The following is a 72,089-nucleotide window of genomic DNA, read 5'->3' as shown; positions in this document are numbered from 1 at the left end:
AAAACGTATACAAAAACAGAAGTTTCTTGCTACTAATTTTCCATGTACCTTGCTCACAAATTATTTTCAACTAACGAAAATAAATCAAAAATATGCATTGTTTCGGGAACAATTATTATTGAAATTATTTTCAACTAATGAAAATAAAGCAAGTAAATTATTTTTCAATTAATGAAAAATAAAAATATGCCCCGTTTCAGAAGTAATGAAAAATCCGCTTTTAGATTTTTCTAAAATTCTGAAAATACACAAAGTAATACATATTTTTGCAAATACATACACTTAGTATTTTTGTTGAGCAAGACACTTATGATTAAACTAATGATATCAAATTAAATAACATGATTCAAAAAATTAATCATATTTAAAAAATATTAATATCATGTATGTTGTATTTATGTGAAATTAATTAAATCAACCACAAAGGTGATTGTTGCACATAATTAATTTTAGGTCGTAGTCCTTTCCGGCAGAGGCCGTTTAGTCCATGGTCCATTGGATGGTCGGCGTGAGACCAGAAATTGGAACACATTAATCCACAAAGGTAATGGCTCCACAAAATTAATTTTAGGTCATAATCCTTTTAGGGAATGGTTGTTTAGTCCTTGGTTCAAAACTTAACGAAAACGCATAAAAGGCTCTGATGCCAATGATAGTCATATATAACTAATATATATGTAAGTTGAACAAATCAAATGCGGAAGCGGGTTATTAGTTCGTACCTTGTAATAGCTCCAAATGAGGATGACGTCGAACCAACGGATCACTTGTGTTTCACGTTCTTGAACCTCCAAACTCGGCGGTGAGTAGGTGCCACAAAAATGAGCACAAACTATATTTCCACAAACTAAATACCGTATAGAACTTCTACTTCTTCTCCAAATGACACTAATGGATGTTGGTGGTTCTACAACTAATGTTTGAATACTAGAAGACTTTGCTAGCTAACTAGAATGCTCACTTAGAACTCTCTAGCTTATTCTCCATACTTGGTTTATCTCTAGCTAAACTCACTAATATTGAGTTGTAGTATTTTCTACTTCTTATTGTTGTTTCAACAAATGAAACTAGAAGCCTATTTATACTCAAACTTCAAGTATCTTCTTTTGGCAAGTGTCAAGGAAGAACCAAATACTTGGAGCAAGTTCTAACACTTGTTAGCATGGAAATAAACACATGGAGTAAGTGATTAAACACTTGTTATCATCACGCAAACACATAGTGGCAAGAAACAAGTCACATGTTTCACCATGGCTTGATTAGTTGGAGAAGGATTTTTCCTTTTGGCAAAGTCAAGCACATGACTTTCTATAACCACCCAAGGTGGACTTTGGGCATGCACACACATGGGTGCCCGTATTTCCAACAGCTTCCAATTCGCTTATACCTGAAAACTGGATGAAAATTACTGTCTTTGCAGTTAATGTACATCTGCTTGTTCAATGTTGCAAAAGTTGAGAGCCTCTTGGTTTACATTTTTTATACCGTCTATGTTCAGTTGCTTAATCTATTGCATGGACTCTTTTTCATATTCGGCTGGCGAATTCATAGCTTGATTTCCTAATATCTAAATTAGCCATATCTTATAATAATGCCATTCCCTCTATTATCTGGCTTTACCTTTGAGAATTATCCTCTCATTTTAGCAGTAGTTAGAGCATCATTACTTGCATATCACAAGTCTGAAGACTTAACTTTATACTTCGGAATCCAATTGCTCATCAGGAGGAATATGCATATCTTACATTTGTATTGTTCTCATGACCCAGTTAAAATTTTGCACTTCCTACCTTTACTGAAAACCTTGTGGTTGCTTATCAAAATGAAATTTCAATCTTTGTGGTGACTGCGAACTTTGTATATCAATTATCGAAGGAATTGGGTGGCAACAGAAAAATTAGTGGTTGATTTCTCTGTAATAGTCTGTACTTGTTGGTTGAATGGTGGGAGCAACAGATTTTGTTGCTCGTGGCTGCACCTACACTGGGCAGGCATTCAGCAAAATGAAATTTCAATCTTTGTAGTGACTGCGAACTTTATATATCAATTATCAAAGGAATTGGGTGGCAACAGAAAAATTAGTGGTTGATTTCTCTGTAATAGTCTGTACTTGTTGGTTGAATGGTGGGAGCAACAGATTTTGTTGCTCGTGGCTGCACCTACACTAGGCAGGCATTCAGCAAAATGAAATTTCAATCTTTGTAGTGACTGCGAACTTTGTATATCAATTATCGAAGGAATTGGGTGGCAACAGAAAAATTAGTGGTTGATTTCTCTGTAATAGTATGTACTTGTTGGTTGAATGGTGGGAGCAACAGATTTTGTTGCTCGTGGCTGCACCTACACTGGGCAGGCATTCAGCAAAATGTTCATAGTTATGTCCAAGAACAATGAACAAAATGGAATGAGAAGAATCAGTAGTGACATCTTTTCTTGGTTTTTAGTTTTCATACAATTTTAGCTTTATTGATATTTTCGTTCAGCAGGTGTACTACTTTGGCCAAGTTTCTAATGGATGAGGACTACGAAGGTGACCTTAACAAGTCTGTCAAAGAGCTAAAGATATTCGATTCTAAAGCAATTGACGACTGCAAGAGGCTGGCTAGACGATACTCGACACAGTTGTTCAGTATTTATCAAAACGGAAAGGATCCTTTTTTCCTTCCAACTACAACTGCCAGCCATGGAGATGAAATTGCTAAGTGATTAATTGTTGTGTAAGTAGCCTTCACTTTTTGCACTAGGCACTGCAATCTTGCATCTCGTTTTAACTTCCTCAAATAGCACATTGGGTGTGTCACTCTCCAATGTGGTATATGGTATTTTGGTAGTTACGGTTCAGGTTGTTTTGATAGTGGTACATGGATAAAAAAGAAAAAACAACCTTTTTGTTTAGCTCACTGAACTGATAATGAAATGTGTAAAACTGATAATAAAAAAACCACATTTTTGTTTGGTTGTATGTGTTAGAATATCAGCAACTTAAACATGATTACTATAGGTTAAGTATGATTTAAAGTTTACTTAACATGATCAATTACAATCACTTCATGCTGATATTGCTGTATATTAGGATCTTCAATATTATAACTAGACAGTTCACTAAAACAAATAGATGTAGTTAGACATACCTTAGATTAGTATTGATATGAAGTCTGACTGACAGCAATTATACTAATAGTACTAGGATATTTCCAGCTAGATAAACTTCCAGTTCTATCTCCTCTTACTTTCATTGATGGTATAAACTTTAGTTATATAAGAGGATAGAATGGAGTCCACCTCATGCTACATAGGAACAGGTGTCCTTCAACTTGCCATCACAGTTGAAGAACAATCCTACAACAACACATATTATCTTGTATGCCACCTGCAATGGTCAATGAATATCATTTCCTTGACCAAAACAGAAAACTTTCATACATAATCTAAACCTTAAACTTTCAGATTAGGATTGCACTAATCCAACTTAGTTAAAAAAACAAAACTTAATTTGTTGCTAAAGCAAATAAAGTTAACATTCTCCCACTTTGATCAGCAACAAATCTTTTCTGAATTTTGTAAACACCCAAGTGAAGAATTTTGATTAGAAATCAGTAAAAGAAATGTAGGTGGCCACCCTTTTGATTTAGAAAACTGCAATCCCGATCAGAGAGGCAAAGATCATGAAAAACCTTATCCTTAAGTCAAACAGCACGCTAGAAAACGACTATAAAGACTCAAGCACCACTTAAACGATGCATAGGCCATTTCTATAATCAGCAAACCAGACGGTCAGTTGACATTAAGTTAATATTTTTAGCTGGCATAAACTTTTAGTGTTGTTATCTGCAAAAAAGAACCGTATTATGTCTCACTTAAGAAACAAAATAGAAACATATGAAGCATATGTGAAACAGGACATGTTGATGCAAACTGAAGTAGTTGATTATGTACTATATATAACCAGAACATAAATGCTTCAGAAAAACTTAGAAAATATCAACAACACCCATAGCAGTCACATGTTCTTTAAACACTTTAGGACTCAAACCTTTTGTCATTGCATCTGCAATCATACGTTCAGACAAAACATGAGACATAAAAATTCCTCCGTCCTTAATTTTGCGCTTTTCTAGGAAATACTTAACATCAATATGTTTTACTCTTCCTGATCCTTGATTATCTTTCGCAAAACTGATTGCATCTTGATTATCACAGTAAAACTTCATTGGTCTAGATACAGAATCAATAACTAGAAGACCCCTCATAAAATTCTTTATCCAAACAGCTTGAGTAGTCGCCTCATAACAAGCCATATACTTTGCCTCCATTGTAGATTGAGCTTGTACTGGTTGTTTCATACTTTTCCATGAAATATCACCATTAGCAAACATGAAAACATAATCTGAAGTAGATTTCAGACTGTCTGATCCCATAAAATCAGAATCTGAAAAACATTCAACTTCTAACTCTCTCGATCTTCTGTAAACAAGCTGAAAATGCTTTGTTCGCTGTAAGTATAGAAACACTTTCTTCACTTCCTTCCAATGGGATTCACCTGGATTGGGTTGATACCGGACCAACATACCAACCACAAAACTTAAATCCGGACGAGTACATATCGTGGCATACATTAAGCTACCTACTGTTGATGCATACCTTTTCGAGTCAATTCGGCTCCTTTCTAGTTCTGATTTCGGATACTGCAATTTATTAATAGTGTCACCTTTAACGATAGGTGCTTCGCCCGCTGCGCAATTATGCATTTCAAACCTTTTAAGAATCTTCTTGAGATAAACCCAACAAACCCCTGTTTCTATCACGATGAATCTTAATGCCAAGGACATAAGAAGTTTCTCCCATGTATTTCATCTCAAAATTAGTCCAGAGAAAATTCTGAGTTTCATATGACATATGATGATTATTAGTAGCCAACATAATATCATCAACATATAGAATCAGAAAAATGAACTTGCTCCCACTAGATTTCAGATAAATGCACTTGTCAAGCACATTTTCATCAAAATCAAAAGAACTAATCACCCGATCAAACTTCAGATACCATTTTCTAGAGGCCTGTTTCAAACCATACAGAGATTTCTTCAAACAACAGACCTTTCCTTCTTGATTCTTAGATGTTAAGCTTTCCGGTTGAACCATATAGATCTTCTTATCTAGTTCACCATTCAAGAATGTTATTTTTACATCCATTTGAAATAGTTCCAGATCAAAATGAGCTACAAGAGAAATCATAATTCTAAAAGAATCCTTCTTAGAGACTGGGGAAAAGGTTTCCTCGTGGCCGACACCTTCTTCTTGAGTATACGCCTTCGCCACTATTCTGGCCTTGTATCTTTCTATACTCCCATCAGCATTCCTTTTGATTTTAAAGATCCATTTACAAACAACAGTAGTTGCACCTTCAGGTAGATCAACCATATCCCAAACTCTATTTAAATCCATTGATTTCAGCTCTTCATGAATGACAGGAATCCAACAATGAGCATTCTTCTCATTCACCGCCTGTGAATATGTTAATGGTTCATCTTCATCATCAGCTTTACAATCTGAGTTGATCATGAACGTACTAAAACCTGGTTTGAAAACAATCTTTCTTGGTCTAGTTGATCTTCGCAGAACTGATTCACCTTCTTCAGCAGCTTAAGAAGATTCTGGAATATCAACTTTAGATTGTTGTGGAGCTGGATTCTCAGTATGTATTGAAGGAGTATCTTCTTCTTCAAACACAATTGATCTTGGCTCTAAACTCTTACTGGTTTCATCATCTTCTAGAAACTTAGCATTGTTAGTTTCAACAATTTCAAAATGCTTAGATGGACAATAAAACATGTACCCCTTTGATCTATATGGATAACCAACAAAGAAACAACTTGCAGTGCGAGAATCAAGCGCCTTTTCAGACAGATTATAAACTCTTGCTTCAGCTGGACAACCCCATACATGGAAATGATTAAGACTAGGTTTTATACCTGTCCACAATTCAAAAGGTGTCGTGGGTACTGCTTTACTAGGAAAACGATTCACTATATATGTTGTCGTCTTCAAGGCTTCTCCCCAAAAAGACTCAGGAAGGGTAGCATTACATAGCATAGTACGAACCATGTCCTTATAAGTTCTGTTTCGTCTTTCTGCTATTCCATTTTTCTCTGGTGAACCAGGGGTAGAGAATTGAGGTACAATGCCTTGCTCTCGCAGAAAATCTAGCAATTTTCCATGACTGTCCCCAAAAGAGTCTAACTTTCCATAGTATTCACCTCCCCTATCAAATCTCAACACTTTAATTTTCTTGTCAAGTTGGTTTTCCACTTCTTCCTTGTAAGTTTTGAACACCTCAAGAGCATCTGATATTTGATGAATAATATACGCATACCCATAACGCGAGAAGTCATCTATGAAAGTAATGAAGTATCTCTGTCCGCCTCTGGAAGCAATAGTAAAAGGACCACATATATCTGTATGCACGATTTCAAGCAAGTCTTTACTCTGCATGGCTGTCTTTCTCCTTGTCTTAACAAGTTTTCCTTTAATACAAGCAACACAAGTACTGAAATCTGAAAAATTCATTTGCTGCAGAATTCCTTCTCCTATTAGTCTCTCCATACATTCTCTAGATATATGCCCCAAACACTGATGCCATAACATAGAAGAGTTTTCAGAATTTAAACTTCTCTTAGTACCCTTAATAGAAGCATTTACATTCATACACAACGCTGAATTTGTAGCACAAAGATCAACATTCAACTTGTATAGATTATCAACAAGCGGCGCAAAACCAACAAGTTGAGAGTTACGGTACATACTTATGGATCCACCACCAACAGAAAAGCAAAAACCTTCAGTATCAAGCATACCAACTGATATAAAACTCCTTCTTACACTAGGTACATAATATACATCAAAAAGTTCCAAAAGGTATCCAGATTCCAGAAACAGTTGAACGTTTCCAACAGCTTCAACTTTCACTCCTTGAGCATTGGGCATGTATAGACACCGGTCTCCCTTACTTAGATTCCTCTTGCTTTTAGTGCCTGCAAGGAATTAGTGATATGAATTGTTGCAGCGCTGTCTAACCACCAAGTGTTCAAAGGAGTATCCAACAAATTAATATCAAAACATATTGTATGGAATTCTGCACCTTGTTTCTTTTTCTCTTGCTTTTTCAGCCAATTATGATATTTAAGGCAGAACTTCTTAAAGTGTCCAGGCTTCTTACAAAAGAAACACACCCTATTAACTTTCTTAGCCGCTGGATTATTTTCTTTATTAGTTGTTGGACTGTTTCCTTCATAGATAACTTATTGTCTGAAGTTTTTCTTACCTTCCCAGTAGGTTTCTTATTATCATCTGGTTTCTTGGATTTCTTGTTGCTAGGACCAGCCATAGAGAGATGTGCATACTTTGCAGTTTCACGACGTTGTCTTTCTTCTTCTTGCACAGTAAAAGCAATCAACTCATTTACATCCCACTTTTTGTCAGCCATATTGTAAACAATCTTGAAACCTTCAAACTGTTTTGGAAGCGAATTAACTGCATTTTGAACTAGATAATCATCTGTAAGATTCATGTCCAGACCCCTTAACTTATATATCAGATCAGACATCTGAAGAATATGATCTCGGATATTATTTTCCCCATTGTACCGCATAGAAGACAACTGACCCATGTATCTTCCAACCATAGATTTTGCAGAACTGGTGACTGTGACTTTATGACTTCCATAACTTCTTTAGTTGTCTCTGTATCAGGAATACCACCTCGTATAGCATCAGGAATATCACCACGCATGATCAGAAGATTCATCCTGTTTGCCTTTTCCCATTTAAGGTAATCCCGCTTATCACTTTTCTTGGCAGTATCACTTTTCTGGTTTAGGTTCTCTTAAAGCAATATCATAATTTAGATAACCCAAAGCTATTTCAACCTGCGACTTCCACCTTGAGTAATTTGTGTCATTCAATGGCTCAATACTAACTATGAACCCTTGGACTTGAACATGATTCATGTTTGTAACTGTCATACCATTTAAAACTTTATGATATGATTATGCATACAACATTAGCATATGAAAAGGCATACAGGTATAGCAAATCAGAACATACAAGTTCCTTATAATAACTATTCTAAATACATACTAGATATGCCATAGCTTCATCTTTGGGGTGGAAACTACAATATATCTAGTCTATAACCATAAAACAAAGATAATCGACTTATATTTAGCATATAATAATCCCTTTTCACCTTTGGGTCCGAAGAATTTGTAGTTGCAGGAAATCCTACAACACACCCCTTGTATTATCATGACTATGATTTCTAGATCTGAACTTATTTGATATGAAAATAAAGATAAAGATAATGAAAATAGAAAATAAGATACAAGATTTACGTGGTTCGATAAATATGATATACATCCACGGGGTTAGGTTTCACTATGATCATTGAATTACATATGAATTACATTGAGACTCCATTAATGAGTATTTGGAGCTCTCTCTCTGGTTTTGGGGAAGAATAAGAAGATAATAATAATACCAGTTACTTTTCTTTCTCCTACCTTTCTCTTTATATAGATATTAACATAGTGGATGGCAGCTCATATGTGGTGGGATACAGCTAACATATCCCCTAATTTCGGAATTACCGTGCGATGTTCTCGCAGGCTCACGTTGGATCTTAATTTGCACACATGCTACGTTCTCTCGCAAGCTTCCCTATATTCTCGCGAGATCTTATTATTGTGCGATATTTGGATCCTACATCTTGCCTCCTTTTTCTTGAATATTGTTTGAAGACCAATCTTTAAGGAAAAATCCGTCTTGTTGAAGTTGTTGGAGTAGTATTTAATCTTTATTGATGAAGGAACCAGCGAAAGAATACTGGACTTGAAAAGTACCTACTTTCCTCTATTCTTTTGTGAAGTTCTGGAACGTTGCGAAGTAAATAAGAAGTATCATCTCTTGTAGTATGCGAAGTATGAAGTATCCTTGAAGAAGTATAAGAAGAATGAAGTCTCCTCGATGAAGTATAAGAAATATTCAATTCTCAAAATATAAGAAGTATCCGTCCTTGAATGAGAATAATAAGTATTGCCTCTATTCATGCGAAATTATTACTCCATTTTTGGTGATTCTTACCGAGAAGATAAAGAACATAAAATGTTTTCTTGGTAATCCATAGTTGCCTCTGTTCTTTATCTATGAGGGTAGAATCTTTGAGAAAATGTTGAATGTGAGAATTGTTTCCTCATTCTTATCTTGCCTCTGTTTCATGTGTTGTGCTTATAATTGTGTGAAATAATTGAGAGAAATAATCATATCGTTCGGAATAAATACATTCTGCGAAATTCTGACACATTTGACGAAATTTTGAATCATATTACGAAATTCTGAATAATTCTGCGAAATTCTGAACAATTTTGCGAAATTCTGAACAATTCTGCGAAATTCTGAATAACTCTGCGAAATTTTGAACAATTCTGCGAATTTCTGAATAATTCTGCGAAATTCTGAATAATTCTGCGAATCTAATGCTTATGTGATGATTATGTTATCAAATGTGTATGCGATGTTTATTCCATGAAATGCTTGTGCAATGCTTTTATGATGCGAGTATGATGCTTGTATGATGAGAATGCTTATCTATTGCAATGTATAGTTAATGTTTGTGTTACTTAGCTCATTTTGCTGTCTAAAATTGATGTAGCTTTAAATTGATTCCATTCTGCATTTCTCTGGCTTTTTCTTTAGTGTATGCATTCCTCTTCGTGTAGTTATTGTTCCTCACAAGTTCTTACTTGTGTTTCATCTTTCCTTTTTCCTGCACTATTAGTATCTCACAACAGTATGATCATAATATCATGCGGCATTTTCACTGCCTCAGTTTCATTTCTATGTACATATTCGCAAGCTTGTTTGTTTACATATAATCATTCTCGCAAGCTTACTTGCTTACTAATTTTCTTATGTGGTCTTATTTTTCCTTCCTAGTTAAAGGTCTTATTTTGCCACCTCTTGTCATTGCGACAAAATCGCAGGACGTCTTTGCACTTTCATGCAAAAACCCATTGATCTTGCCTTAACTTTTTCTTTTGTATTATTTCCTCTTCAGGATTGTTGCGACAATATGACAGGCCTAAATATTCTTGCGAAACTAAAGCCCCATGACATTCCCGTCTTGCGACGAAATCGCAGGACGTCCATTGATCTCGTCTTATCTTTTTCTCTAGTATTATTTCCTCTTCAGGATTATTGCACAAATATGACAAGCCTTAATACCCTTGCGAGTAAAAAGCCTCATGACATTTGCGTCTTAAGACACTTATCAGCTCCCTAATGGAGGGTGCCGCCCTTATCTCCCCCATGGTTGCCCCTTCAAGGAGGCGTACTTCTACCATACAAGGTTAGCTCCTCCCATCCGGTCTTAACAACAACCAGTTGTTTTCGCAACCTCTTATCCCTTTTACCTATAGGGCTTATGGTTACGAGACTGCACCCAAAGTGGGGTTTTCTTCGGGCCGAGTGCAGTATAAGCCAAGACTTGTCAAGAATGGCAAGGACGCTTCAAACGCCCCTGGAACTCTTGACTCAACCGTGTACCTCGGCGCCTTGATCAGATTCTGCACTCCTTCGGAGAGTCCTTATTACCTTAGTCGCCCAACCTAAGTCATATGCTTAAGCTGAGAATCCAAGGTGCCTCTGCCGGATGGGCTTTATTGAACCCAAATCTCCATGACTCAGGTTCCGGGGGCGGTGTAACCTTTCCCTGAGCCATGCAACATGTACCCCCTTATATGACGTACTTTAGGTCTTACATTTGCCTCTTGTGAAATTTTATTCGCGAACTATGGTGTACGCCATAAAGGTTCGCCCCTATCTGCGAAATTTTTGCGTCTCTTTGTTTCTGCAAAATGTTCGCGTTTCTTTATTCTCTCATTCATCTTTTCATTTCTGTTATCTCTTTCACTCATTCTTTCATTTCTGTCATCTCTTTCATTCATTCTTTCATTCTCATAATATCATATCATTTGAATCAAAATAAGTATTCAAGATAAATTCTAATACATGGTAACTCTGGAATCTTTGTAGTTGTGAAATCTTTGTAATTCTGCGATTCTATCGCGTTTTGTAAATCAAATCAAAAATCTTTTTATTCTCTGCAAAATAAATATTCTAGAGAAATATGTAAATTGAATTTTCTCAGAGTTCTGTAATTTTGAAATCTCGCAATCTTTGTGATTTTGAAATCTTTGTAATCTTGAAATTTTAGTAATCTTTATAATCTTTGAAATCTTGAAATCTTTGTAAATCAAATAAAAAATCTTTTATTTTCTGTAAAATCTTTTTTTTTTATCTTGACATCTTAGTAATTTTTGTAATTTTTGAAATCTTGAAACTTTTGTTATCGTGCGATTGAATCGCTTTTTGTAAATCAAATCAAAAATATTTTTATTCGTTCTTAGTATAAAGTAAAATATTCAAGGAAGTGGTACTTATCTTTCATGTGACTCGATGTTGTTATCAGAGAAGTGAATAAATGCCTTGAAATGTATGAATTTCGCGCAGCAAAAAGAAGTGTGAGAAGTAAGATTTGAACAGTTGATCTGCTTCTTGGATTTTCTCGCACCATACCAACTATGCTAAGCCTCTTTTGCGAAATAATTCTTGCGAATTAATCAAATTCCAACTGTGTAAGAGGAAACTCTGTATAAATTTCGCATAATAAAAATAAACATTCGAGAAGCAAGAATTGATCCCGCGACCTGCTGCTTGCATTCATGCCTCCTGACCAACTGTGCTAACCCTCTCTTGCGAAATAATCAAAGACTGTGCGAATTAATCAAATATCAACTCTGCGAAATGAATATTTGCGAAGCAAAAATTATTTGGTCGCAGGGAGAATCGAACCCATGTCCTCTAGTTTGCATACTCCTTCTCTGACCATCTTCGATACTTGTTGCTTGTGAAAGAAACACACAATGTTGTCCTCTAGGATTTCAAAAATGTGCGAAAAATTAAGCTTGATGAGGGATTCGAACTCGAGTCTTACAACTCACTCTAGCGAAGCTTGACCAACTGTGCTACCTCTTGTTTGGGAACTAATGAAACAATATTGCGAAATTATTCATTTTTTCGCTATGTGTAAAAAATAAGAAAACTATGCTCGCAGGGAAATTCGAACTTGCAACCACGAACGTACATATTGTTCTCTTGACCAACTGTTCAAGAATCTCTCTGCGAAATAAACGCACAATGTTTTTCTCTTATTCTTTTATTCTCCCATGCAAATGAGAAGAAAATGAAAAATATGTGTCTCTGTGAAATTCGAACCCGTGACCTATCTCTTACTCGCTCCAGCTCATACCATTTGTGCGAATTTCTGTTCGTGATAGAAATTGCAGCATCTGCCTCTTATCTTTTCTTCGTCCTTCCTTAATTTCTTTCACATTTGCCTTCTTCTCCTGAACATGAAAATCTTCCACTGAAACTTCCATTTTCTCCTTAAATTTCACCACAACAAATAATTTTTTCTCTCTTTTCATGTATTTGAATTGTTGATGATGTTTACTCCCTGAAAGTGTGATTTCTTCCATGAAATTTCCATTTTTGAACCTAAATTTTGTAGATCTAGAAAAATATGAATCTTCATGAAAATTTCTTGAATCAACAAGTTACAGGAAGGATAAATCCTTTACTCGTCCCTGTTTCTAGCGCCATTATGTAGTTGCAGGAAATCCTACAACACATCCCTTGTATTATCATAACTATGATTTCTAGATCTAAACTTATTTGATATGAAAATAAAGTTAAAGATAATGAAAATAGAAAATAAGACACAAGATTTACGTGGTTCGATCAATTTGATCTACATCTACGGGGTTAGGTTTCACTATGATCATTGAATTACATATGAATTACATTGAGACTCCATTAATGAGTATTTGGAGCTCTCTTTCTCTCTGGTTTTTGGGGAAGAATAAGAAGATAATAATAATACCAGTTACTTTTCTCTCTCCTACCTTTCTCTTTATATAGATATTTACATAGTGGATGACAGCTCATATGTGGTGGGATACAACTAACATATCCCCTAATTTTGGAATCACCGTGTGATGTTCTCGCAGGCTCACGTTGGATCTTAATTTGCACACATGCTACGTTCTCTCGCAAGCTTCCCTACATTCTCGCGAGATCTTATTATTGTGCGATATTTGGATCCTACAGAATTATCACCTACCGCATATAAGTAAATTATTTTGTTCCGTTCAAGACGTCGTAAGTATGATTCACCTTTGGGTATAATCATACCAGTGATCTCAAGAACGCTACTTCACACAGTTCCTTAACTGAAAAACATGTACTTTGTTTCTTCTTGTATCACTTTGGCGATACATATCATATAAAAAAGACACATAGGAACTGCTGAACCAAAAACAACATATAAAACAATTGATTGTAAGGATCTGAAGCTTGACATGTTATCAATTACTACCAGAACATGTACTAGTTATAGAATATTGATTAAACCTAAGGATCTGATACCAATGTTAGAATATCAACAACTTAAACATGATTACTGTAGGTTAAGTATGATTTAAAGTTTACTTAACATGATCAATTACAATTACTTCATGCTGATATTGTTGTATATTAGGATCTTCAATATTATAACTAGACAGTTCACTAAAACAAATAGATGTAGTCAGGGACATACCTTAGATTAGTATTGATATTAAGTTTGACTGACAACAATTATACTAGTAGTACTAGGATATTTTCAGCTAGATAAACTTCCAGTTCTATCTCCTTTTACTTTCATTGATGGTATAAACTTTAGTTATATAAGAGGCTAGAATGGAGTCCACCTCATGCTACATAGGAACATGTGTCCATCAACCTTCCATCATCAGTTGAAGAACAATCCTACAACAACACATATTATCTTGTATGCCACCTGCAATGGTCAATGAATATCATTTCCTTTACCAAAATAGAAAACTGTCATACATAATCTAAACCTTAAACTTTCAGATTAGGATTGCACTAATCCAACTTAGTTAAAAAACAAAACTTAATTTGTTGCTAAACCAAATAAAGCTAACAATATGAACTTTTATCTACTGAGAATGAGAAGTGTTAGCAGATTCTAGCTCACATATCATTCCTTGTGGCAAAAAACAAGATAGAGTTTAGGAGTGTTGGGCCTTGGAAGGTCGTTGAGTATTTGAACAACCAGGTGGTGGGCAAACCGAGTTTGCCAATATGGGAATAAGCAGTCAGCAATTGCACATGTCGTGAGGAAGGAATTAAGAAGCGCGGCAACATCCACCGCCCAGCGACAAAGCTTATGTTGTAATGCCCGACTCAACCTATGTGACCAATGACTCTATTCGAAACGGCTATAATTTATAAGCAAAATCAGATACAAAAACAAGAAAAAAAAAACAAAAAAAAAAAACAGTAAGAGCACATAGAGAGATGCAACAGATGTTATATGCTGAGCCCTACTATATTAAAGGGACAGCTCTTACAAATTTGCAATTACAGTATAACTTTTTTAATATAATACTCGATAATATAATATTCTCACTAAAATAATAAAATTTCCCGGTCCTGACTCCGGCACTTAGTGGTAAAATAATAAATTCAATAAAATGATAAAATAATACATTTTAAAAATTCTCCTTAAGGATTAATAGGTCCCAAATAATAATACTACTAAAAAAATAAAAAATAATTTTCATACATATCAAATTTTCTTAAAATATGATTGAATATTAGTATGTTTTTCTTAGAAATTCAAATCAAGTTGTATTTAATCCCTAATATTGTGTAGTGCACTTAAGAGGCATGAAGTCGCATTGTTGTATTGAAATAAGAATTGTTGTAGTGTGATTGATGCTTGCAAGAAGGATTATCCCTTTTATATTCACATAACTCTTTCCGTATTGCATTGTAATTGGTTAGTGACATACACCTTTGAGATGAGAATACATCTTGTTGATTTAGAATGTTGCACGTGACCTATTTATATGTTAAATACTTTTAAGTTTAAGGTTTGTGAAGAATGCGCAATTGGGGGATGAAAAAACTAATTGGGGGATAGAGGAAAAAGATAAAAACTGGATTTAATACCAAATCAGGGTCATCCCTTATCTAAGCATTTTATCTAATTCCTAATCTATCCCTTACTAATCATGTTTAGTGGTTAAATATAATTAGTTAAGTTAATACATTAGTTTGATAATCATTAGAATAAATCATTATCATTGAATTTGTTGATGCAACAACATCAAATCAAGATATTTTGATCATAAAGGTTTAGATGAAGAACCAACCAGGAAAGTAAACTAGTTGAAGTATATAAGTGTTCCAATTACTCATATATAGGTATTAATGTATTGAAATTTGATTTTTTTCATTGAATTCTCCATTGTTGCGCCTGAAAAACTCAGTGCCGACATGGTAAAAGTATGAATACCATGCCGACAGTGACCGAACTGGCATGGTATTCATACTTTCACCATGCCAGTACACAATATCCCCCAATTTTGAAAATTGGAAGTACACTACCGGCATAAAAAGTTCATTATCGAGCGTGCCGGTAGTAGTGCCGGCATGGTTGATTCCCAAGTGTACCGTGACGGTTTGAGGATAAAAACATACAGGAAACTTGTCTGAAATAGCAAGTACCGGAATGGTATTCACCCTAACAAACCATGCCAGAACTAGAACCAGCATGGTATTCATCATAAAAAACCATGCAGGAACTAGAACCAGCATGGTATTCATCATAAAAAACCATGCCGACACTAGTACCGGCATGGTATTCATCCTAAAAACTACGCCGGAACAAAAAAATAGTAGGGTATTCATCATAAATACAAGCCGGGAGTGGATTGAAAGTTTATGATTCTAACCCAAACGAAGTTTTAAAACAACAACAGTTTAAATATGATTAGGTATCATGTACCTTCTCAATAAAGCCATTTCTTCTTCTTCTCATTCTTCTTCTTCTTCTTTCTCAAGAACAATTCAATTTAACCTATCTTTAAGAACTTGTTAGGGTTATATTTTGATTTTGATTTTTACTTTTAAATTTTAATTAAGATGGAAGGGTATTTTAGTATTTCTGCCCCCAAAAAATACCCCTTAACGGATATTATTGGATGGCGTTAGTAACTCATATCCCCCAATTAGTTTTTTTATCCCCCAATTAGTTATTCTTTGTGAATGCATTATATATAGAACTTAATTTTTAAAATAATAATTTATTATTTAATTATAAAATAATAATTTATTATATTATCGATAATATAATATCTCTTTTAAATAATAATTTTCCTTGGTTCCAAGTGTATTATTTTATAGAAGTTATACTGTAGTTGTTTGTTTCAGCTCAACAGTCAATCCCACAATTCAAAGATTCTAACAATTTGCAAATCCATTGACATGCCAATGTAATGGAACATGACTACTGTTTGGGCCATGGATGATCTCCAACTTTTTTAACTCAATGTCATAAGAGTAGAAACCTATTTTGAGGCATACTCAAAATGATTTGAGACATATTCGGCTGAAAAGTTATCGGCCGGACCTAGGAAAAGACCATAGGTTCGGCTGATAACTTGGTATGCCTCAAAACAGGTTTCTAAGAGTAATAACTATACATGTTTTCATAAGAGTAATTCGGCCCACCCACAAGTGAGTAAGAGCATCTCCAGCAGTGGGTGTAAAAAATCTTATGTGGAAGTCTATTTAAGACTTGTGTTTAGAATATTTTACACATATATGAAATATAGGACTCCGGGGCTAAGAAACTATCTCCAACAGTGAAGGGTAGAATCTTCAGAATATGTGATATGATAATATCTTAAACGTTTATCTTTACTTTAATTAATTTCTAAAAAAACAAAATAATTGAAAATATGACGTGGAGGTGCAAATGAAGATATAAATTAGACTTTCTCTAGCACCGTCATATTTAATTTCACATCCCTCGTAATTTGTAGAATCCAACCATTGAATATGGATTTATGTTAATTGGGGGTCTAATATTCTACGTGTCATGAAAATCAAAAGACTTCACACTCTGTTGGAGATGCTCTAATAGTAATGTGAAAATATGAGCTTCATTCTAGGAACCGTGAGAATCGTCAAAGGATAAATAGAAGTTGCACTATGACTTCCTATACCTTCCTCCATAGTAAAGTTGAACCTGATCTCCTCCCATTCATTCTCATCACAATTATGGTCTTTCCTGTCCTCAAAGTCCATACCTTTTAACTCATGTGTCTCAACTGTATAATGTGATAAACATAATAACCCTTCTATCTCATTGAGAACACATTCTAGCTTGACGTATGTATGTCCGAATCATCACGTGGTTTAATCATCCCATATAAATAATCACATGGTTTAGTAGTCCGACTAAAGGAATAATGGCTTGGACCACCAGTTAAATACAACTTGTCGGCAAGTAGTTTATAATCAGATAATAAATGAAAAGCATCCGGAACAGCTATATCTCTCCATGGACCGTCATTGTCACCTGAGAGCTAGCACTATGGAAAGGGATATCCCTTCCCTATCCTTCTCCATCCCTCGAAACATCAAAAATCCAAGTAGTATGGTCTCCCATTTTCATTGTAGAGAAGGGATATACAAGACTGATCAGATTTGATCACTCTTGTAGGGAAAGGAAATCGTACACGTATTTAGTACCCGTTTGTTTTTTCACTTTATGAGTACTCAGTACTAGTATTTTCGTATTTTTTTTTCTGATTTTTGAACTTTTACCTTAAAACTTCCCATTTTCACTCATTTTTTTTACTAAAACTCTTTTTTTTTTTACCTATTTGATATATATATTTTTTTACTCTAAATTTTTTTTTTACCTAGATAAATATTTTTCCATGAAAAAAAAACGAAAAAAAAAATTTACGTGTACTGAGTACCCGTTGATAATATTCATACGGATACTGAGTACGCATCTAGTGTAGGATAGGGATAAGGAGGCACCATGGCAAGATTGCGTTTCAAGTGCCATTCCTTCCCTACATTTGACGGATAGGGAAGGGATGAGTCCAACCATAGTGCCAGCTCTAATCCATCTCCTCGTTGAACATGGAGATGATTCATATCCATTGCTGTATAGTCCACAAAACACGACCTTGTGTTTTTCAATTAACGGGTCATAGCACAAACAAAAGCAATGCTTTCACCAGGTGTATCGGTAGGGGTATGATGTTTGACCAACAAGTGACCGGGTTATAAACATAGTACTTGTAAGATGTAATATGGTCATTCGTATTGAATATTGAATAAATCCCTAGGTAGTCTATCTATCACTTCCATTTTTTTTAATTTCATCATTACAGCTGTAGAAAGAACGATATGTTACCTGGCATTTTTAAGGGCGATCCAAAAAAAATTAGGGACGACATTAAAAGACAAAAAAGATCACACAAACGTAATTCCAAGCTACTCCTTATCTCTGATTTTTCGAAATGGCCAATATGTCCTTATATAATCGGGAGTCTACATCATAATCGGTAGGTTAGAGGTGAATCGGTAGGTTAAATTGAAACTGTACCTACCGATAATAGTGTAAATACTTCGGCTAATAATCCCTTTTATAATCGGTAGGTTATCCAACATATATGACTACCGATTATAAGTTGCCCCAAAATGAGTTTTTTTCTAAAATTCTTCATGTATTGAATTTTGAAACCTGTTATAATCGGAAGAGAATACAACTTAACACCCTACCGATTATAACGAGCCACAGATCGAACCCTTACCATATTCCATAGGTTTTGAGTGTACACAGCCAGCCATAACCACTTGGTTCATGTTTTCGACGCAGCGTTAATCGGGAGTTAAATATATTATAAAACCTACTGATTATAAGTTGTCCCAAAATGAGTTTTTTCTAAAATCCTTCATGTATTGAATTTTGAAACCTGCTATAATCGGAAGGGAATACAACTTAACAACCCACCGATTATAAGGAGCCACAGATCGAACTCTTGCCATATCCTATAGGTTTTGAGTGTACACAGCCAGCCATAACCACTTGGTTCGTGTTTTGGATGCAGCGTTAATCGGGAGTTAAATATATTACAAAACCTACCGATTATAAGTTGCCCCAAAATGAGTTTTTTCTAAAATCCTTCACGTAATGAATTTTGAAACCTGTTATAATCGGAAGTTTGTACAGCTTAACAACCCACCGATTGTAAGGAGTCCCAGATCGAACCCTTGCCAAATTCCATAGGTTTTGAGTGTACACAGCCAGCCACAACCACTTGGTTCGTGTTTTCTATGCATCGGTAGTCGGAAGTTTAATATGTTCCACAAACTTCCGATTATAAGTTGCCCCAAAATGAGTTTTGAAATCTAGCCTAATCTGTAGGATATATTACTTCTTACCGTCCGATTATACGAAGCCCCAAATCCAACCTTTGCCAAAATCCATAGGTTTAGAGGGTACAAAGCCAGGCATAACGATGTGGTTCATGAATTTTGAAATCTGCTATAATCGGTATGATGTACAACTTATAAAGTTCCCGATTATAAAAATAATCGGAAGTGTAATCCTGCAATTAGTAGTCTGGGGTCTATATATTAGTGTTTGGAAATTGTTTTTGGGTCATTGTGAGATATCTTCCGATTGAGTAAGAGAAGAAGAAGAAAAAAAGAAGCGGAAGGGGTATATGTCGCCAACTTCCGGTTGTTTCCAACTTCCATAAACATGGATGGGTACGAAGAAGAACGTGAAGTTGTTGAAGTTCAAGGTTCACTACCGTTTAGAGATGACGATTTGGGGTATATGTTGAATGATCAAAACTTTAATGGAGATGAAACCCTAGACGACGACGCTTTCATGGAAGAATATGGAGAATCATCCTAGATCGAAGCTAATGATGCATCAAACGTACAGCTTCTGCAGGGGCATCAATATATCCTGGCATTTTTAGGGGCGACCCAAAAGGAATTAGGGGCGACTTTTTATTCTCAACTTATACACTACGTTAAGGGATGTCCAAAAACACAGAGAATACGTTAATACCCTTACACAATCGAAAGTTGTTTTGTGTTCGATTAGTTACCGCAATCGGAAGCTTATTAACCTGATTATACTACGGATTAAGTGCGTTTTTATGAAATGAAACGTACAGCAGCTACAGCTTCTGCGTCAAGTCGTCAGCAGTTATGAAAAACTTATGACTAAAATGCCCCTGCTAGGACCTTCGAATCGAATCTTTCATAATGCAAGGGCTATAACAGACTGAAGTAAAGGAAGCCCCCACCAACCAGCAACTCTAGTACTTGAAGAGGCTTCGTGATTGTCGTACATTTCAATTTCAATTTCTAGGGCAAAATTAGAACTTTTTGTTGTTCTAATAGAGATGGAGACTCATCAGGCAGCTGCGGGTGATGAACAGCAGATTTGCAGAAGACACAATGGGAAAAATTGGAGATGCAAGAATGTTAGTGGTGATAATCCTTCTCCGATGAATTCAAACAAGAGAAAATATCTAACCAAGAAGTACAAGTTAATGGAAGAACATGACCGCTCCCTTGATCTAACTGGAATTCAACCACCTACTAGTGAGTAATTCTTATATCTACTTCAATTTTAATGATTTATGTTTTCGTTTGCTTACATTTCGTTTCAATTATGATAACTAATTGACAAATTTCATAGATTCATCTGTTGAATTTAGCCCCCCTAATGAATAATCTCTGCTAATTAAAAAAATTAGTTTCACTGGGAAGAGTAAGAATCATTGCATTGTCTAACTAATTGGGAATTTTCTGTATTTCACAGATTTTTTAATGGAAAAACCATCTTTCATCACTTCAAATGAAATGAAGAAGAAGAAGCTGCCTCCAGATGAACAGATTTGTAGTTTCATATCAGATGGAGGTAAATGGAGATGCAAGAATTTTAGGATGAGTCATAATCGTGTTCCTAAGAGCAAATATTGTGAAAAACATTACAATTATTATGCAAAGTATTATAAGAAGAGGGAGCTTCTGAAGAAGAAGAAGAAGACAAGTACAGGAGATGGTGATCAAGGTGCACGTTCTGGTCCTATACAAGTAACTTGGGGATCGAAACGGAGGAGGAAGATGAAGGTAACGGAGGAGGAAGATGATGATACCTGTGAGTAATTCTTTCATAGTTTCATCTGCTAACTTAATTCCCCAGAGGAATCATTGCATTGCTTTGTCTAACTAATTGGGAATCCTCAATCATTGTCTTACTAATTGGGAGTTTTTAATTTGTTAAATCTCCCTGAGGAAGAGTAAGAATCATTGCATTGTCTTACTAATTAAGAATTTCCTATATGTCCAGCTGATGTAGAAGGTGGTTCTGCCAATGTTGCGACCAAGAGGAAAAATGTCATGGAATGGTCCGGAGAACTAGATTTCACAGATTTTTTAATTGAAAAACCTTCTTTGATCACTTCAAATGAAATGAAGAACGAGAAGGAGATAGAGAACAAGAAGCTGCCTCCAGATGATCAGATTTGTAGTTTCATAGGAGATGGAGGTAAATGGAGATGCAAGAATTTTAGGATGAGTCATGGTGCTGCTGATGATCCTAGAGTTCCTGATACCAAATTTTGTGAAAAACATTACAACTATTATTCAAGCTATAATAAGACTTATTATTATAAGAAGAAGAAGAGAAGTGGAGATGGTCAAGGTGCAGGTTTTAGTATTGCTACTGGTCCTATAGAAGAAACTAAGGGCTCAAAACGGAGGGAGAAAGTAACCGAGGAAGGTGATGAAACAGAAATTCAAAAACTAGGGGCTTCTGGTGACAATACCTGTGAGTCATTCTTACATCTTCATCCGTTACATGTTTAAAATTGTGATAACTAATTTGAAAAAATTCATAATTTCACCTCTTCTTGCCGTTGTTCATTTCATTTGCTTTCATTTTAAAATTCATAGATTTCATCTGTTTAAGTCCCCCAGGGGAACAGTAAGAATCATTGCATTGTCTTACTAACTGAGAATTTTCTATCCAGCTGATAGAATTGGGAGGAAGAGGGAAAATGCCGAAAGAACAGAAAGGTCTGGAGATCTAGAAGCATTGACAGGAATTAAGGAACCAACGGTTGAATTGAAGAATCTGGAGCATTACAAGAGAAAGTCTTTTCAATTGTCTGTGGAGCTTGAGAAGAAGAAAGTCGAGTGCACCACACTCCAGGGTAAATTAGCAGAGGTAGAAGAAACTAGAAAAACTTCTGTAGCAGATGGGACGTACCGGACACCCACCGATGCTACTGAATGTTGGAGGAAACTGTTTTCTGATTTGACTGGATGGGTAGAGTCTCGCATTTCGGATTTGGAGAACATAGTCCTGAGGATGGATAATAAAATTTCAACAATGGAAGGATGCGTAGAGTCTCGCATTTCGAAGTTGGAGAGCCTAGTCCTGAGGAGTGGAAAGGGAGGTTCAATATTGAGATGTGTACAATTGCGCCATTCTGAAAAGATAGAGTCCGGAGCGCAGGATTCGCAAAATGACATTACTCAAAATGGTGAAAAGCAAATAGATGAAAACGATAGGAAGGATTCTGATGTGTATGAGTGTAACACCAAAGAGAAGGTGCTGAATGTGTATAACGCTGGTAGTGTACGTGTATCAAGTGAGGGTGAAAACGTTGAAGAAAGGAAGGGTTGGGGCTGTTTGAAGGAGAGACCGTCTCAACATGGATCTTCATCTCAAGATCATCTGGAAATGAGTACGGAGCCTTTTGTGAACTTGGTCTCAGATGATGACAGTGTTGAAATTCTTGGCGAATCTGAAGATTCTGATAATTCTACTGATTCAGAAGGTTCTCTTGGGACTCTTATGGACATGCTGGCGATGAAATATAAAAATAGGGAACGAAGACAAAGACAAAGAAATAAAATGGAAGTTTGAGGATGATATGCTTTCTTCATTTGAAGAGGATCCTGAGCTGTGTTTGAAAGCTGTTTCTGCTCTCTATCGACAGCTAATATGTGAAGATGAAATATCAGACACGGGGTTGTTCCATAATAACGACGCACTCAGGTGTGTTAAAAATTCTCTACAGTTTTCCTTCATTTCCAATTCGCAAATAATTGTTTTTGTAGTTAAAATACATTGGCTTGTTCAATGTAGCAGAAAATCAGGAGCTTGTTGGATTACATTTTTTATGTTCTCTACATTCAGTTGATTAGCCATATCATATAAATGATACAATTCCTCTGTTATCTGGCCTTACCTTAGAAAACTATCCTCTCACTTTAGCAGTAGTTAGAGCATTATTACTTGCGTATCACAATGTCTGAATACTTACCTTTATGCTTCGGGATCAGTATGTGCGTCAAGAGGAATGAGCATATAATACATTTGTTCCTTCCCCACAGCACTGCCTTTCTTTACTTAAAACCTGTCGTTATTTCTCACTATAGTTGGTGGAGATATAATGATATCCTGCAAATAGCTTCTCAAAATGAAATTTCAATTCTTGTACTGACTGCGGACTTTGTATATCAACTATTGAAGGAATTGGGTTGCACCAGAAAAAATTAAGTGGTCAATCTCTCGTAATTGTCAGATAATGGATTTGCTGGCTTCCCCAGATTTTGTATCTGTAGTTGTTAGGCGAACAGTGGGAGCAAGCCAGCCAGCAAAATGTGCATAGTTATGTCGAAGAGCAATGAACAAAATGGAATGAGAAGAATCAACAGTAACATCTTTTCTTGGTTTCTCGTTTTCATACCCTGTTAGCCCTTACTGATATTTTCTTTCAACAGGTGTACTACTTTGGCCAAGTTTCTAATGGGTCCGGACTGCAAAGATGACCTGAACAAGTCAGTCAAAGAGTTGGAGATATTGGATTCTAACGCGGTTGAAGACTGTAAGAGGCTGGCTAGAAGATACTCAATGCAGTTGTTCAGTATTTACAAAAATGGAAAAGATCCTTTTTTCCTTCCTTCTACAACTGCCAGCTATGCTAAGTGACTGATTGCTGTTAAGTAGCCTTCACTTTTTGCTCTAGGTACTGCAATCTTGCACTAAGTTGTGTATCACTCTCCGATGTGGTACGTGATATTTTGGTAGTTACGCTTCAGGTTGTTTTGATAGGTGTAGGTGGATAGAAAAACAAAAGTTAACTGATTCTAGCTCGATTCACATGTTGGGTTGCGAAATAGAATGACAACAAAAGTTAATTGCAAGTTTAAAAATGTTTGATTTTGGATGGTAGGGGAACTCGTTAATTCAGCGAGCGCAAAATTCAACTAAGAGCATTGTTTTTAAGGACTGCTAAGATTTGTCACGATTTTTTTTATAATTTTCTGAAACACGAAACTATTTGGTAAACAATAACAAGACTCCAAAGTTGATGAAATCTGAACTGATAATTATAGTTACAGGGGCTTCCCCAGCACAAACGATCCAGACCCTCATTGATGACAGTTAAATTTCTTTCAGTCGAAATTGCCCAAACGATGGCAAAATCGCTCCCAAACGTTGGCCAGAGTTGCAACTGATCATGAATTGATGCCTTGTGAGACCACTGCGAACCTATTCCTGTAGCGAAGTAATTCCATATTTCCAAAGAGAATGAGAAGCGGAGTAGTGCTATAAATTACAAGTCCAAATTGTGTGTATCAATAAATCCAGATGATTAACAAAAGATAAAATCCTATCAAAACTAGTCATAAAACACCAAGGTGACCAAATTTGTGGTATAAAAAATCCAGCCATATTATTTTTAATAAGTAAAAACCATTTGATTAAAAAATGACACAGAAACCCCATATCACAATATAATGAGTAAATTTAGTTTTTGTTAAAAAAAAAGCCAAAAATACCCTTTTAACATTCTCTTCTTTCTTCTCTCATTTCTTTCTTCGTCTCCTTCTCCGCACCACAATCACCACCAGCAGCAACAATAGATCTCCACGAACACCAGCAGCAACTTTATTCTCCCCCGACCACACTAATGCACCTTCGTATCTCACCACTACCACCACCCTCCTCTGCCTCGTTCAATTCCTTCACCACCAACACCATTACCACCACCGTAAACACCACTATCCCCAACTCCTCTCTACCTCACATCAACTATAATCAAAACCCTACTAGTTTCATCTTCAAATTCAGAAAGAAACACATGTGGATCTGGTGATGTTGCGATGTTTCTGTAAGATTAGATGAAGAAGTTGTTGAAATTAGGGTTGCGACTGTAACTGCAATTGAAGAACAAGAAGAACAGAGATAGATTGGTGACAAATTGATGATTGAGATCAATTTTCAAGGAAGGGATGATGAAGTGGTTATGTTCCTGACAAGGGTCCGAGGAATTGGATCAATCATATCCCACCTAAAAATACCTTTACAGACACAAATCGTCTCAAGATTTCCAATCAAGACTTTGGCTTGGATTGAATCGAATTGAATTTGATTGTGTACCATCATTTATTCTAAGCTGCTGGCATGGTTTTGATTAAGGTAAGATTTTTATTCCATTGGGTTCATCCTAATTTCATTTTTGAGTTTGTAGAAATGAATAAAAGGAATAGTTTTTGTAGTGTTCAATTTGCTTAGAGAGGGAGACAGATAGAGGATTTGAGCTAGGTTTGGTGTCTGTTTGATTTGGTTTTTTGGATTTTGATTTTCATTTCACATAGTGGTGGTAAATTTTTAAGCTAGAGTTTCTAGATTTACCAAATTCCACACAACAATTGATATACTAGTTAGAGCTTGGTGACTACTTATTCAATTTGAACTAGTCTTATTACCCTCTAGGATCACAACATCTTGAATCGGTTACTTTGTTGATCTTTTCAATCATAGTAGGCGGCGCCCGATGAAACATTATCGTCAGGAGGGTTCAGTTTTCGATTTCATTGTTTTAGTTTTGGAGCTCATATATGGTTGCTGGTATATTTTCTGTGTTCTTGGCAGGAGTTTTGCCACATAGGGATTGGAGAAAAGACATATCTTTAATTGAGTAGTCCCCCGAAAGAAGAAAAATTTGGTGAGTTCAAATTACAATGGTCTTCGGCAACCACCCGAAACGCTAGTGATGACAGTAGCTGGGATTTTCATTCTGTGTTTCAGTATGATTTGTCCATGGTGGTTTGCGAAAAAGAAGGATATATCTGAAGTTAACCTTGCCATGGAGCACAGTGCCAGTGAGTCAAAACTGTTTTTTTCCTTTTATAGTGTTACTTTCGTCTTGTATGCATGAGTTGTTGTCGCTGATTCAACCTGTGATGTAGGACATTTTATAGGCCAAACATGCTTTCATTGTGAAATGAGCTTCCGACTAGGATTCAAAAATTAGAAGTAAAAATGTGCAAATGGATATGGTTCCACTGTGAACACTCAAGACAAACTTTCAGAGTTTGGGTTGGTTGGGTCACAGGCAAAACACATTTTGTGTCATCTTGTTTATTATACTCCGTAGAAAACCTTGAATCTATCATGATGAAATTCCAATAATAGGATCGTTAATTACATTAGGTTAAACTTCTGTTGCGTTGTTACAAGATATTTTGGTTGGTTTTTACTATTCAACTCAACTTACGTCAATTCAGATTCTTTAAATCCTCTAACCAATACTTCCGTTTTTTTTTTTTTTGCATTAGATTCAGCATCCTCACCAGAAGCAAGTACTGCTTCTGAAAAACTCCCGGGCAGCCCAGTTCGTGTGCCAGCCATCCCATTTCGAGTGCCATCTAGTCCTTCTCGATTTTCACAGTCATCCAGAACGACTGCAATTGGATCTCTACATCTAAATATGAGTCAGGTTATAAAAACCAACCAAAATTTACTTTAAATTTTTCTTCAATTTCATGCCCTAAATCTACTTTAACTTCTCCTTCTTCAATATTTGCCACCACCCTCCTTCTTCACCACCACTAATAACAAGCAACGCCGTTACAAACAACTGAAAATGAAATTGAAAATTGGTATGAATTGAAACTGGATTTGTCAAAATTGGTCTTCACACCAAATTTCAAGTTATTCTTTTATAAGCCAACACATGTTATTGCTATTGGTGTGGTCAAACAGAATGAATCATGGTTTGCAATTTTTCTTGCAGTTGAATTCTGACGAAACCAATTACGGTTTCATCTTATTTATGATGAAACCGAAAATTGGTTCCATCGTATTTATGATGAAACCATAATTGGTTCAATCTAATCTTATCCTTACTTAAATTGAATTTTTTTTATGAGTTTGAATTGTTGTTGTGCTTGATAATGGATTAGATGTATGCTAGGATTTGTTACATGAAATTGAAGAAAAGGCCTGAAAATGGTTAGTTTTTGTATGTGCATATAGGCTCAGAGTGGGATACTTGCTCTGTTAGATGTCATTTTGGACATAAAAGTGGAGATGATAAGACGCCGGATGCTTTCTTTGGTCAACCTGGTAATGGAGTACCTGGGATTCTTCGGACAATGGAGTCATCGCATTATTATTCAGAGAATAACGTTGCTCCGGAACGAGAGTGGGTAAGCACAATCCAAAATGTCTTTTTAGAAATAAGATTGATGCACTAGCTAGTCTTGTTAGTTTGATAGTTCAGACTTTAGACGATGAATTTGCAAGATTGTGGATATATGTGAGGCGCTGAATTTGAAGTAATCCCCTTTGTGACTTGATAACCGTTCCAGTAAGCATTAAATGAACACTTCTAAATTGAAAAGATCTATTTAGCCTTCACAGGCATCCCTACAAGTCTGAATTTTAGGCTCCAAAAGTTAACCTTAGCACATCAGAATGAAACTACTGGCGAGTAACCATCTTTGACATCAGCTGTGTCTTATTGTTGTTACCACTCCAGAACTATCAAGAGTTGCTAAAGAGTAAATTTTCTATAATTTCTTTTGTATTAGGAAATGGTTTAAAGTTGTAATGAAAACTAGTCTCTCATCAGATGTTCCTGTTGGTTATTTTTCGTGAGCTGAGTATGACATTATGGCACCCTTACAACCACAGACAGAAAAGGCCCTTGCGGCTTCCTTCATTTCCGACTGTGGTGCCCAAAACTTCCTTTTGCAGGCCCTTGAGATGCTTGAGGAGTCAAATATTCCAATAGATTCCTATGGTGGTTGCAATCGGAACCGTAATGGAGGTAGAAATCATACATATTACTCTGTATACCCATTTTGGTGCCTTATTTTGAAACTTTTGTCCAGCTCCTAGATGGGGTTTATAAAATCATGCTAGAATTATATGCTTAGTGTTGTCTGGTTGTCTTGTGAAGAGATTTTTAATTCTATTAGATACATAGACCACAAAAGTTTAATTTAGCAACTCTGTAAGTGCATGCTACAGTTACAACATTTATATGATTATCCGACAGCCTAGGTTGCCTGCTGTTGCTAATAGATAATAGTTTGTTGAGGTTCTTGACGTCTAAAATAGGATACATGTTTTTAGCAATAAACTTTGCACCTCATCAAATCTTCTTTTCATGAGGTGGCGGCGGTGGTCGGTGGCGGCGGTGGCGGAAGGTGGCATTGGCGGTGGTCGGAGGTGGTGGCGGTGGTGGCGGTGGTCGGAAGTGGTGGCGGTGGTTATCGGTGGCGGCGGTGCTTATTGGTGGTTGTTTATTTCTTGTTGGGGGTGACAATATAATAAGAATTAAAGTGTGGTTGATTTTTGTTTTTGTTGGGGTGATTTAAACTAGAAGGATAATATAGACAATTTATATTAAATGGGATTTTTGTAAACAATTTGTTTTGTTGGAGTTTTTGTATATGGATAGTGACATCTTTGGGGTTATAACTCGCGGACCGAAATCCTATAGCCTAACTATTTAACCACAAGTCTGTCAAATACAAAACACTATCATAAAAAGAGAAAAAAGGTTCCAAGATTGTTAAGACAGCGCAATGTTAGTAACGACTTTCGAGTTACACACCAGCTCCACCCTGCTTGTTCATCTGATTTAGGATAGGATCGCATACAGCTGCTAACAGCTTCATTTTCTCATTGATATCCTCTATGTCGCCTAGTTCATTGCTATCCAACCATTGAATGGCTTGCTGACTGCATCCTCAATCTTCTTTTTAGCATCCAGTGCTAACTTCCCTCCGGTATAATTGATCGTGTTTCTAATGCCATATGTGTAATCCTCAAAGGAGTGCCTTAACTTCACTTTCTTCTTGTGTTCTAAGTCTTCTGCCTTGTATTTCTCTGCCGCTCCAACTAGCCTCTCAATCTCAGCCTTTGAGAACCTACCTTTCATGTTCCTAACTGTAATCATATTATTGCTCCCTGATGTTTTTTCTTTAGCATCAATGTCAAAGCGTTCTGTGAACTTAGTAACGCCACGAGGTGCTGGAGGAATTCCACTCAGCAAGAACTGACCCAACAAGTTATTGTCACAGGTTCTAACTCTCTCACCTTCGTACACCTTAATCAACACTTCAGTTTGGTTGTCCCTGTAGTTGTAAGGCTCCACTACAACTGATCCAATCTCTAGGTGGTCATTATGAATTCTTGTTTTATTAACTAAAGATTAAGAATGTTTACAAGAATGATTCAAGTATTACAACAATTCTATTTGAAACATAACCTCATTTTCTCTCTCTTCCTATTTCCTTTCCAAGACTTGTCCTAGAATCCTCCCAGAAACAATGACTCTTTCCTTTATTTAAGATTTTACATAATGGATGACAATTAAGAATCCCATTATTTTCGGGATCACTATGCGACATATTCGCTCATATACAGTCGCTCATCTTCGCACAACATACTTCTTCGCATAATTCTTCACACTTTACTCGTGACTTTGCTGACATCATCTGATGCGTCATCTCAACTTTGCTATGTGCGATGCTCTTCGCTCAGGTTGTATTCTTCACTTCGCGTAATTATTATCGTGTGCGATATTTAACTCCTACATTTGCCTCTTCTCATATCTCTTATTCTTCAGAGTGAGCAATATGAGAAATTCTCCTCTTCAAAATCGCACATGCCTATCTTTTTCCACTATAATTTGTCGACAGTTATCCGGGTTTCAAGTTCCTCTCTGCACGTGTCGATTAAAACAACAATGTATTATCTTCCTTGCAACAAACAAATATGCGAAGGCTCAAAATATGTTGAAATAAAGAAAGGAAATCAAGAATGCTTAACAGTAGCATCTTATTCAAAATACTTTTCAGACTTTAGCAATGGATCCAAAGTATATATTATAACTTATAATATATAATGTGTTTTTTGGGGGAGGAAATACTAAAATACCCTTCCATCTTAATTAAAATTTAAAACTAAAAATCAAAATCAAACCCTAACAAGTTCTTAAAGATAGGTTAAATTGAATTGTTCTTGAGAAAGAAGAAGAAGAAGAAGAATAAGAAGAAGAAATCGTCTTTATTGAGAAGGTACATATTACCTAATAATATTTAAAGTATTGTTGTTGTTTTAAAACTTCGTTTGGGTTAGAATCATAAACTTTCAATCCACTCCCGGCTTGTTTTATGATGAATACCCTACTATTTGTTTTGTTCCGGCGTAGTTTTTAGGATGAATACCATGCAGGTACTAGTACCGGCATGGTTTTTTAGGATGAATACCATGCCGGTACTAGTGTCGGCATGGTTTTTTATGATGAATACCATGCCGGTTCTGGTTCCGAAAATTAGGGGTGACTTTTTTATTCCCAACTTATACCCTACGCTAAGGGATGTCTAAAAACGTGGAGAATACGTTAATACACTTACACAATCGGAAGCTTTTTTGTGTTTGATTAGCATACCGCAATCAGAAGCTTATTAACGTGATTATACTACCGATTAAGTGCGTTTTGTGCCTAACTCATATCTGGATTCTATAACAATCGGTAGGACTGAGAACCTCACTAAGCTACCGATTATAGTACCTCCTAAATTCGCAAAATTGGTGACTTCGTCAAAGAAGAAATTTGGGGAAACCTAGAATCGGTAGTCAGGTTAACTACCGATTATTCTAGTTCCCAAATTCGAAAAAAAAATGAGATTTCTGCAAAAACAAAATTTGGGGCAACTATATAATCGGAAGTCCTATTATCTACCAATTATGTTTATCACATTATACATTTGAGACACATGAGTTAAAAGGTATGGACTTTGAAGACACGCAAGACCATAATTGTGATGAGAATGAATGGGAGGAGATCAGGTTCAACTTTACTATGGAGGAAGGTATAGGAAGTCATAATGCAACTTCTATTTATCCTTTGACGATTCTCACGGTTCCTAGAATGAAGCTCATATTTTCACATTACTATTAGAGCATCTCCAATAGAGGGTGAAGGTTTTTGGTTTTCATGACACGTAGGATATTAGACCCCCCAATTAACATAAATCCATATCCAATAGTTGGATCCTACAAATTAGGAGGGATGTGAAAGTAAATACGACGGTGCTAGAGAAAGTCTAATTTACACCTTCACTTGCACCTACACATCATATTTTCAATTATTTTGTTTTTCTAGAAATTAATTAAAGTAAAGATAAACGTTTAAGATCTTATCATATCACATATTCTAAAGATTCAACCCTTCACTATTAGAGATAGTTTCTTAGCCCCGGAGACCTGCATTTAATATATGTGTAAAATATCCTAAACAAAAGTCTTAAATAGACTTCCACGTAAGATTTTTTACACCCACTGTTGGAGATGCTCTTACTCACTTGTGTGTGGGCCGAATTACTCTTATGAAAACATGTATAGTTATTACTCTTAGAAACCTGTTTTGAGGCATACCAAATTTTCAGCCGAACCTATGGTTTTTTTCTAGGTCCGGCTGACAACTTTTCAGCCGAATATGCCTCAAATCATTTTGAGTATGCCTCAAAATAGGTTTGTACTCTTATGACATTGAGTTAAAACAGTTGGAGATCATCCATGGCCCAAACAATAGTCATGTTCATTGCATTGGCATGTCAATGGATTTGCAAATTGTTAGAATCTTTGAATGTGGGATTGACTGTTGAGATGAAACAAACAACTATAGTATAACTTCTATAAAATAATACACTTGGGACCAAGAAAAATTATTATTTAAAAGAGATAATATATTATCGATGAGTTACTAACCCATCTAATAATATCCGTTAAGGGGTGTTTTTTGGGGGCGGAAATACTAAAATACCCTTCCATCTTAATTAATATTTAAAACTAAAAATCAAAATCAAAATAAAACCCTAACAAGTTCTTAAAGATAGGTTAAATTGAATTGTTCTTGAGAAAGAAGAAGAAGAATAATAATAAGAAGAAAATCGGCTTTATTGAGAAGGTACATGATACCTAATCATATTTAAAGTGTTGTTGTTGTTTTAAAACTTCGTTTGGGTTAGAATCATAAACTTTCAATCCACTCCCGGCTTGTGTTTATGATGAATACCCAACTATTTTTTTGTTCCGGCGTAGTTTTTAGGATGAATACCATGCCGGTACTAGGATGAATACCATGCCGGTACTAGTGTCGGCATGGTTTTTTATGATGAATACCATGCCGGTTCTAGTTCCGGAAATTAGGGGTGACTTTTTTATTCCCAACTTATACCCTACGTTAAGGGATGTCTAAAAACGCGGAAAATACGTTAATACCCTTACACAATCGGAAGCTTTTTTGTGTCCGATTAGTATACCGCAATAGGAAGATTATTAACGTGATTATACTACCGATTAAGTGCATTTTTGTGCCTAACTCGTATCTGGCTTATATAACAATCTGTAGGACTGAGAATCTCACCAAGCTACCGATTATAGTACCTCCTAAATTCCCAAAATTGGTGACTTCGTCAAAGAAGAAATTTGGGGCAACCTTGAATCGGTTCAGGTTAACTACCGATTATTCTAGTTCCCAAAAAAAATGAGACTTCTGCAAAAACAATATTTGGGGCAACTGTATAATCGGAAGTCCTATTCTCTACCAATTATGTTTATCACATTATATAGTTGAGACACATGAGTTAAAAGGTATTGACTTTGAGGACACGAAAAACCATAATTGTGATGAGAATGAATGGGAGGAGATCATGTTCAACTTTACTATGGAGGAAGGTATAGGAAGTCATAGTGCAACTTCTATTTATCCTTTGACGATTCTCACGGTTCCTAGAATGAAGCTCATATTTTCACATTACTATTAGAGCATCTCCAATAGAGGGTGAAGTCTTTTGGTTTTCATGACACGTAGGATATTAGACCCCCCAATTAACATAAATCCATATCCAATGGTTGGATCCTACAAATTAGGAGGGATGTGAAAATAAATACGACGGTGCTAGAGAAAGTCTAATTTACACCTTCACTTGCAACTCCACATCATGCCGGTACTATTTTCGGCATGGTTTTTATGATGAATACCATGCCGGTATTAGTGTCGACACGTGTAGAGAGGAACTTGAAACCCGGATAACTGTCGACAAAGTATAATGGAAAAAGATAGGCATGTGCGATTTTCAAGAGGAGAATTTCTCATATTTCTCACTCTGAAGAATAAGCGATATGAGAATAGGCAAATGTAGGATTTAAATATCTCACACGATAATAATTACACGAAGTAAAGAATACAACCTGAGCGAAGAGCATCGCACATAGCAAAGTTGAGGTGACGCACCAGATGATGTCAGCAAATCACGAGTAAAGTGTGAAGAAATATGCGAAGAAGTTGATGAGTGCCAAATATTGTATATATTTATCCCTTTTTGTTGGCATTTAACTCATCTTTTGATCATTAATTCTACATTTTATCCCATATTCTGTATTTTCATTGTTTTCAAGAATAAATATTTTTTTTACTTAATTTTGCATTTTTAGGTAATAAATAAAGTCTGGATGACTTGCGGAGCGGAAAAGAGCAGAAAAGTAGTGAAAAGCCGGGAGAAATCACGCAAGGAAGCCGCGAAGAATGGTGCGCACAACCTCATTTTCTACACACAAAAACGCCTCCGTTCTCAGCCATCAGATCAGTTCTCAGAAGCATCCGATGGTCGCTCCTTCATAGAGAATCAAAATCTGAAGTCTCTGCCAAGCACCACAGCGCTGAAATTCCAAGCCTTCAGATTAGATGGTAGTTGAATCCAACGGTCGCTCCCTTGCTTTTCATCAAATCCCGATACTTCCGCTTAACACTACAACACCTAACCCCATCTAGAGCCGTTAACTTCGTTGTATCAAAAAAAAATCTGACGGTCGCTACCAGCCTCTTCAGGAGGAACCATCCGATCCACCTACCAGCTTCACATCCCACGGTCCATCTCACGAAACATCACCTCTTGATGGACCCGCCTCACACCAGAACATCCCATACCCTAAAACTATCGAACAAACCTCATTCTTCCTCTTCCCTTCTCTTTCTTTTCCTTTTCCTTCACCCGACAGTTGCAGAGCTCTGCAACTCGAGCTCCTGCCTCTCTTCCTTGTCGCAACAGCCACCACACCACACCGTACATCACCACCCCATCCCAAGTTTCTCCCTTGTCTCGTTTTTAGCATCAAACTAGGTGCTACAAGCTAGAACAGTGACAAGCTAGGGTTACACAATCGAAAGAGGGGACAAAACTTGAAGAGACAGGAGCAGAAGAAGAAGATAAAGCATGGGTATGAGCTTAATCGCAGAGGGGACAACGAAATCAGAAGAGTATGGTAATTTTCTCCCAAGTCTGAAAACCCTAATTTTCTTTATAGTTTATGGTTTTTCTAGAAAACCCCAATTGATGTAATAGAACTGCTTAGGAGAGGATGAGAGTAGGGTTATGGGAAAAATTAGACCCAGAACACTAGAAAAAGGGGAAACCCTAATTGTACTGTCGATTGGAGAAATTTGGGGATTTTGATTGTAAACCCTAATTGGGTATTGGGTATAAATATGGGTGTGGGATTAGTGTTAAAGACATTCTTGGATTAGCCTGCATCCAGGACTCTCATGTCCTGTTAATGTTAATGTTTTTCTCTTTAATGTGTTCTGCTCAATTTCACTGCATATGTTAAAATTGTTTGTCTCCTGTTAAATGTGCTCCTGTTACAATTGTTATTTTCCTGTTAATATGCTTGTTTTAATTTCATGTTTTAATTTCCAATTAATTCCTGTTACATTTGTCCTGTTAATATGTGTTGTATCTGTTAATCCTCATTGTTTTGTCACTGTTAGTGCCATGTTTAGTTTAGTGTTAAGTTGGTGCACTGTGAAGTGATGGAATGCTAGGCTATAAGCCTTTGAAGCTTTGATTTGATTGTGTAATGGAAGAAATCAGTGCTCATAGCAAGCTGATTATCTTGCCATTCCTTTTGTATGCTTAGGTGCATTGTGTTGATTGAATAGTGGGGAGAAACTAGTGCTCACTAGTGACAATGAGCAAGCTAGTTCTCTTCCCACTCTAGAAGAATGCCTTAGCTTTGCTCTGTTAGCTTCACCATCTCCCTTGCCCTTGGCTTAGGCCTTGGTTCACTTGTATTGTCATCTTTCTTTTGCTGTTTAGTTTTTAGTTTGTTTAATCTTTGCTGTTTTTGCTGTTCTTTAGTTTTCTGTTTTGCTTCCATCTTTGGACATTGGCCACTGTTGTGCTTCCCCTACTGCTGCTGTTGCTGCAGCTGCCTTTTCCTCCCTTCTCCTGCATCTGAGTTTCTGCAGCTGTTGCTGCCACTCCACTTCCCTTGCAGCTGCCCTGCTACCACTGCTGTTGCTGCTTCCTCACTAAGCCCAGCCACAGTTCACTAAGCCCAAAGGCCTAGCTAAACCAAGCCAACTGAGCCCAAAGCTCACTTCAAAAGCTGAGCCCAATTCAGTTCATTGAAACCAAAGGTTTAAAGCCCAAGGCCCAGTGCAATTCCAAAGGTACAAAGCCCAAGGTTTAGTTCATTGAGGCCCAGTTCAGCCCAAGCCTAAGTTTAAGGCCAAAGCCTAGTGTACTGATAGGCTAAAGCTAAAGCCCAATTCAATCAATTGTGGGCTTAACCCAAAAGCCTGAACTCAATCAAAGGCCCAAAGCCTAGTGCACTTCAAGACCAACTGAGCCCAAACTCAGTTCATTTTATTGTTGAAAACAAACCCATTAAGCCCAATTCACTCACAGGGTATTCAAAGCCCAACAACAATTTAGGAACCCAAATAGCTAGAAACACTCCAAACACTCCCGATCTCTGTGGATCGACCCGTACTTGCACGAGCTACAACCGACGACCGTGCACTTGCGGTATTACTGTAGGCCCCCGTTTTTATTGCGCTTAATTTTATACATATCTCCGGGCCCACCAAGTTTTTGGCCGGGGATAATTTTTAGGACCTTTTCAAAGCCTATCAAGTTTTTGGCGCCGTTGCCGGGGATTGGTGCTGTGTTTTATCTGTGTTTTTTTTTAGCTATTTTGTATTTCATTTCATAGCATTTGCATCTGCATCTGCATCTGCTTCACTTCATTTGCTGTTGGACCTGCTGTTCTGAACCTGTTTTTCCTCTGCTGGGACGCCACCAAGGAAAAGAACCAAAACCCAGCTGGGTTTTTGCAACAATATCAGAGCAGCTGGGCTGTGCTAAAAAGGTAAGCCTAAACCCATTCCATTGAGAGAACCCAACCTGTGGGCTTCCAAATTTCTTTAATTGTTGGCTTGTAATAATTAACCCAATTTTTTGGGCTTTTTATTTTTCTATTTTGGGTTTGTAATAATTTATTTTTGGGCTTGTTGTTTAATTTGTGGGCTTGTATTTATTTTGTGTGGGCTTGTTTAAATTCTTCCATTGGACTTGTAATTTGTATTCTGGGTTTTTAAACCCAGCTGAGCTTGTAACCGATTGTGGGCCGCAGCCTTCCTTCCATTCCATTAGAGGACAAACAGTGGGCTTGCTCCCATTCAAAAACCAAATTTTATTTTTTTTTATTTTATTTTTTTTTTTAAAAAAAAAACAACAAAAAAAAAAAAAAAAAAAAAAAAAAAATTACGTTACTTTTTTTTCCTTGTTTAAAAAAAAAAAAAATTTCTTTTGCTCCCAATTTTAAAACCAAATTTCTACTTTGCTCCCATTTTAAACCAAATTTTCTTTTCAAATATCCCATCAAAACCAAAATTTTCCCAAAAAAACCAAATTTTTGAAAACCCATTAAAACCAAATAGTGGGCTTTGTGTCATTTCAAAATGGGCCAACCTCATGCTCTCCATGAATACATGTATCCGTCAATAAAAATTCCATTATCATGTATTGTATTACCTCAAACCAATAACCCTTTTAAAATAAATGCAAGCATGATACAAATACTTCCTATATTTCGAGGGTTCGATTCTGAGAACCCCTATACTCATGTAAGAGATTTGAACAAATTTGTCGGACTATGCAACCTGATCATATGTCCGAAGACTCTCTGAAATTGCGTTTGTTTACATTTTCTTTAAAGGAAAGGGCCAAAACATGGTTTTACGGTTTGAGACCACAATCAATCAACACTTGGGACCAACTCACAGATCTATTTTTCAAAAAATTCTTTCCACATCATAGGACCATCGCTATTCGTCAAAGTATCAATTGTTTTGTCCAATTGGATGAGGAAACTGTTTTTCACTATTTTGAACGTTTTAATGATTTGTTGAGTGAATGTCCGCACCATGGAATTGAGAAGTGGAGACTTGTCGTCATCCTCTATGAGGGACTAGACTTTAAATCTCGAACCATGGTTGAGTCTATGTGTAATGGTGAGTTTATTGATAAATCTGTGGATGATGCATGGAATTTTTTAGCCGAGATTGCAGAGAAAACCCATCAATGGGAATCCGTTAGGGAAACAGGAACAACACCACATGATATGAGTCACCCCCATGAATTAGAGTTTTATTCTTGTAATAGCTCCGACCTTAGGATTGAAAATTATCCTAGATTGCAAAATCCCTATCATGATGATGATGATGATTATGATGTTATGTTAGAAGAACATGTCTATACTGAAAATGTTATGGAACCTTTGGGTTCAAATACATTAGGCTTCTCTGCCCCGACCTTAATGCATGATATTTCTTCTAGTATTCCATGTGATGTTTCCCCTGATGTGCCGATACACGAGAATCAATCTGTTGATGATGTTGAATTCTGATTGTGATCTTGCCAATTTGATTGATGATTGTGAGCATGATGTGACATGTGTAGATGAGTTAGAAGATTTTGATTTGATTGATAATGATATGCCTATTCTTCTACCTAAGTCACAATCTGATGGCCTTCCACCCAACCTAGATTTGGTTTGTACCCATATTGTCAAACCGATTTTTCTGAAAATTCCTAATCTAGGATTGGAACTGTGTGCTTCCCAAGTCCTCTTGGACTATTTTGCTTCAAAATATAACACTTTTAAAGAGCCACAGTTGGAATGCATTCTTTGCCCGTCCCTAGCACAGTTCATTTCGAGCTAGACCTTTGCATGATGAACCCCCGAAACTGCGCGATTTTGTTTTCAAAATATATCTTCTGTAAAATCCAGGTTTGGGGGTAGCTCATTTTGTTTCACAGTTTCACTTGCGTTTCTTTCCTGTTATATTGTGTGAAGCTGTTGAAATGTCTACACTTGTCTTTTGGGTTGATCCTCAACTCTTTAGATTGTTAGTGTATGGTGAATTTTTTGTATATAATCCAGTAGATAAAATTTTAAAAACCCTTTTGTTCCTTTTGTATATATTTTGCTAATCCAATATGATCTCGGCTGAAATATGTTGGATTTTTGCCTTGAATAACGGAGTTTTAATTCTGCTTTCGCCGAAATCGGGTATTCTCTCTCCTTTTACTCTACTCAGCATGTCCCTTTCCATATGTTGCATTTTAATTCTTTCCATATTTTGAAACATTGAGGACAATGTTTAGTTTAGGTTTGGGGGTATAGAGTAGATACCATGATAATTGCCATAATTGAAAACGAACTCCTTCTTCTTTTTGAAAAAATTGAAAAATTCCAAAAAAATTGAAAAATCAAAATTCAAAAAAATTAAAAAATGAAAAATCATAAAAATGGAGCTCATTTACCTTGAAATGTTGACTCTTGTGCAAATATGTAATTATTAGGAGTCTTAGTCTAGATATTTAGGCACCCTGATTCTAGCACAATTCACATAGTGATAAGAAATTTGCACGCGCACGATCTACCAATACATGTATGGCCTCGATCTTCAAGGTGTTTGATAGGAAGTTACGATTGCCAATCACTTTAGAATACTGAACGAAACTTGACTAGCTTGTTCTTTGGTTGGTTGGGATAGAAGGTGGAGGTTACATTAAGAAAGACAACCATCGAATTTAACTGGGTGCATCAAAAAGGGCTACCTCTTGCAAAGTGTCATGTAATTTTTGTTTCCTTTTGTATGTATCAAAAGTGTTTCCTGTTCAAAAAAAAAAAAAAAAAAAAAAAAAAAAAAAAAAAAAAAATCAAGTATTTATCAATTCCATCATCTCTTGTTCCAAAAATAAAAAGAGAATAGTCAATGTAAATAAGAGTCATGTAAATAGTCATCTTTTGTTGTTTCATTGTAATAAGCAAGGAGGGTGTATGCCATTGATGTACAACGCGAGTAATTGTGAAATACCTCCAACTCATTCACAATTCTCGTAAAGTCCGGACAGCTAGCTAGATTTCGACCTGGTTCTTAGCCTGAGAAACTATCTCTTGGTGATTAGTAGTCATAACTTCAGATCTTTCTTTACACATGTGTAGATACACTTTACACTCTTATCACATGTCTTTTTGTTATCAGTGCTAGGATTGTGCCTTCGATAGCTAGATTGACATCTCCATTTTGCTGTGAGCTTAAACTGTTTTGCACATGTCACATTTGATGGAATCTGAGCTTATATTTTGTCCTTAGGTTTTGTAGGCACACTCTGGTAAACCTTCACGAGACTTCAACTCGTCCACTAGGGACACTTAGTGGTTTAAAAGGCTTAGTGCATACGCTAAATGCATTCGAGAGACCAGCGACAGTGGTATAGTTAGGATTTCCTTAGTTTTGTTTTACTTGAGGACAAGTAAAATTCAGGTTTGGGGGTATTTGATGAGTGCCAAATATTGTATATATTTATCCCTTTTTGTTGGCATTTAACTCATTTTTGCATTAATTCTACATTTTATCCCATATTCTGTATTTTCATTGTTTTCAAGAATAAATATTTTTTTACTTAATTTTGCATTTTTAGGTAATAAATAAAGTCTGGATGACTTGCGGAGCGGAAAAGAGCAGAAAAGTAGTGAAAAGCCGGGAGAAATCACGCAAGGAAGCCGCGAAGAATGGTGCGCACAACCTCATTTTCTACACACAAAAACGCCTCCGTTCTCAGCCATCAGATCAGTTCTCAGAAGCATCCGATGGTCGCTCCTTCATAGAGCATCAAAATCTGAAGTCTCTGCCAAGCACCACAGCGCTGAAATTCCAAGCCTTCAGATTAGATGGTAGTTGAATCCAACGGTCGCTCCCTTGCTGTTCATCAAATCCCGATACTTCCGCTTAACACTACAACACCTAACCCCATCTAGAGCCGTTAACTTCGTTGTATCAAAAAAAATCTGACGGTCGCTACCAGCCTCTTCAGGAGGAACCATCCGATCCACCTACCAGCTTCACATCCCACGGTCCATCTCACGAAACATCACCTCTTGATGGACCCGCCTCACACCAGAACATCCCATACCCTAAAACTATCGAACAAACCTCATTCTTCCTCTTCCCTTCTCTTTCTTTTCCTTCTTCACCCGACAGTTGCAGAGCTCTGCAACTCGAGCTCCTGCCTCTCTTCCTTGTCGCAACAGCCACCACACCACACCGTACATCACCACCCCATCCCAAGTTTCTCCCTTGTCTCGTTTTTAGCATCAAACTAGGTGCTACAAGCTAGAACAGTGACAAGCTAGGGTTACACAATCGAAAGAGGGGACAAAACTTGAAGAGACAGGAGCAGAAGAAGAAGATAAAGCATGGGTATGAGCTTAATCGCAGAGGGGACAACGAAATCAGAAGAGTATGGTAATTTTCTCCCAAGTCTGAAAACCCTAATTTTCTTTATAGTTTATGGTTTTTCTAGAAAACCCCAATTGATGTAATAGAACTGCTTAGGAGAGGATGAGAGTAGGGTTATGGGAAAAATTAGACCCAGAACACTAGAAAAAGGGGAAACCCTAATTGTACTGTCGATTGGAGAAATTTGGGGATTTTGATTGTAAACCCTAATTGGGTATTGGGTATAAATATGGGTGTGGGATTAGTGTTAAAGACATTCTTGGATTAGCCTGCATCCAGGACTCTCATGTCCTGTTAATGTTAATGTTTTTCTCTTTAATGTGTTCTGCTCAATTTCACTGCATATGTTAAAATTGTTTGTCTCCTGTTAAATGTGCTCCTGTTACAATTGTTATTTTCCTGTTAATATGCTTGTTTTAATTTCATGTTTTAATTTCCAATTAATTCCTGTTATATTTGTCCTGTTAATATGTGTTGTATCTGTTAATCCTCATTGTTTTGTCACTGTTAGTGCCATGTTTAGTTTAGTGTTAAGTTGGTGCACTGTGAAGTGATGGAATGCTAGGCTAGAAGCCTTTGAAGCTTTGATTTGATTGTGTAATGGAAGAAATCAGTGCTCATAGCAAGCTGATTATCTTGCCATTCCTTTTGTATGCTTAGGTGCATTGTGTTGATTGAATAGTGGGGAGAAACTAGTGCTCACTAGTGACAATGAGCAAGCTAGTTCTCTTCCCACTCTAGAAGAATGCCTTAGCTTTGCTCTGTTAGCTTCACCATCTCCCTTGCCCTTGGCTTAGGCCTTGGTTCACTTGTATTGTCATCTTTCTTTTGCTGTTTAGTTTTTAGTTTGTTTAATCTTTGCTGTTTTTGCTGTTCTTTAGTTTTTTGTTTTGCTTCCATCTTTGGCCATTGGCCACTGTTGTGCTTCCCCTACTGCTGCTGTTGCTGCAGCTGCCTTTTCCTCCCTTCTCCTGCATCTGAGTTTCTGCAGCTGTTGCTGCCACTCCACTTCCCTTGCAGCTGCCCTGCTACCACTGATGTTGCTGCTTCCTCACTAAGCCCAGCCACAGTTCACTAAGCCCAAAGGCCTAGCTAAACCAAGCCAACTGAGCCCAAAGCTCACTTCAAAAGCTGAGCCCAATTCAGTTCATTGAAACCAAAGGTTTAAAGCCCAAGGCCCAGTGCAATTCCAAAGGTACAAAGCCCAAGGTTTAGTTCATTGAGGCCCAGTTCAGCCCAAGCCTAAGTTTAAGGCCAAAGCCTAGTGTACTGATAGGCTAAAGCTAAAGCCCAATTCAATCAATTGTGGGCTTAACCCAAAAGCCTGAACTCAATCAAAGGCCCAAAGCCTAGTGCACTTCAAGACCAACTGAGCCCAAACTCAGTTCATTTTATTGTTGAAAACAAACCCATTAAGCCCAATTCACTCAAAGGGTATTCAAAGCCCAACAACAATTTAGGAACCCAAATAGCTAGAAACACTCCAAACACTCCCGATCTCTGTGGATCGACCCGTACTTGCACGAGCTATAACCGACGACCGTGCACTTGCGGTATTACTGTAGGCCCCCGTTTTTATTGCGCTTAATTTTATACATATCTCCGGGCCCACCAAGTTTTTGGCCGGGGATAATTTTTAGGACCTTTTCAAAGCCTATCAGAAGTATGCTATGCAAAGATGAGCTATTGTATATGAGCGAATATGTCGCATAGTGATCCCGAAAATAATGGGATTATTAGCTGTCATCCATTATATAAAATCCTATATAAAGGAAAGAGTCATTGTTTCTGGGAGGATTCTAGGACAAGTCTTGGAAAGGAAATAAGAAGAGTGAGAAAGTGAGCTTAGGTTTCAAGTAGAATTGTTGTAATACTTGAATCATTCTTGTAAACATTCTTAATCATTAGTTAATAAAACAAGAATTCGTAATGATCACCTAGAGATTGGATCAGTTATAGTGGAGTGTAGTTGTAAGATTTGTTACAACTACATTCTTGGTGCTAGAAGGAGGGGAATAAACAATAAGAATTCTGCGAGAATATAATGATATTTTCGCATGGAGTATGGAAGAAATGCATGGAATAGATCCGTCTGTCGCATGTCATAAATTAGACATTAAGAAGAATGTAAATCCGTTCAAGCAAAGGATAATGAAAATTGCAACTGATTATCATCCTAAAATAGAAGCAAAACTAAAAAAGATTTATATGCAGGAATTATAAGGGAGGCAAAATATCCAGAATGGATAGCAAATATGGTGGTGGTACCTAAAAAGAACAAAGGAATAGGATTTGCATAGATTTTATAGATTTAAACACAGCGTGCCCTAAAGACAGCTTCCCTTTACCCGATATACCTCAAATGGTGGAATCAACATTAGGGAATAATAAAGTCACAATGTTAGATGGGTATAAAGGCTATAATAAAATTATTTTGGCAGAAGAAGATCAAGAACACACCGCTTTCTTAGCACTAGGAGGTTTATATTGTTACACGAAAATGTCGTTTGGGTTGAAGAATGCCGGTGCGACTTATCAAAGAATGGTACAGAAAGTATTCGAAAATGGATACATAAAACATTGGAAGTCTATGTAGATGATATGCTAATTAAAAGCAAAGAGGCGAAAGATCATGTTGATGATTTACGAGAAATATTTGAACAGATGCGAACATTTAATATTAAAGTAAATCCAGAAAAATGTATAATTGGTATATCATCAGGAAAATTCTTAGGCTATATTATATCCAAGGAGGGAATACAAGTTGACCCAGAGAAGGTACAGGCGATTAGAGAAATGCCACCACCTGCGATAGTCAAAGATGTTCAAAAGTTAAATGGATTGATAACATCATTGGGAAGATTCATTGCAAGATCTTCGGAAAAATGCAAACACTTTTTCAATATATTAAAGAAGGGAACCAAATTTGAATGGACAATGGAGTGCGACAAAGCATTGCAAAGCATAAAAGATTATTTGGTAAAATTATCCATTATGCAAAAGGCGAAGTAGGGAGAAGAACTGTTATTGTATCTAGCATCAACATCTCATGCATTAAGTGCAGTACTGTTACGATCAGAGGAAGGTGTAGAAAACCCGATATATTACATAAGCAAAACATATAAATCCGCAGAAAAAATTATTCAAAAATCGAAAAGTTAATTCTCGCACTGGTATATGCATCATTCAAGCTTCACATCTATTTTCAAGCTCACAAAATTAAAGTATTAACAAGAGTACCAATTGAAAATGCAATGAAGAATTCTAAGAGGTCAGGAAGAATAGAGAGGTGGAATGCACAATTAGGAAATTATGAGATTGGATATTGATGTAGTGCAAGATATGGCAGAATCCTACTTGGAAGGAAGGGATCGACGAAAGAATATCCATTAGCCATGTATGAATATTTTCCTATTTGTTATTTTATTAGGAAATAAGAGATATCTTGCAAGTATTGGCATGATATTATATTTAGTAGGATTTCCTCTTTATTAGCATTAATCATAAGAGATATTGACATATTCCATAAGGCCTATATGTGGCCACGTCTGTAAGGAAGAAAGAGCAGATTTTGAATAAAAGAAAACTCTTCCTTTGAGAAGTTTTATACATTGTGTGATTTCTAGTACTAACATTCTACACCAGATATGAAATCTTATCTTTACCAAAATCACAAGTTATCGTAGAGTTTCTTGTAGAGTTTCCAATAGAAGAAGATGAATATGTAGAAGAAATGATGGAGGTGGATGAAGAACATGGAAATCCTAATGATTTATTAAATGAGTGAAATCCAAACATATGGGAGATTTTGGTGGATGGATCCTCCAATGGAGAAGTAAATGGGATTAGTATTGTATTCATTTCACCAACGGGAGCGAGAATGGCTTACTCATTCAGATTGGACTTTGCATCCACAAATAATGAAACTGAGTATGAAGCAGTCGTTCACGCACTAAGATTAGCAATTGAAATGAAGATTGAGGATGCGGGAATAACTAGTGATTCTCAGCTGGTAATTCGTCAGATAGAAGGCACATATAGTACTAACGAACCATTTTTGCAAAAGTATGGGCAATTTGTTATGGATTTAGCAATGCAAATTCCAAAAATAAGTTGGAGACATATAGGGAGAAAAGATAATAGACTCGCAAATGCATTGGCGTTCATACCATCAATGTTAGTAGATCCGGTCGCAAAGGACATAAAAATACAAACATTATTATTACCATCTATAGAAAAGGGTGAAGAAGTGCAAACAGATGTGATGATCATAGACGATACACAAGCAGAAAATGTGAGCGACGAGAAAGATTGGAGAACTGAGATACACTCTTATTTAGAGAAAGGGGAATTGCCGAAGAAAAGATTAGAAGCACACAAATTAAAAAGTCGTGCGACAAATTATGAATTAAGGGATGGTGTTTATAGAAGGTCATTCCTTGGACCTTCGCTCAGATGTCTTACGTGAAAGGAAGGAATCGAAATTTTAAAGGCATTACACTATGGCGATGATGGAAACCATAGTGGAGGAAGATCACTCGGATCCAGAGAAAAAATACAGGGCTATTACTGGCCATATATGCATGAAGATGCAAAACAAGTTTCCAGGAGATGCGAAGAATGCCAACGTCATGTCAAGAAGATACATGCACCTGGGGTTATGCTTAATACATCAACAAATGTGTTGCCCTTTGGAAAATGGGGAATACATATAGTTAGACCATGTATACCAGGAACGGGACAAAAAAAGTTCCTAGTTGTAGCAACAAATTATTTCACTAAATGGACAGAAGTAAAAGCAGTTCAACATATACGCGATAAAGACATCTTCACATTTATTTTTGAAAATATTATATGGCGATTTGGCATTCCTGCACAATTGGTGTCTGATAATGGGAAGAAGTTTGAAGGCGAGAATATAACAATGCTGCTCAATGCGTTCAAAATTCAAAGTGGCAAATCTACTCCTTTATATCCTCAGAGTAATGGACAAGTAGAAGCTACAAACAAAACAATCGCAGACAACCTGAAGAAAAAGTTAGAAGGGCACAACAAAGGATGGTGCGAACAAGTACATAATGTAGTATGGGATTACATAACTACAAGAAGAGAAGCAACCGGAATGTCGCCCTTCTGTCTGACATATGGAGAAGAGGCAATGCTACTAACAAAAGTGATCATCCCTACCACAAAGAGAGAAGCTTGGGAAAATAATTTAAGTGCAAACTTGATTTTAACAAAGTTGGATGATTTGGAGGAAGTAAGAGAAGTCGCTTTGCATCACATGGAAAATTATCAAAAAAGACTAGCTCGAGAATATAACAAGCGGGTCAAAATAAGAGAATTCCAACCAGGCGAATTAGTGTTACGCGAAATTCCAGTATATCAAAAAGGAAAAGATGGAAAATTGGAGAAAAGCTGGGATGGACCTTATATAATAAAAAGAATAGTTGGAGAGGGAGCCTATGATACCAGTGTGAGAATCAACTTTTCAATTTTTGAATAATTTTTTTCTGCGGAGTTATATGTTTTTCCTATGTAATATATCGGTTTTTCTACACCTTCCTCTGATCGTAACAGTACTGCACTTAATGCATGAGATGTTGATGCTAGATATAATAACAGTTCTTCTCCCTGCTTCACCTTTTGCATAATGGATAAGTTTACCAAATAATCTTTTATGCTTTGCAATGCTTTTTCGCACTCCATTGTCCATCCAAATTTGGTTCCCTTCTTTAATATATTGAAAAAGTGTTTGCATTTGTCTGAATATCTTGCAATGAATCTTCCCAATGATGCTATCAATCCATTTAACTTTTGAACATCTTTGACTGTCGCAGGTGGTGGCATATCTCTAATTGCCTGTACCTTTTCCAGATCAACTTGTATTCCCTCCTTGGATATAATATAGCCTAAGAGTTTTCCTGATGTTACACCAATTATACATTTTTCTGGATTTACTTTAATATTGAATGTTCGCATCTGTTCAAATATTGCTCGCAAATCATCAACATGATCTTTCGCCTCTTTGCTTTTAATTAGCATATCATCTACATAGACTTCTAATGTTTTATGTATCCATTTTTCGAATACTTTCTGCACCATTCTTTGATAAGTCGCACCGGCATTCTTCAACCCAAACGACATTTTCGTGTAACAATATAAACCTCCTGGTGCGAAGAAAGCGGTGTGTTCTTTATCTTTTTCTGCCAAAGGAATTTGATTATAGCCTTTATACCCATCTAACATTGTGACTCTATCATTCCCTGATGTTGATTCCACCATTTGAGGTATAGCGGGTAAAGGGAAGTTGTCTTTAGGGCACGCTTTGTTTAAATCTGTAAAATCTATGCAAATCCTAATTTCTTTGTTCTTTTTAGGTACCACCACCATATTTTCTATCCATTCTGGATATTTTTCCTCCCTTATAATTCCTGCATCTAACATCTTTTGTAGTTCTGCTTCTATTTTAGGATGATAATCAGTTGCAATTTTCCTTATCCTTTGTTTGAATGGCTTTACATTCTTCTTAATGTCTAATTTATGACATGCGACAGACGGATCTATTCCAGGCATTTCTTCCATACTCCATGCGAAAATATCATATATTCTCGCAGAATGCTTATTGTTTTTTCCTCTTCTTCTTTATTCATTTTAATTCCAATTCTTAATATTTTTGGTTCTTCTTCAGTTCTTATATTTATTTCTTTTGTTGGTTCTGTTGTGGTCAAATTCACTTTTGGTTCTCCCATAGGTGTTGGTTCCTTAATTTCTTTACTTCGTCCACCTTCCTCCGCTGGTTCTTCGCCTGGTATTCCTTTTCCTTCTTTCGCTCTTATCATGTATATTCGAAATTCCTCCTCTTTCCTCTATTCTTTGGATTTTCTGCATCGATCCTTTCGTTTTTTGGCTCGTCCTTCATAATTTCGCACATCTATTTGATTACAAGTATTCGCAGCCTTAATGTCTCCTCTGATTTCACCTATACCGCTTGGAATTTGAAACATGATGCATTGATGTAACGTTGACGCTACCGCCTTTAATCCATGTACCCATGGTCTTCCCAACAACATGTTGTATGGTGACTCAATGTCAATCACACCTAGTGTTATCTTTGGTTCAACCTATCCTAGTAATATTCGCGTCACGATTTCTCCCTTTGGCTTTGTAACTGCTCTATTGAATCCATGAAAATTATAGGCTGTAGGTGCCATTTCTGCATCTTTATATCCCATTGCTTTGAATGTGCGATAAAATAATATATCAACTGCACTTCCTGTATCTATCAATGTCTTATGAATCGCCCTTCCTTCAAATATCCTCTGGTTTGCAATAATGTTTTCTCGCTCGACTGTGACCGTAATTACTAATGGATCTGCCCGCTGTAAGATTTCTTCTGGAATTTCATCTGCCGCAAAGGAAATCTTCACCTTTTCCCAATCTTGTAATGGTAATTCTTTCTCTATCGTTTCCACCTTATTGCCTTCGTAGTTTCTTTTATGAATTCTCCCGGTTATCGTCGCTTGAAAATCTGCCTCAGAAATTGATACTTTAGTTATGTTATTACACTGTATACCTCTGCCTCTTTCTTGAATTAGTTTGACTCTTGTTGTCTTCATAGATCCTTTATGAATTTCAGATCTATTAATAGGAATTAACATCCAGAGCTGATTTCTAGCGCAAAAAATGTAGTTGCAAAAAATCTTACAAATACACTCCACTTTAACTGATCCAATCTCTAGGTGATCATTATGAATTTTTGTTTTATTAACTAAAGATTAAGAATTTTACAAGAATGATTCAAGTATTACAACAATTCTACTTGAAACCTAAGCTCACTTTGTCTCTCTTCCTATTTCCTTTCCAAGACTTGTCCTAGAATCCTCCCAGAAACAATGACTCTTTCCTTTAGATAGGATTTTACGTAATGGATGACAACTAAGAATCCCATTTTTTTCGGGATCACTATGCGACATATTCGCTCATATTTGCTGACATCATCTGGTGCGTCATCTCAACTTTGGTATGTGTGATGCTCTTCGCTCAGGTTGTATTCTTCACTTAGCGTAATTATTATCGTGTGCGATATTTAACTCCTACAGTCCCTTAAGTAAAGTATGTTTTTCCCTCGTAGTGGGAATGGGGGTATTCCTCCGGATTACAATATCTATATCAACTCCATGTACTTCAACACCAAGAGAAAGAGGGGTAACATCCAACAACACCAAGTCTTGTGATATGTGCACTTGTAATAGGTAGTTTGGGTAGTTTCTATGGGCAGTTATAGGTTTTGTCATATATATGCCATTGTGTAACAAGCAGAAGTTATCTATGAAAATTGTGATATTCTAGAGCATGGCTCTGTATCGGATTCCTCTTCTCTGATTATGTGATTCGTCTTGCTGCGCATCTGATAATTCTTCCCTTCTCTTCTAATGGATTTGTCTAATTTCATCCTGCTCACTGAATGATATGTTTGCACATATCAAAGGTATCAGAGCCGTTCGATCTTTTCGGACGGTTTATCCTAATTATCATTATCATTATATCCTTATTATTATTCTCACTATCATTGAAATAAATTGGCATGGAAAGAAGATGTGAAGATTATCACAAATATATGCTTGATTGTCGCAAAACAAAGTTGCAGTGCTGTAGGGAGATATTTGAAGAGAAAAATGGAGTTTTCGTAGAACATATTATAGCATCTTCTGATTTCTACAACAAGTGCTCCTGTTTAGGGTCTCTGGATGCTAACTAGTTCGTTGTATCATCATGTGTATCCTTTGTTTATGTAAATGTGTAAAATATTTGTGTACACAACCTTGAGGAAAAGGTTTTTTTTTAAGGGGAATGGAATGATATGTACACTTGTAATAGGTAGTTTGGGTAGTTTCTATGGGCAGTTATAGGTTTGGCCATATATATGCCATTATGTAACAAGCAGAAGTTGTCTATGAAAATGGTGATATTCTAGAGCATGGCTCTGTATCTGATTCCTCTTTTATGATTATGTGATTCGCCTTGCTTCGCATCTGATAATTTTTCCCTTTTCTTTTAATGGCTTCGTCTAATTTCACCTTGATCACTGAATGATATGTTTGCACATATCATCTTGCATATTCTCATTACCTTCGCCACTCAAAATAGCAGCTTGCACTGCAACACCATAAGCCACAGCCTTGTCAGGGTTGATGCTTTTGCCCAGTTCTTTCCCATTATAGTGGACCACCAACAAGGACCACATCACGAACAACGCTCTTTTCTATCTTTGCATCTGCCAAGCATTTCTCAACAAGTTCCATACATTTCAGAAACAAATCCATGTTCAACTCTTCAAATTTAGCATGAGTGATGGACGCATGGAAATCGACTCCTTTAAACAGAGCATCAATATCAAAGGTTGGCTGCACATTTGATGAGAGGGTCCTCTTTGTCCTCTCACATGTTGTTCTCAACCTCCTTAGAGCAGTTCCTATGGACTTAACAAACTTGATAGTTTGTTGATTTTGCTCCCACTATGGACTCAACGAACATGAAAAATGGATGTTCAAACCAATAAATTTGTTAGTTTGTTCATTGAGTTGGATGATGTAGCAGGCGATTAATGATCGACCGGGAAAGCTTTCCTCAAACGCTGGCGTTTGAGACACAAGCGCTGGCTCTTTACTTAGCAACGCGCGATCTTTACTAAATCTCCAGAGGTTGTCCTTCCATCGCGCGTTTGTCATTGAAGCGCCAACGGATGAATCTGGACGGCTAGAAACTCTTGTGATATAACGTCTATAATTTTTGAGTTCTATAAATACTCCTCATTTCAACACGAAATTCACACATTCTTCACTCTCAAATCATCTACGAAAATGCCTCCCAGAGTCTATGGTGTTAGATTCACTAAACAAGAGGATTTAGCTATTTGGAGAGCCTTTGTTTTTCACACACAAGATGTTGTCATGTGTAATGTAGCCGATTCGACCGAAATTTTCTGGGAGAAAGTTTACAGAATGTTCACCGCTGAAACTGGGAACATCCACGGGCGTGATTCTCACGGATTGCAGCATCGTTTTAGTGTAATTAGTATGAATGTATTGGAGTTCGTCGCCCAACTAATGGAGAATCACCAAAATAAGCTCAACGGTGAAGCCGAACATGAAGTGTTTCCCAGAACTCTAGCGATGTGCAAGCATCTCACCGCGGTCTTCCTTTCGACTTCCATGCTTGTTTCAACATTCTTAGGGTGCTCAACAAATACGATCCCTACATCGCCCTAGGAATTCCACCACCGGCCGAGAATTGACGCCTATGTAGTAGTTTTTTTAATTTAATGTATTTCTCTTATTCTCATGTATGATGTGGGTGTTCAATGCAGTATGTTTTTATTTATGAAATTGATGGTCCACTGTTTAATCGAGGAAAAATTTAAATTACTTGATATTGATGGATTTAGATAATCGTAATAACACAAAATAAACAACAAATTAAATAACATAATACCATAGTGAAACGATTTGTCCTTCAACTTCAATCAACCCACTCCACCAAAAAACACTTAGGACATTCCCAGAAATGCCTTTCATATGTGTCTTCTTCATAATAAGTCCGCAAATGCATAAAAGTCTTGCAATCGGGCTTTGAGCATGCACTGATTCTCTGTGGACAATGTTTATATTCATGATCTCCATATCCACAATGCTTACAATGTAATAACTCCTTCTTCAATTTGGCTTTATGTTTGAAGTTTTTGCAGAGTGTTGCAATCTTTTCTTCTTCTTCCTTTTTAATCTTCATAGCATCATCTAGCATATGTGGTTCCTCTAGACAGTTGGATCTTGACATTGCAAATACCTGAGATTTTCCGGTTGTGATTTAATCACCATTATGATGCACGAACAACCTTCCCGCGGAAACTTTGAATACATCCAAGGGCATTGCATAAGACTGCGGTTATCCATGAAACATAATGGACAAACCTCTTTTCCTTCGACACATAATATTTTCTTCGCTTTTCCTTTAGAAAACATGTTGGATGTTGAGAAATAAATATGTTGGTTTGGTTGAGAGGCCACCCCTAGTGTTGTACTTATAACAAAAAAATAGGCGTTGGTAATTCAAACGGGAGCTTAAAGGAAAGTCGCGCGGTTTTACTACCAACGCCAACAGTTATATTTCTAACGACTCTATTTTCTTTCTCGACCTATAAATTCCATTCTTCCCATATCCAAAATCACATTTTCTTCTTCTTATTCTTCTTCTTCTTCTTCTTCTTCTTCTGCTTTTATAAAACTCTCAATCTCTCTCACTCTGCAGAAATGTCTTTAGAAATCATGGTCCAAAGTTTACTGAAAAAGAGGATATAACTATATGCAAAGCATATTTTTTCATAGGGTAATAACTGGTATATGCTTTCAAGAAGGTTCTTTTTGGGAGAACGTTTTTTCAATGTTCGTCTCACTGACGGGAAACCCAGAAAACCGAGATACTCGTCGATTGCGTGCTCATTTTCAATATATTAGGCTTACAGTCCAACCATTTGTTGCTCTGGTAATGGAAATTGATCGAGAAAAGTTCATCGGTGTAACTGAAGATGAAGTGATCCAAACAGCTCTTGATAATTGGGTGGAAGCTCACGGCATACCTTTTCGTTACGAAGCGTGTTTTAGAATTCTAAAAGATGGTCCATCTCAATCACATTTGTACTACACTCGAATGTCTCTCCCGGTCTTTATAATGGAAGAATACGTTACTCTTGTTCGATGTTGGATACATCGTTTGATGAGAGTATTGGGACATTTTGTAGCATCGCGGACCGAAACAATAAGAAACAGTAAGAGCCTAGAACTAAGAATTGCATTCATCAATAATGAAGTCAAACATTGTACAGAAGTTTTGTGGATGGTTCACCGTATTTATTCTAGATTATCCCACGAAAAACTAGTGAGTATCTTACCTTTGTCCTCATTAATCAACTGCATCATAAACACCTAAACTTGTTGTTTATCTGTTCTACAGAAACAATCGCTCAGACCAAGTAAACTGAAGAAAGCGAAAGAGAGTTTAAGCATTTTGAATGTTATGAACTCTACAAAGAGAATGTCCCTGGATTTGATGTAGTTTGATGTTTTTGTTGTGGTTTATTAAAATGTAGTTTGATGTTATTTGCAAGTTTAAATTGTAATAAATTTCGCTTAATCTGAATTGGAAGTCTCTATATTTCAAAAACTAAATATTTTCATTCATTGATGCCAATTCTTTTACAAGATATAAAATTAGGCAATAATAAAACATACTAAACAACTTCAATAAAAATAGAGTATAAGTTTTGGCCTCCTATTTATCTTCATTTGACGTATCTTCCATTCAACACGCTCTTTGACAGTTTCGCCTATGTTTTTGAATTTTTTGTTGTTAACTTTCAAAACTGGAGCTCTTCTTTTCCTTTTAGCGGAACATTTTCTTGGAGCAACTTCAAAAACTTGCACTTCCCTCTTACAATTTTCAATCTTTTTAAAACTCCCACGTGTCTTAGAAACAACAGCTTCAAGTTTAGCATCGCAAAAAAGTGTAATCGTCTTTTCAGCCATTGAGAAATAGATTTTAGAAGAGAAAATTCAAGAAGTGAATTTTGGTGTGAGTGAATTGTTTGAAATTGATGGTAATTTATAGAGGTAAAAAGTGAAGCTTAAATCGCGGCGTTGAAGCTTTGAGCGCCAGCGCTTGTCCTTCCAACGTCGGCGCTTTACCTACAATCTCCATCTTTTGTCTGTCTCTCGCGCGCTAAGTCATCCAACGCCTATTGCTTTACCATAGTGGAAAAACCAGTTTGGCCAACTACATGGATATGGGTTTGTCGATTCCCACAGGAATTTCCCTTAGAGACCTCGGGTTTCCACTAATGTCCTTGTTGTGATTCCTCTTAAACTCTTGAACAAATGATTTACCATCCTATTATCAAAATCCTCTCCTCCAAGATGGGTGTCTCCGGTTGTAGCCTTAACTTCAAAGTTACCCTCCTTAATGATGAGTATCGACACATCAAAAGTACCGCCACAAAGATCTAAAAATAGGTGGAAAAGAGGTGGAACTAAAAATAAAATAGTATTTTTCCAGCAAGAAGTGGGAAGAAAAGAAATGGTGTTTTAGGCAGAGGTGGGGTGGGGACAACCAACGTGTTTGGTTTTTGCTGCATCGACGTCTGGTTCTGTTTCTTCCCCTGATTTAGTATAGTTAGATGTCAGGTCGTTTTTTTTTTAATTGGATCAGACCTAACATGCAACCAGGCTCATATCAAATTGCCGACTCGGATCCGTTTGAGCCAGAAAATTAAATATCCCTTTCTATGAGACCAAGCTATGAGTCATTCTTGAGTTATATTTAACTCAAAAGATAAACACATTGAGTCAGATCAAATGAATCGGTGATTTCAATCATATTCAGACAATTCAAATCCATACGAGCAGAAAAATAAACATGATGAAAATGTGAAAATATGGTCAATTTGATTTGACAAAAGGAATTGTGAATATACATTGACCAAAAACATAACAACATGAGCGTGTTTGGATAGTATTTCTGAAATTTCTTTTGACTTACACCATGTTAGTTTAGGTTTGACTCACAATCTGAATCTGACTTGGCATACGTAAGAGGATGAGTTAGATGTTAGATCGTTTGTTTTTTTTTCCTAATGTCTGACACGCCTTGTGACTCAAATTTTACATCTGATTTGGAGTTACTTCAGTCAGGTATTATTTTGTACCTGATCCGCTAAGCGCATATCTGACTAGAATCAGAAAGATTATGTAAATATATTGTTTCATAATCTTTCACTCTGTTGATAGTCAAATTTAGAAATAATAGTCAGATTCATATGAGTCACATCCAGTCGAAACAGTTTAGTCAACAAAGGAGAAAAAAACCATTAATTAATTTGCAAAGCCCGAAGTAGGTCTGGATATATAATTTAGAAGTAAGAATAGTCTGTGTTTGGTTTTTGCTATTTCCCACCCATCCCCTAAATATTTCTTGTTTTTCCTATTTATCACCTGCAAGAGTCAATTAACTTTGACTAATTATTTTTCATATTTATCTTCTTCATTCATCTCCCCTTTTTTGTTAAACAAAACCTTTAAAAAACCATCAAGATAAAAAATCTAGGTTTCAAGATTTGCCTACAACTTCAATGGAATATGTTGCATTGTTGTGTTTACCCCTAAAATCAAATGATTTAATTAAGATTAAAAAAAAAATCCAAAGTAGAAAAAGTAGAGAAACTAGTAGTCGTCGTCAACTAGTCTGCTGAGCTCGGCCATTATTCGCTTATAATGACCGACTATGAGGTTTTACATGGCCTCCAAAATCCGTCATCTATGATTTTTTTTCCATCTCAAAAAAAAAAAAACAAAAAACAGTTTGGATACTGATACTGACACTCGACTCTTGTTCTCACTACTTCTACATAAGACGTGCATTTGCAACCAAATTGTAGTAAAGTTCTACTTCTTTGTGCACCGAAAGTAATTGTTGTACCACAAATATAAGTTCATCTATTGTACACGAAATGTAATTTTTGCACAAATGGGAATCAAGTTCATCTTCGAATAAGTCGGCTATCCAACTAATACAATCATCCAATATCAATGACTAGTTCGCCTTCCCAACAAAAAAATCGAACTTGAAAAACATTTTGATTGATCACATTTGTGCGAAACTACATATTAGGTTTATATTTCACGTTCTTTTTGGGTTTAATTTTGTGCGAATAGTCATCTGTTTTCATGGAGGCATTTTTGGGTAGTAGATCAACAATGAACAAAAGAATAAGAATTCAGCGTGGTCTCATATGGGGAAGAAGAGGTTAGGGATGGTAGTGGTGGGAAAAAGGAAAAAGAATTCATTAGTAATAACATCATGTTTGTTTTTTTTCCAGGATTCATACCTAAACCGGATTTGGAATCATTCGAGACGGCGAGCAAGATACACCTTATTTATAGGACCAATTAATTATCTCACATATTTTTGTTATTAGAGTCGGATCTGATTCAAAAAATAAACATATTGGGTCAGATCCACATAATTCAGGTGATTTCAATAAACGACCGACGAGTCAGATCCAAAAAGAACACGACGTAAGTGAGACTCAAATGAGCCAGTTGGGTTAGGAAAAACAAATGAACAAATATAGTTAAAAAACCAGGGGTGCACCATTGGATTTAGAGAAATTCAGAGATTTCTTGACTTCTGGTATAAAGACAATATCCCATCTAGAAATGTACCATTGGATAATAGTAACCTGCAGAAATGGATTCTACCTAGGAAATCTAAATTTAAACTCAATATAGATGCAGCCTGGATTTCCATGAATTTGCCTGCAGATTTCTCTTTAATCTTTAGGAATGATGCAGGAGAGTTTGAACTTGGAAAAGCAGGACCAATCACAACAACTACCTCTGAAGAAGCGGAAGCCTTAGGATTGCTTCAAGGAGCGCAACGGGCAGTGGAAGAAGGAATGTCAGATTTCACAGTGAAAGGCGATTGCAAGAACTTGTTCGACTACTTGAATGGGAAAGTTTCTCAATTGGAATGACATAACCAAACTATTTTGGATGAAGTCAAAATAACTTTTAATTTATGTCAAAATTTCTTAGGTTTTTATTTTGTTCCCAGAAATGCAAACAATGTGGCAGATACTTTGACAAAAGAAGCGAAGTCTTTTAGGGATATCCTCATTTGGAGGAAGACTCCACCTTTTTGTATTAACAATGCCCTATAAATAGATAAATCAAATGTTAGGGAGGCAGCTCATCCCCTGACATTAGATGGCTCTACTCTGTTAGATGTAAGGGTTACTAACTCCCCAAGTTAGTTGATCTGAAATGCAAGTAACTTTCAAAAAAAAAAAAAAAAAAACATGGGGTGCACGTAATTTCGGAATAAAATAAAACTCTACTTTCTCCGAAGCAAGAGAACCACCGTTGGTCTGAGAAAAAAGTTTATTTTTTACCTCATCACAGAAGCAGATAGAAATATTCTTCTTAGTTCTCACGGCTTCAAAAGAAGTAAAAGATTACGACCAAAACACCAATCGTTTGACTATCCAAAGCAAGTTCATAATTATAAGTGTATAATCGACAAAAACAATAAAACCCGACCTGCCAACTACTCTGGTACTTAAAGGAGGCTTCGTAATTATTATAGATCCACTTTTAGAACAGTGTTGTACTCTCTGATTTCAATTTCTAGGTCAAAATTAGAACTTTTTCTTGGTGTTGTAATGGAGATAGAGATTCATCAAGCAGGTGCTGGTGGTGGTGAACAGAAGATTTGCAGAAGACACAATGGGAAAGTTCGGAGATGCAAGAATGTTAGTGCTGATAATAATCTAAAATACTGTGATAAACATTTTACAGATTTTTCTACTAAGAATCCTTCTTCGATGACTTCAAACAAGAGAAAATATATAACCAAAAAGAACAAGGAGGAGATGGAGATGGAGCTGCTTCCAGATGAACACTTTTGTTCTCACACAGCTGGTATATATACATCTGGTGTATATAGATGCAAGAATGTTAGGATGAGTTATGGTGCTGCTACTGATGATGCTAGTGTTCCCAAGACCAAATATTGTGAAAAAGATTACAACTATTATTCAAGTTATAGTAAGAATTATTATTAAAAGAAGAAGACAAGTGGAGATGGTGAAGGTGCAGGTTGTAGTACTGCTACTGGTCCTATACAAGAAACTAACTGCTCAAAACGGGGGGAGAAAGTAACCGGGGAAGATGATGAAGCAGAAATTCAAAAACTAAGAGCTGCTGGTGACAATACCTGTGAGTAATTCTTACATCTTCATTTGTTACATGTTTAAAATTATGATAACTAATTCAACAAATATCATAATTTCACCTCTTCCATTTGCTTACATGTTTAAAATACGATAATTGAGAAAATTCATAGATTTCATCAGTTTAAGTCCCCCAGAGGAACAGTAAGAATCATTCCATTGTCTTACTAATTGGGAATTTTTCATGCAGCTGATAGAATTGGGAGGAAGAGGGAAAATGTTGAAAGAGCAGAAAAGTCTGGACAACCAGAATCATTCAAAGGAATTGGGGAAACTGTGGTTGAATTGGAGAGTCTGGAGCATTACAAGAGTAAGTGTTTTCAATTGTCTGTGGAGCTTGAAAAGAAGAAAGTCGAGTGCACCACACTCCAGGGTAAATTATTAGGGGTGGTGGAGACTAGAAAGACTTTCGAGGATGCAGCTGAATATTGGAGGAAGATGTATTCCGGTTTGGAGAGCCGAGTTCTGAGGGTGGAAAATGAAAATTCAACAATGAGATGTTTCTTTTCGAATTTGGAGGGCATACTCCCGAGGCATGGAAAGGAAAGTTCAATATTAAGATGCGAAGAATTGCGTAATTCTGAAGAGATAGAGTCCGAAGCATGGGGTTTGCAGAATGAAGTTACTCAAAGTGGTGAAAAGCACAACACGAGCAACCATAATGCTGAAACCAGCAGTGGAGGGAGGAAGGATTCTCATGTGTTTGAGTTGAAAACCAAAGAGAATGTGCTTAATGTGCATGGCATTGACAACAATGAACATCATGAATCGGAGTCTGAATTTCACTATTACTCTGCTGTGAACATTTCTTCTGGAAGTCTACATTTATCAAATGGGGTTGAGAAGGTTGAAGAAGGGAAGGGTTGGGGATGTTCGGAGGAGAGACCATCTCAACATGGATCATCATCTCAAAATCATCTTGAAATGAGTACGAAGGCTTTTGTGAACTTGGTTTCAGATGATGACAGTGGTGAATGTCTTGAGGAATCTGATGATTCTGATAATTCTACTGATTCAGAAGGTTCTCTTGGGACTTTTATGGACATGATGGCGATGAAATATAGAAATAGGAAGGAAGACAAAGAAATAAAATGGAAGATTGAAACTGATATGCTTTCTTCATTTGAAGAGGATCCTGAGCTGTGTTTGAAAGCTGTTTGTGCTCTCTATCGACAGCAGATATGTGAAGATGAAATATCAGACAAGGGGTTGTTCCATAACGGCGATGCTCTCAGGTATGTTAAAAATTCTCTACAGTTTTCCTTCATTTCCAATTCGCAAACTATTGTTTTTATAGTTAAAAATCATTGGCTTGTTCAATGTAGCAGAAATAGGGAGCTTGTTGGTTTACATTCTCTATGTTCAGTTGAATCCATAGGTTGTTATCGTAATATCTTGATTAGCCATATCATAAAAATGATACAATTCCTCTATTATCTGGCCTTACCTTAGAAAACTATCCTCAGTAGTTAGAGCATTATTACTTGCGTATCAAAATGTCTGAAGACTTACCTTTATGCTTCGGGATCAATATGCGCGTCAAGAGGAATGAGCATATCATACATTTGTTCCTTTCTCGTCTCCCGGTCTAAATACAGCACTGCCTTTCTTTACTTAAAACCTGTCGTTGTTATTTCTCACTATAGTTGGTGGAGATATTATGATATCCTGCAAATAGCTTCTCAAAATGAAATTTCAATTCTTGTACTGACTGCGGACTTTGTATATCAACTACTGAAGGAATTGGGTTGCACCAGAAAAAAATTAGTGGTCAATTTCTCGTAACTTCCTCAGATTTTGTATCTGTAGTTGTTGGGCGAACAGTGGGAGCAACAGATGTTGGTGCTTGTGGTTGTACGTGCACAAGGCAGAAAGCCAGCCAGCAAAATGTGCATAATTATGTCGAAGAGCAATGAACAAAATGCAATGAGAAGAATCAACAGTAACATCTTTTCTTGGTTTGTCGTTTTCATACCCTGTTAGCCCTTACTGATATTTTCTTTCAACAGGTGTACTACTTTGGCCAAGTTTCTAACGGGTCCGGACTGCAAAGGTGACCTGAACAAGTCTGTCAAAGAGTTGAAGATATTCGATTCTAACGTGGTTGAAGACTGTAAGAGGCTGGCTAGAAGATACTCAATGCAGTTGTTCAGTATTTACAAAAATGGAAAAGATCCTTTTTTTCCTTCCTTCTACAACTGCCAGCCATGGAGATGAAACTGCTAAGTGACTGATTGCTGTGTAAGTAGCCTTCACTTTTTGCTCCAGGCACCGCAATCTTGCACTAAGTTGTGTATCACTCTCCGATGTGGTACGTGATATTTTGGTAGTTATGCTTCAGGTTATTTTGATAGGTGTACATGGATAGAAAATCAATCCTTGTTTAGCTAACTGAACTGATAATGAAATGTGTAAAATATAACTCTGGTATCACGAAGTGCTAGGGTTATTCCTTGTAACATGAACTTTCCCAACAAATTATTGTCGCAAGCTCTAGTTCTCTCACCCTCATACACTGATATCGGCACACTGGTTTGATAGTCTTTTTTGGTAGTGAATACCTTTATTTTCTTGGTGGGAATGGTAGTGTTCCTTGGGATCAACACATCCATAACACCTCCAATTTTCTCAACGCCAAGAGAAATAGGAGTAACATCCAACAACACCAAGTCCTGCACTTTCTCATTTCCCTCACCACTCGATATAGCAGCTTGCACTGCAGCACCATAAGCGACAGCCTCGTCAGGGTTGATGCTCCTGCAGACTTCCTTTCCATTGAAGAAATCTTGCAGAAGAGACTGAACCTTAGGAATTCGAGTGGACCCACCAACAAGGACAACTTCGTGAACAGCACTCTTGTCTATCTTAGCATCCGTTAAACATTTCTCAACTGGTCCCATACAATTCAGAAACAAATCCATGTTCAACTCTTCAAATTTAGCACGACTGACGGACACATGAAAATCGAGTCCTTCATACAAAGCATCCGCACATTTGATGAGAGGGTCCTCTTTTCCCTCTCGCATGATGTTCTCAACCTCCTAAGAGCCTTTGGGTTTCCACTAATATCCATCTTGTGCTTCCTCTTAAACTCTGTTACAAAATGACTTACCATCCTACTGTCAAAATCCTCCCCTCCAAGATGGGTATCTCCAGCTGTAGCCTTAACTTCAAAGTTACCTTGTTCAATTGTAAGTACAGAAACATCAAAAGTACCACCACCAAGATCAAAGATAAGAACATTCTGAGCACCACCAACATTTGTTGCCCTCTTATCAAGACCATAAGCAATTGCAGCCGCTGTTGGTTCACTGATAATTCGCATTACATTAAGGCCGGCGATTGTACCAGCATCTCTAGTAGCATGACGCTGAGAATCATTGAAGTAAGCAGGCACAGTAATGACAGCATTCATAACACTAGTACCAAGATAAGTTTCGGCAGTTTCCCTCATCTTAATTAGAACCATGGCTGATATTTCTTCAGCTGATAACTGTATCTCCTTACCCTTGTAACTGAGTTGAACCATCGGCTTTTCGTCCACTCCGGCAATGACTTTGAAGGGCCATAGCTTCATATCACTCTGAACAAAGCTATCGCTAATCTTCCTACCAATTAAACGTTTCGCATCTACAGAAAACAGAAAAACCGATTCATTATACAATCTCTAGGTCCTAAATCTAAAGAACAAACACACAATTGATCAATTACACTGTTATATATTCTCATGTATCAATATTTACAACATTATCTATCAACTGAAAGAAAGATAGAACACAGTTGATCAATATTATCTGACAAATACATAAATATTCACAAATTGAAGATCAAGAGCTTGAATCCGCAGACCCAGTGACAATCAAGACGTATAATCGGAGTTGGTTAGGTTATTATAATCTCATGTCAAGTCCATATTACAATCAAGAAAGAAACATAATGCAAGATCAAAGAAATCAAGTCCATATGAAAATGAAATTAATATAACCAAATCTCTCTTTATGTAAAAAACTTGGAAAAATAAAAAATCAAGCTTACCAAAGACGGTGTTGGTAGGATTGACAGCAGCTTGATTCTTAGCAGCCTCACCAATCATACGCTCAGTGTCATCAAAAGCAACATAAGAAGGAGCAGTCCGATTTTCTTGATCATTTGCAATGATCTCAACTCGATCATTCTGCCAAACTGCAACACATGAATATGTTGTCCCTAAATCTATTCCTATTGCTATTCCTTTTACTGGTCTTTCAGCCATTGAAGTGATAATTTTTCAGATCTGTAGAAAAGAGGGTTTTGTTTAGGAGAAAGTGAAGAGACTGGGGGTTTGTCTTAGTGTGAGAGAGAGTGTTCTACTGTTGAAAACTTTGATTTTGAGAGAGCGAGAGAGTAGTAATACCAAACCAGCATCCTTGAGCATTGACAACACGTGACATCTGGGTCTCTCATACTGCATGTCAAAATTCCACTCACATGGAGGGATACTAGGTTGACACGAAATTTCTACAGGGGAAAATCCAGGTAGTAACAGCCCCCAAATAGGGATTAGCAGGTGGTGGGCATTATCCACCATGGGTTGCACATGATGTGTCTCTGCTGGTAGTTTTCACGGGATCTTGTCCTCGGTAGGCTAGGCATTATTAACTTACATGGCAAAACTGCAGGTCATGATGCACGTTTTAATCAAATGTTCACATAGTCAATCTTATGATTTTGGTGTGTATTTTGGACCACGAGACATGTTTTGGGTATTTATAACTGGATTTTAAGTTACGAGATAAAACACTACAAGAAAAGTGGTTTATTGCAGCAGCCGTTGGATATGGCATAAGCCTTCATTTGGTGCTGCAAAAGGTTTTTAGCAGCACCAAAACTTTTCGCCACAGCTGCGGCAACAAGCCCTGTAGCAAGAAGTATATTGCCACACCTCAATCTCTTGCTGCGGCAAAATGTATATTTCCCCGCACCAGCACTGCTGTGGCAAAAAGTAATTATAGTTTTTAATTATTGAATTATAATTATTAAAAATATATCTAATATTGAATTAATCATTATACAAAGCTTTTGGTTGGTAACCTAGCAACAAGCTGGGCTCCAACACCTTTTTGAATAGCAACGCCTAATCTATGAAAAATAAAGCTACCAAAACCACTACTAGCGTCGTTACTAACTAAACAATTCTTCAGGCGCTTGAAAAAACACAAAGTATCCTCACCCAACTCTCCTAGAGTAGAGAAAGCCAAAACACTCAATCCATGGCCATGTGAAATACACTTGTCCAAGTATTTAGAGTGTTTACGTGAAACCGCATTAGATATAGCTTTCCCTGGGACGAAAGAGCGAATTCCATCACCTGCGAAGGGCGAAACACCAGTGACATCCATACAAACATCCTTTCCGTCTTCCCAGTTAAGCACAAGAATATCAGCAGGTTTCAGCTCTTTGTCATCATTCGTCAGAAATCCCAAAGAAACTTCCTTACGAGCAGGAACACTAGCTTTGAAGCAAATGTCGACGACTACATCACGAAAAATATCATGTCGAAACTTGGGGCCTATATACTTAGCACAATGAAGTGCATGATCACCAAAGATGTCCATGGTTTTATTACAACTTGGGCACAAGCCATTCTCAAGAAACAATGGGATACCAAGACGATAGCAAAGTACAACTCTAAAATGTCTAGGTCCAAGGCACTGATTAAGCCCAATGATGGGTACAACCATTAAATAATCTTGTGCATGCTTCATACGGTTGCACTGCCACAGGATGGAATCTCTTGCGGACATAGAAAATTGGTCTGGGATTTGCTTCTTAACTGTATCAAAATAATTATTGAATTAATTATTTATTTGAAAAATTTGTTGCTACACCGAGATTCTGTTTTTGACTCAGCAGTGTTGGTGCTGCCTAAATTCGTTTTGGCCACACCTGATTGGTGTTGCTTAAATTTGTTTTGGCCGCACCCTATTGGTGCTGTAAAAATTTGTTTTGGCAACACCCTCTTGTGCTGCAAAAACTTGTTTTGGCAGCACTCTTTTTTGATGCAATACAGGATTAAGTGGTTGTTGCAAAACCTTAAGTTGAACCAAATATATTGTAATTCTTAAATAAAAGAAAATAAAAACTAAAAATTAAAATTAATTTTCATTTCAATTAATAACAATAGTTACAAAATAATTTGAGGATTAAATGGATGTTGCAAAACCTTAAGTTGAACCAAATGTGTTGTAATTCGAAAGCAAACATAGTATATTTTTGAACCTAATACTCGATCAAAATACTCATTCTTCCCGCCAATCCGGACATATAAATATCCTATCTCCAACTGTAGCTAACATGTATGAGTGTTTAATGCAATCTAGAGATGCAACCAGGTTCTCCTGCTAAACAAATCAAAAAAAGAAAAATCTATCAAAAATTGAGACGCGAAATGCTTAAATACACATCATGTACCAAACTACAATCATTATTCAGCAAATTTTCCCTCCCTAGCATACAATGCAGTTCATCATATTCAAGTCCGAGAACAAATTCAATTGTCGGCATTCTTTACTGAAGTCTAATTCAAGGTTATAAATGTTGGAATTTCAGCTCCTTAACCTTTATGCTTTACCACTAGACAGCTTATAAGTTGAAATTAGACTTGAACCTAGTATTAGCATACTCAAGAACTCACTGAAAAGCACCACATAGCTATAACACTACATATGATTCATACTAAAACAAGATGAGAACAAGGAAATAGAAACATTCAAGACACTTAAACCTTCATGACTTATCATCAACTTCTATTTCCCACATTACTTAATGATGGATAAAAACTGGTTTACTTTTAAAGAAAACTTGTGAGGTTAGAAGAGAGTCCTAGTCATGCTTTCCACATGTCAATCCAACCTTTCCATCATGAGTTGGATGACACCTCATAGCTACAAAAGACAGCTCATATGACATGTCAAGCTAAAAGACATGTCGTGCTTAGACTCAACCTTATCTAGCATTAACCTTAAGCTAGTCTTTATTGCATGATTAATACCATAAAAATTCCTTAATGCGAATTAAGACTAATCCGATTTAACATAGTTTAAACAAGATTAGTTTAACCAAATGGAGATTTGTTGCGCAAAACACATAAATGCTAACATCTCCCACTTTTTTAAGCAACAAAACTTGTCTTTAAAAACTTTATAAAAGAATTTTTATGCTAGCCGCACACTTGAGTCAAATAGCACGCTATCCTTCGACTATAAAGACTCACCCCTTGTATTGAAAAGGTGCAAGACATTTCTACAATCAGAAAACTAGACGGCCAATTATTCTCAAGTAAAACATTTCATTTTTCAAAACAGAAGAACATTTTATTGGCTTAGCTTTACGCCAAAACCAAACTGAACATGAAAACTTCATTTGGCTTAGCCTTATGCCAACTTAATTGCACTTGTAAATTTATTGGCTTAGCTTTAAGCCATACAAGCAGCACTACTACATATACTCTTACGCCACCCGCTTTTTCTCCTTAATGATATCCCCATTGTCTTGCTCGAATTAAGCACTATGCTCGTATTCTAATGAGACCAAGAACTTTAGGACATTTGATGATATCGAATGAGAACCATATGTATCCTACCAGAGACTACTTTATGAGCATATACACCTTAAACAAATAAGGAAACGGACACGATGATAAAGCCATAAACATCACATTCACATTAGATTTCAGATGTCACCGCAACATACATAACAAATATGCTTCGTCTTAAACCAAAGATTACTTTATAAACATATAAACCTTATAAGAATGATGATAAACAAGCTATAAACAAGCTACAAATATCACTCCCACTGAATTTCAGATTCAAACACATGGAATAAACTTTATGAAAATCACAATCACAATTCCACTGAAATGCATATTCACACAATATGGGAACAAACATGATGACAAAACCAAAACATCACTCCAACTGAATTTCAGATTCAATCACAACACATACATGCTTATTATCACTTTACATTTCTCTACTAACAAACACATAGATAGCTGATCAATAAGCAAGAACAATAACATCATAAACTCAAAAAAAAACTCTGTATCATCGCAAATCACCTTTGGGCAGAAAATACGACATACAATGAGTCTTAATAAGTTTATGACAAATTCTCATATGAAAAGCTTTCACTCATATGAGACTTGATTCACATCAAATTTTATAAACACAAAATACCTTTGGGCAAGATCTGTGTTTACAATTTTTGAATGAATCAAAACAAACCACCACAATCACATGTATTATCATTAAAACACTTCCACATACTCTCAAAGTGTCACTTTGGCAACACTTAGTCGAGTAATGGAAGCTACAAACTATTACAAGTTACAATTTTTCTAAACTGAAAAATTCAGACTCAATACTTACATCAAAACCGCCATCTCGAGAAGTACAAAACTTCCACAAATGTGAATTTACCTTTATTGTGATGCATAAACCTTCTACAACTGCTCCAATACTTGTTGTCCTGATTTTTCAGTCCCACACCATCAAGTATGAAGCACCAAACGACCGTATGTGAGAAAACTACAACCTTGGAAAGAAAACAATCTGAAACCCCAACCTTACAATCACCCTAACTGCTGAATATGTAATAACTAGGTGAAATAGAAGTTCAATGTTGGAATTTCAACTCCTTAACCTTTATGCTTTACCACTAGACAGCTTATAAGCTGAAATAGACTTGAACCTAGTATTAGCATACTCAAGAACTAACTGAAAAGCACCACATATAGCTATAACACTACATATGATTCATACTAAAACAAGATGAGAACAAGGAAATAGAAACATTCAAGACACTTAAACATTCATGACTTATCATCAACTTCTATTTCCCCACATTACTTAATGATGGATAAAAATTGATTTACTTTTAAAGAAAACTTGTGAGGTTAGAAGAGAGTCCTAGTCATGCTTGCCACATGTCAATCCAACCTTTCCATCATGAGTTGGATGACACCTCATAGCTACAAAGTACAACTCATATGACATGTGAAGCTAAAAGACATGTCATGCTTAGACTCAACCTTATCTAGCATTAACCTTAAGCTATTCTTTATTGCATGATTAATAACATAAACATGCCTTAATGCGGATTAAGACTAATCCGACTTAACATAATTTAAACAAGATTAGTTTAACCAAATGGAGATTTGTTGCGCAAAACACATAAACGGAGATTCAAGCTAATATCTTTCAACCGTTAGATCGAACTTAGCTTGTTACACACAAATTAAATGCACGTTTATTTAGGTTTATATAACCGTACCCAAACATGTACACTTAGTTGGTTCAACAGTAGTTAACCAAATGGTTAGCCATATGAGCACTTTCATATCAACCATACTCATCTTAACCATAACTAGTTCAAATGACTCAAGAGAACTAGTTAGAGAGTTGTTCAATTGCTTAGATCTCATAGAAGTATGTAAAAACAATTTGATTCACTCGAATCAATTCATGAAATTTATAGCAACGGTTTACAAGTACGCATTCCTTAGTTTATATAAGTTTAAGTTCACAAATAATCGTTTTTAGAAACTAACCCACTTAAGTACGCATACTGGTACGCGGACCTAAGTACCCTGAATAAGTTTGTTTTCAGTTCACAAACTCCAGCAGAAATTCACGGGATGTGAACTTCCGACAGTGCGCGTACTGGTACGCGAACTTCAGTTCCGGTTTTCTTGAGCAGCAAAGTACGCATACTTTGGTTCAAGGTAAGGACTTACACACGTATGAGTTATCACACAATGTTTATATCCTTTCAAGTTTATATTCTAAACTCTCGTGTGAATCATTGAAACATTCTTAGAGGATTTTATATAGTTGTTTTTCACAAGCTATTTTTCGTCAAAGCGATTTTCAAGTAATTGAAACTAATATGACTTTCGTCACTAGTAAAGATGAACTTGGCCAAAGCGAAAGCTTACCAACACATATTTCGAGAAATAGATAAGCGAGATAAACTCGGTTCTAAATAGCAAATGTGTATAATCATAGTCTATATAGCAATACGACTTTTGTCTCAAGATAGGAGATAGAGTAGATAGACTTTTGAGTGATAGATAAGTTCAAGTCTCCACATACCTTTTAGTCGATGAAGTTCCACCAGTTTTTTGAGTAGTTCTTCGTCTTTGTATGATGATTTCCATAAAGTCTAGAACTCAACTACACTTTTTATCCGAGTCTAAGACTTAGCTAATAGTAGACTAGAAATCAAGACTTATAGTTTTGGAAACTAAACTTGACAACAATCTTGAGATAGCAACGCTTGCGAATTCGACCGAGCAGTGCTCTAACAATCTCCCCCTTTGTCAATTTTAGTGACAAAACTATCAATACATATGGAATATACAAAATAAATAAATAAACTTTTGTAGCTTCTCTTTCACATGCATGATCTCCTTGGTTCTTCAACATTACTCGAAATCTTCGTCACTTCCAAGTACTCCAATGATTCCAAAGGTTGTAAGTTTAGCATCATCGTTGTTGAAAATTCGTAGCTATAAGAATGAGAAACCAAGAGTTCTCAATCATTGTTACACAGTGTCATAGTATTATTACACAACATCAAAGTTTAAATTTTATCACAACTTCGACAATAATACTGTGGTGATATGTATTACTCCCCCTTACTCAATACTCCATCTCACATGGAAACCACTCCCCCTTACATAATGATCCGAAAACCATATGTATTTGTAGTGTGAACTACATGACCAAAAGAAAGCACATATCAACTTTTTAGATTCCATCATATAGCCGAAGCTAAATGCATTCATCAAGGAGTTTATAAAGATACAAGATAACCCCTATAATATTCCACAGCCACACTCCCCACAAAGATTTGGCAATTAAGCACAAGTTCAATTAAGAACTCTCCCCCATAAAATGTCATTCCCGAAAGAAAAACAAGAGAGATTTTACTTTCACAAGAAAAGAAGGATTTCTTTGGACATAACAAATCACATAAGAATATGAATTTGAATCCAAAATACTCAATTAAATTAATCACAAGAAAACCATGATTAATTTAATCGAAGATGCTTAACATGAGAGAACTTATGGAGCCGCACAGTATATACATAAAAATATGGATCATGGAAGATCAGTACTGCGGAATAGAAAAGGATTCATTCTATTTTCCATCACTATTTGCATAATGATATACAACAGACATAATCCTCGTAAACAAAAGTTCATCCTATCTTCCATCAATATTTTCATAATGACATACAATAGGCTTAAAAACTTTTGAAATGTCAAAAGTTCATTCATTCTTTTATCAATACTTGCATATCGACATGTGAAAGACTTAACTTTTGACAAAGTATGGGACAATCATAGTTCACGGACGCAAACACACATATCCCATAACACATTATAATATATAAAACCATAAATATTAATACTGCAAAAATCATCTTCCAAACAATTTTAGGATTTAAAAAAATAAACCTAAAAACAATGAAGATGAAAACATTGGACATAGATATGTGTAAGCACAATAATGGCTATTCCAAACTCTAGTTATTCTTCTTAAAAACACAAGAAATAAAATTCTCATCAGAAGATTTATTAGACATAATAGAATCAAAGTTCATTTAGAAACTTATACCTTTCAATGAATCCATCAAAGAAGGTATAACTGATTTCCTTTACTCTCTTGACCGTAGACACTCCATATTCATGAGTTAGAACGCTAACCTTACGGTGAACAACCCGAGCAAGTTGTCTAGCCTTGACAAAGTCCATCATGAGCTTCTTTTGATTCCGTATCAGAATATTTTGATTAGCTAGGATTATGTTCTGACCATCTAAGAGTTGGTTTATTTGAAATTGAAGATTTTCAAACTCGACCTTTGAATCGTTCTGAAAACGAGTTAAATCCTTGACAGAATCATCAATCCAGGAGTTGTGATCATTTTTTGCAAGCATCTTTTTTAGAACCAGCTCTTGAATCGACTCACGTCCTTGAGTGTCTTCCTCCATATCAAGATACACAATCTCTTGAGATTTTGCAGAGTTCTCCATATAATTTATTGTTGGGGATGGAATAATACAATATAGAGTATATATATATATATGTGTGTGTGTGTGTGTGTCTGTAAACAGGAGAAGGAAACTCTTGTTACGGAAACCCTATGAACTCACAAGAGAAGGACACGGCGTTTGTGGACCGGCAGCAATAAAAACACAAACTACACAATAAAATATATTATACAACACAATTGAGCATTTCTCAATCATCATCCTTGCACCTTTCAAGATAGAAACAAGGATAAGGATTCCTGAAATCAGGTGGTAGAGTGAGAAGTAATCCCACTACGATCATTGAGGAAGGAGTTTTATACATCATCTGAATGTTTGAACTTTGTGTTTTTTTCCTTTCTTCGGTTGACTTTCATCCCAGATGAGTAGGAACCAACCTGTTTAACATCTCCGTCAGAAGGATTTTTCTGAGGACAAAATCTAGGACCTCTTGAGATTGGTTCAAGAGGATCATGATACAGAGAGATCCATTTCCTAGACTTAGATTTACCATACTCATTTTTATAAACACATGGAATGTGTTTATTAGTGGCACAAGAATTTATACCATTGAGATGAACTTGTAACCTGTGACGATTTCTAGAAGAGAGATCATTTTTATAAGGTTTCTGGTATTCTGCGGGCACGAGATTCATTGTAGATGTCGTCAGACGATTTACTCCATTGATAGTAGAAAGAAGCAACTTATGGAGATTATAGATTTGTTTCCTCCTAGCAAAACAATGAATAACATAGTGATTCTTTTCCCCACAGAATGAACAGGTTCGTGGAGGAGAAACAGTAACTGTAACCTGTTTTAAATTCATAGCCATATTAGAAGTTTGCAAGTCATGCATGTAATCCTTTCTTGACTAAAACTTCTTTTGGAAAATATATCTTCATGTGTTGTAATTCAGACTGAGAATTAGCCGGTATAGAAGAATTTCTCCTTAAAACAGAGTTTTCCTTTTCCAAGGATTTGTAATGTTCATGGGCTAGAATAAGGGATGCACCTAATTTCTCTTTTCCGACACGAAGACTGTTTAGATCTGATGAATGCGCCTTGATCAAACGTTTTTCTCTAACTGAATCTTCCTTGACAATATTCTCAAGAACACTAATCTTTTCACGCTGTAGATTAGTTTCTTGAATAAGTTTTTCGATATTGTTAGAAAAAGACTCAATGATATTATAGAGTTCACGTTCTCGACCAAGAGACTTTTGAAATTCATCAATGAGATGAGCATGATTCTGAAAATCAATATCCTCAGTAGAATTTTTTGAGATTCTGGTGAGCTCCATTTCAGCTTTTGCGAAAGTGTCAAATGTCTCGTTAGAGGGACTGATATCAACATTTGATAGAACTACATTTCTACCTCGGGATTTAGAAGAATCAGTTAAGGAGTAATCCTTTGAGGTGATCCCAAGACATTTGGCATAGTTAAAAGCTTTGGAAGACATCTTGGTATGCGTATATGCCAGAGATGATATTCTGTTCCACAGACTCAGATTGCTACAAACACAGACTTGTAAGGTCTTTAAACGTGTTTGCCTGCTCTGATACCAATTGAAAAAGCGGGGGTATAACAACCACACCCAATATTTCGCTTAGCAATCTGTATGGACAAACTTCAATATACTTTTAAGAGAATCAACTAGACAATCAGACTCAATCTTAATCAAAGTATATCAAAGAGTTATATCTCACTTTCTCGATTCAATAGTTTACTCAAGCAAATAGAAATCTGCGAATCTAATTGAATACAAGAGAAATCACTTGAATGTTACCAAAGACCAATGTTCAAGGATCAATCAATTTCAATCAACAACCAAAGGTTGGATTTCCCAATTGATCGATTCAACGCACAACCTGTGATATTTCAATTATATAACCAAATATAATGCAGAAAAGAAATAACACAAACACCAGAAGTTTTGTTAACGAGGAAACAACAAATGCAGAAAAAACCCGGGACCTAGTCCAGAGAAATCACTGTATTAAGCCGCTACATACACTAGCCTACTATAAACTAACTTCGGTCTGGACTATAGTTGAACCCAAATCAATCTCACACTGATCCAAGGTACAGTTGCGCTCCTTACGTCTCTGATCCTAGAAGGATACTACACACTTGATTCCCTTAGATGATCTAACCCACAACTAAGAGTTGCTACG

The 72,089-nt window shown here is 36.4% G+C and overlaps 1 protein-coding gene and 1 pseudogene across 2 annotated transcripts; one reads left to right on the top strand and one right to left on the bottom strand.

Moving 5' to 3' along the window:
• Window positions 1-20,358: 20,358 nt before the first annotated feature.
• LOC113319348 lies at window positions 20,359-24,325 on the top strand. Of its 2 annotated transcripts, none has more exons than XM_026567622.1 (5): window positions 20,359-20,615; window positions 20,836-21,174; window positions 21,367-21,846; window positions 22,049-23,082; window positions 23,811-24,325. In XM_026567622.1, exons 1-4 carry the CDS (start codon window positions 20,414-20,416, stop codon window positions 22,948-22,950), a joined length of 1,923 nt encoding a protein of 640 aa, XP_026423407.1. In that variant the 5' UTR covers window positions 20,359-20,413; the 3' UTR covers window positions 22,951-23,082; window positions 23,811-24,325. The 2 variants fall into 2 exon arrangements, with proteins under 2 accessions (XP_026423407.1, XP_026423411.1); XM_026567626.1 differs by lacking the exon at window positions 23,811-24,325 and adding an exon at window positions 23,560-23,802.
• Window positions 24,326-59,407: 35,082 nt separating this feature from the next.
• On the bottom strand, window positions 59,408-62,085 carry LOC113319364 (annotated as a pseudogene).
• Window positions 62,086-72,089: the final 10,004 nt, after the last annotated feature.

The sequence above is a fragment of the Papaver somniferum genome, chromosome 1 (genome assembly GCF_003573695.1).
Source record: "Papaver somniferum cultivar HN1 chromosome 1, ASM357369v1, whole genome shotgun sequence".
NCBI lineage: Eukaryota > Viridiplantae > Streptophyta > Magnoliopsida > Ranunculales > Papaveraceae > Papaver > Papaver somniferum.
This window is presented reverse-complemented; position numbering and strand designations above follow the sequence as displayed.

Excerpts from the sequence above, each read along its gene's own strand:
- LOC113319348 (XM_026567622.1), top strand. The coding sequence starts at position 20,414 with ATGGAGACTCATCAGGCAGCTGCGGGTGATGAACAGCAGATTTGCAGA. Across the intron at positions 20,616-20,835 it reads TGGAATTCAACCACCTACTA|ATTTTTTAATGGAAAAACCA; the intron begins GTGAGTAATTCT and ends TGTATTTCACAG. Across the intron at positions 21,175-21,366 it reads GGAGGAAGATGATGATACCT|CTGATGTAGAAGGTGGTTCT; the intron begins GTGAGTAATTCT and ends CTATATGTCCAG.